The 72,089-nt window shown below is 43.5% G+C and overlaps 1 long non-coding RNA gene across 1 annotated transcript; it reads right to left on the bottom strand.

Moving 5' to 3' along the window:
* Positions 1 to 13,796: 13,796 nt before the first annotated feature.
* On the bottom strand, positions 13,797 to 50,524 carry LOC149444255 (uncharacterized). The gene is made up of 2 exons (XR_016306538.1): positions 50,448 to 50,524; positions 13,797 to 13,997 (listed from the first exon to the last, which is right to left on the bottom strand). It is a non-coding gene; the product is annotated as an uncharacterized LOC149444255 (long non-coding RNA).
* Positions 50,525 to 72,089: the final 21,565 nt, after the last annotated feature.

The raw sequence follows: 72,089 nt of genomic DNA, 5'->3' as shown, positions 1-72,089 counted from the left end.
CAGGCTTCCTGAGAAGCCATCAAACGATGCTGGGCATAGAGATGAGTGAAGGAAAGATGGCCTCTACTCATCTCTATGCCCTTGGAGGACCACAATGATGTTACTTCCGGTTATGGCCATTTTTTTTTAAAGCACTAGATCAATGTTTTTTTTTGATCCAATGCTTTACATCAGTGTTTTTCAACCTTCTTTGTGCAAAGGCACACTTTTTTCATGAAAAAAATCACGAGGCACACCACCATTAGAAAATGTTAAAAAAATTTACCTATAGTATATAGTATAGTAATTCACCCCCCCTATAGTAATTCATCCCCCCTATAGTAATTAATCCCCCATATAGTAATTCATCCCCCATAGTAATTCATCCCCCATATAGTAATTCATCCCCCATAGTAATTCATCCCCCCTATAGTAATTCATCCCCCATAGTAATTCATCCCCCATATAGTAATTCATCCCCCATAGTAATTCATCCCCCATAGTAATTCATCCCCCATATTAATTCATCCCCCATATTAAGTCCCCAAGCCCCCCCTGTGTCAATTCACTTACCTTTGCTCCGCGTGTTGCTCTCGCCGTTCCGGTGTAGCATGAAAATCTGTCTCCTATGAGGATCTGTCCCCCTCGACGTATCTGCGCATGTGCCAGTTTCAGGCATTAGCAGCCGATCGGCGATCTCCGGCACATGCGTAGATACGTCGAGGGGGACAGATCATCCTGACAGTATCGCGCTCCGCGGGCCGGATTAAAAGGTCCGCCGGGCCGTAGTTTGCCCATTGCTGTTCTAATGATTGGTCTATTTGTGAGCCGAGGCCACATGTTACGGATGAAATTGCAATTTTTCCCACGGCACACCAGACAATATCTCACGGCACACTAGTGTGCCGCGGTACAGTGGTTGAAAAACGCTGCTTTCCATTGTAGAGGAGAGATGTGTGGTCTTATGGACCCCATATCTCTCCATAAAGAGGACCTGTCACTAATTATTTCTATCACAAGGGATGTATACATTTCTTGTGATAAGAATAAAAGTGATTAAAAATTTTTTACAGGGACAGTGCAAAAAAAACCAAAACATTAAAAAAATTTTTTAAAAAAAAGTTTAAAGTGCCCCCGTCCCCCCATGCTCACACGTAGTGGTGAACGCATATGTAGGCCACGCCTACATATGTAAATGGTGTTCAAACCACACATGTGAGGTATTGCCACGGACGTCAGAGCAAGGAGCAATAATTCTCGCATTAGACCTCCTCTGGAGAAATCACCCATGGAGATTTTTAAGTACCGCAGTTTCACGCCATTCCACGAGCGAGCGCAATTGTAAAGCGTGACATGTGTATCTATTTACTCACCATAACATCCTCTTTTATAGTTTACAAAAAAATTGGGATATATATTGTTTTTTTTTTTTAATCAAAGTGTACTTTTTTCCAAAAAAATTGTATTCAGTTTTAAAAACTGCGCATTTCGGTTTGCGGCCAAGTGCATTTTGAATTTTCATTTTCAGCACCAGAATTTTCATTTCAGTGCCCACTAATACATACATACATACATACATACATACATACATACATACCGTGTTTTTCAAGACGCTCCGGAATATAAGACGCACCCAATTTTAAAGAAGGAAAATCTAGAAAAAAAAGATTCTGAACCCAATACTGTAGTAAAATATTTTATATCAACTGTATAAAGTTAACAGCAGTTTAAGAACAATTTTATGCCAACCATGTAACAAATCCAGAAATGAAAGAACTTTCGGATCGTTCCACGGATCAGGAGTCACGGATCGGATCTTTTTCGGATCAGTAAAAAAAACAACAAGACAAACCTACCGGTACGTTTTGTCTTTTTGTTTAATACATCATCCACCATTGCCCCCACTCATCACGTAATGTCCACCATTGCCCCCACTCATCACTGTAAAGTCCACCATTGCCCCCCACTCGTCATCACCATCACTGTTCCAGTGCAACATTGCCCCCACATTAGTAATAATAGCCAGTAACATTGCCCCCACATTAGTAATAATAGCCAGTAACATTGCCCCCACATTAGTAATAATAGCCAGTAACATTGCCCCCACATTAGTAATAATAGCCAGTAACATTGCATTGCCCCGCTCCTCACCTGTTGTTGTAGATCCGCGCTATGGTAGGATCCACAAGCAGAGGGGGTGATGACGTCAGCGTGCACCGCCGGGTGTACTAAGATGGCCGACCGCTCCAGAGATAGGCCAAAGCCGCGGCCTTTCCTACGGCCGTGGCCGCGCCTCACGGATTCTCTCTATTCGTCGTATAAGACGCACCAACTTTTCCCCCCCAGTTTTGGGGAAGAAAAAGTGCGTCTTATACGACGAAAAATACGGTACATATACATATATATATATATATATATATATATATATACATACATATTGTTAGCTGGAGTTTGGCTTCAATTTGTTAGTAGAGGCAAAAAGAACAGCAGAAGTGACCATGACCGGAACTATCAACAGAACCCAGCAAGGAGCGCACCGTCAACCTTGGGTCGAGATCAGGCCTGAAGATGCTCAAGCATCTTTGTTAAAGAGGTGTGGCAAATGGGTGGTCCCTGTTGCTCCGAAACGCGTAGCCATTTCCCATTAATTCCCCTGTCATGCTTGTGCATCTTCGGCTCTGCTCCCAACCCAAGGTTGGCGGTGCGCTCCACGCTGGCTCTCGCTGATGGCTCCTGTTATGACCACTTCCTGCTCCGACTCTGCGATTTGCAGCCAGGCTCTGCACAGATATCCGAGGCATCACACTGCTCCACCTGACTGCTAGCAGATGTATAGGGATTTAGCATTCTGTTATTATCTTTTACTATGTGAGTGTATTTTAAACCACTTTTATTTGTTTTCAGTAAATCTGCACTTAAATGGTGGCGCCCTCTGCTTTTTTTTTATGTCTCTGCATCACAAGAGTTATAATCCTACACTCATACAGAGGAACTTCAGCCAATTAAAGTGTACTTTCATCATTTTGGATCTACAATAGACCCTTCTACTCTTTGAAGACCCCCAGCCTTTTTACACTAAAAACAACTTTTGAGACTTTTATCTGCCATTCCAACTCCACCGTCCCAGCTATCTTAGCATCCTATTATCCCCTCCTCCCAGACTGACATGTTCAAAATGCATGTTAATGGGGTACATGGGCAGACTGACCATTTGAAAACTCGGGCACTGCCCGAGGGCCCGGGGTCAGTAGGGGGCCCCATAAGATGCCCCTGGTACCTTTTTCATATGCTTTTTTGACTTTGGGCAAGGACACAGGGGCCCCATGATCTCCTATTGCCCGGGGGCCCCATGAGTTGTCAGTCCGCCCCTGCAGGGGCCCCATGATCCCCTATTGCCCGGGGGCCCCATGAGTTGTCAGTCCGCCCCTGCAGGGGCCCCATGATCCCCTATTGCCCGGGGGCCCCATGAGTTGTCAGTCCGCCCCTGATGGGGTACCATTCAAAATTTGCATTACAGTAACATCCATGTTACCTCAACGTTCCACAAGAGAAAAGTGTGAACGCAGCCTATGGGGTATACTTTTTAGTGTTTTCACACAAGATTTGCACAACTTTGACCCAAGATTCACCCATTTTTTTCAAATGGAAAATTAGTAATTCTTGGGTGAAAGCTGAGTGAACGTTGGGTGGCAACATATACAAATAAACCTCTAAATGAACAGGTTATATTAATGGATCAAAGCATCTCCGCCTTTACAATCAAAATTTTTTTTTAAATGACATCACCCACCCTCCACCGCAGACGAATGGATATTCACGGCGAAATAGATTTTGTCGTCTGTAATTTTTTGCAAGCGATCCGTACATATTCTCTGACAGCTTGTCAGTGCTCACAGCGATGTTCTTACACAAGTCTGCTCATCACGGATAATTACAGCGCTGTAACTGCGCCTCTTCCATTCTTCCTTTGACACCTGACAAATACGACACCACCGCGGCTCTCCGGCTGGGTGTCACTGGAGAGGCGGAGTATTTCCTAGCAATGGGATCCAGCTGACAAGTTGGTGGTGTCACAGTATGGCCCAACAACCTGCATGTTTTTTCAGGAGGGATTCCAGACAAAAAAGTAAAATTTTTCGAGGTACTGTTCAGGCGTAATTAACATTTTGATTTCTCTGTAATGGAAAATCGTCACTTTTTGAGCTCAGGTCCATTTTAATAACTTTTTGCTGAAAATTTAAACTCACGCATGTCAAAAGTCCTTTGCCAAATGCACCTAAACTTGCCAGAAACAAATGTGGTTGTAAGCCTCCGAAATGAAAAATGAACAAGGAGTATCCTGCTATATTATTATTATTATTATTACTACGAGTTTATATAGCGCCAAAGGGTTTGCTCAGCGCTGTACAATATAGGGGGGACAATACATGAAACAGTACAACAAAAACAAACAACGTACGAGGGGTAAGAGGGCCCTACTCTTTCTAGCTTACAATCTAGGAGGGAGGGGGTAAAGGTACAGTAGGAAGTGGCTGAGGGGAATGAAGTGGTGGGAGGAATGAGGGAGAATGGCCGTTAGGTGAGGGTGGGGTAGGCTTCCCTGAAGAGATGGGTTTTGAGGGAGCGCCTGAATGTGAGGAGGGAAGGCGACAGTCTGATGGATTGGGGCAGTGAGTTCCAGAGGATGGGGGAGGACCTGGAGAAGTCTTGCAGTCGTGCATGGGAGGAGGAGACCAGGGAGCAGGATAGAAGGAGGTCCTGTGAGGAGCGAAGGGTACGGGTGGGGTGGTACTTGGGGATCAAGTTGGTGAGGTAGTCAGCGGCAGTGTTGTGAACGGCTTTGTAGGTCAGGATTAGAAGTTTAAATTTGATGCGTTGGGCAATCGGGAGCCAGTGGAGGGAGAGGCAGAGGAGGGTGGCAGAGGGGGGTGGCAGAGGTGGAGCAGGTGGTGAGGTGGATGAGTCTGGCCGCTGAGTTCAGGATGGTCTGGAGCGGGGAGAGCCTACACTTGGGAAGGCCGGTGAGAAGAGAGTTGCAGTAGTCAAGGCGTGAGATGATGAGGGAGTGTACAAGAAGTTTGGTGGTGTCTGGGGTGAGGAAGGCATGTATCTTGGCAATATTGCGGAGGTGGAGCCTGCATGTGTTTGTAAGTGATTTGACATGTGGTTGGAAGGAGAGGTTCGAGTCAAGAATGACGCCAAGGACTGTGGCTTGCGGGGCGGGAATGATAGTGGTGTTGTTGGTGATGATGGATAGGATGGGGGGGGGGGGTGTGGGCAGGGGGAAAGACGAGGAGCTCGGTTTTGGAGAGGTTAAGCTTGAGGAAATGTAGCGACATCCAGTCTGAGATGTCGTTTAGGAGGTGAGTGATGCGGGCGGAGATAGTGGGAGTGATGGGAGGGGTGGAGAGGTAAATTTGGGTGTCGTCAGCGTAGAGGTGATAGTTGAAGCTATGGGAGTGTATGAGTTTGCCCAGGGAGGAGGTGTAGATGGAGAAGAGAAGGGGTCCAAGGACAGAGCCTTGGGGGACCCCAACAGAGAGGGGGAGGGAGGGGGAGGTGGCACCGTTGTAGGTGACGCTGAAGGAGCATTGGGATAGGTAAGAGGAGAACCAGGAGAGAGCGGTATCTCTGATGCCAAGGGAGAGTAGTTTATTAAGGAGGAGTGTGTATACTTGCCTCAATCCAAAGCATTGATTATGATTTCTGTCTCTTCTCTCATTCCACTGCTATATGCATACGTACATATTCGCCAGCACACTACAGATCTCCAATATGGTGCAAAAAAGTTTTTATTCCAAAAAGATCACATCACAAAAGAAAGTGCATCACATGCCTGACGAAGGGGTCCTGCGCGGCTCTGAAATGTTGCACTTTCTTTTGTGATGTGATCTTTTTGGAATAAAAACCTTTTTTGGACCATATTGGAGGTCCGTGCTGTACGTTTGCTTGTGATGTTTCCAGTCCCAGCTGGTAGTGGCTACAGCACCCTGCATTGATGAGCCCTAATTCTAGGAATGTGTGCGAAGGAAATATAGTTATAGGCTGCTATATCCATGACTCCTGACTGTCTATGCCGACATCACACAATCCCAGGAGGTGCCCCACCCTCCCTTCATCATACAGCGGGTGATGGACAGCCTCAGCTGTGCTTGTTTCCCTATGAGCCTATATCGAGTGTGTGTGCCCATTCCCTCCACTGAGGCCTCAGATTACACTCAGCACTTTGTTTTATGATGTCTGGTGTGTGACATCTGATTCCCACCCCGTGCCTTCTGAAAGCCTTGTATCTTTGCCAGGGGCGGACTGACCATTTGGAAACTCGGGCACTGTCCGAGGGCCCGGGGTCAGTAGGGGGCCCCATGAGATGCCCCTGGTACCTTTTTCATAGGCTTTTTTTAGTTTGGGCAAGGACACAGGGGCCCCATGATCCCCTATTGCCCGGGGGCCCCATGAGTTGTCAGTCCACCCCTGATCTTTGCAATTTAGAAGGCTGCAGAGAAGAGAGTGATGTAGATAAATAGGTACAACTTCCCTGCCCCCTGCTTTCTGGAGCCGAGAATTTCTGTGTAGCTTCTGTACTTTGAAGGGATGTAGAGGAGAGAGGGCTGCAGATAAACAGGTACAACATATGTAGGGGGCTTTTTTCATCTCTGTGGATCACCTGAGGCCAGCCATTACACTGAGTATATGGAAGGGTTTACAATCACTTTAAAGAGGAACCTTACTCCTTCAGTGTTCTCATTGTGGCAACATCTTCAAATATCAGATGTTCCCCAAAGTCCCTAAGTCCTGGCAGACACCTACAGCACATCCAGGGGCGGACTGACCATTTGGGAACTTGGGCACAGCCCGAGGGCCCGGGGTCAGTAGGGGGCCCCATGAAGTGCCCCTGGTACCTTTCATAGACTTTTTTGGGTGTGGTTCGAGTGTGAGCTAGGACACAGGGACCCCATGATCCCCTATTGCCCAGGGGCCCCATGAGTTGTCAGTCCGCCCCTGAGCACATCTATGTATGTGACAAGGAAAGGAGGGGGGGGGTGGAAGAGCACTGTGCATGCGCACACATGCCACGAGTTTCTGGTGTCTTGGACCTGGTAGACAAGCTGCAAGTCTCTTCCGGTTGTCCAATACCAGAATGAGAATGAGCGTCATGTCTGCACCAGGGGCGGACTGACCATGTGGAAACTCGGGCACTGCCCGAGGGCCCGGGGTCAGTAGGGGGCCCCATGAGATGCCCCTGGTACCTTTTTCATAGGCTTTTTTGAGTTTGGGCAGGGACACAGGGGCCCCATGATCCCCTATTGCCCGGGGGCCCCATGAGTTGTCAGTCCGCCCCTGGTCTGCACATTAGTAAAACTGCCTCCTGGGATGTGTGAAGTAGACATTCCAAGAGCCTATGTCATTCTCATCTAGAATACCCCAAAAAAATTCAGCAAAAAAATAAAACCCCAGAAGCCTTTTCAACAAATTGAAATCATTCTCCAATAGAGGGAGAGGGAGGAAGAAAGTTTTTAAGTGGGTGAAGGTCTGATTTAGGGGCCATTCACACATGTGATAGAGGGGTGGTAAAACCTTGTGGTTGAGCTGCGTTGTTTAATTTTACTAAAGCAGGTACAAAGGCTTAGCGATCACAATCAGAAAATTATTGAAGAGTCATACAGTATTTACTGGTGATGACATCCCTAGGGGGCAGTAATGAGCTCTAAGAGATGGAGCCATTATTGTGCATGAAGATTCAGTGGGAATGCGTCCGTGCCATCACTCTGCCTCCTTTGCGTGCGGTGAGGTCTTACGGTTGGGCGAGTATTGCATCCAGGCACTTACCTCCCCGCTCGTTGTTCTCTCCAAAAATATCTGCCTTTCTATGAGTCCTTCATTAATCCAACATCTTTACACAGTTAGTGATCTCCTTTAATTGAGATTTTCTCCCTTTCCCCTGCAGCCTGATCACAATGTTTCTGTCGATGGACATAAAAGACAATAACCATAATGGGTAAATGGACTCATTATTTAGAGGTAATTGAGCATTTCACGTTTGCTGCTTTCATTTCCACTGGAAGTTTGTTGCTTGTTTAGTTCGGTGTTTTATGTGACTGTCTGTAATCTTGGCAGTTTGTATTTATAGACTGAAACCCATTCGGACAGTTGTTACCTGCCTTAGCTGAGTCTTAGACTCAGTCAGAAGTCAGAGGGGAGGATTCACCTTTTGCCATATCATATCACCCTGATAAATAGTATATCACTGATACAAAGAAACATAAGGAAGGATATTTCTTAAAGTAGATGGAAAGGCAGTAATAGTGTAATTGTACTTAATATATCCCTTTGACATTCTTCTATCTCCACTTTTTTTTTCATTCAATTATTTTTATTATTTTAAGAATAGATAACAATTAGTATGGCTGCACAGGAGATAAGGCAAATGGACAGAATACTATATGTACATTCACTAGAACAGGGTTTCTCAACCAGGGTTCCTCCAGAGGTTGCTAGGGGTTCCTTGAGTGTTCCTCCAGAGGTTGCTAAGGGTTCCTCCCCAGGTTGCTAGGGGTTCCTCCAACAGTTGCTAAGGATTCCTTGATGGTTTTTCTCCAGGTTGATAGGGGGTTCCTTGAGGATTCCTCCAGAGGTTGCTAGGGGTTCCTTGAAGGTTCCACCAGAGGTTGCTAGGGGTTTCTTGAGGGTTCCTCCAGACGTTGCTAAGGGTTCCTTTAGGATTCCTCTCCAAGTTGCTAGGGGTTCTTTGAGGGTTCCTCCAACAGTTGCTAAGGGTTCCTTGATGGTTCCTCTCCATGTTGCTAGGGGATTCCTTGAGGGTTCCTCCAGACATTGCTGGGGGATTCCTTTAGGGTTCCTCTCCAGGTTGCTAGGGGTTCCTTGAGGGTTCCTCCAGAGGTTGCTAGGGGTTCCTTGAGGGGTCCTCCAGAGGTTGCTAGGAGTTCCACATTTTTTGCTAGCCTCAGAAGTGCAATGTTGACCTGCACACAGTGTGGGTATGGACTTGTAAAGTTGGTTACAGATGAGGTTGGCTAGGTACAGGTCGGTAATGTTGGTTATGGTTGAGGTTGGTTAGTTACGGGTCATTAACGTTGGTTATGGGTGAGGTTGGTTGGGTACTGGTGAAGTTGGCTAGGTACTGGTGAAGTTGGCTAGGTACAGGTCAGTAAAGTTGGTTACAGGTGAGGTTGTGTGTAGAAATGGATTCCTGAGTCTAAAGATGCAAATTTTGGTGTATTTGTCTTTTTTCTCATCCACCTCAATAACCACAATTCCCAACAAGCGCCAAGTAGCCTCAGAAGTGCGACGTTGACTTGCACACAGTGTAAATTTATTCAAAGCTGACTTTCTTGTCATGTGAGAGTCGTCTGCTGAGGTGCGTATGTCAGGGTTTTAATTAGAGAAAACCAAGCTAATTGCTCGCACCTCTTTTGAGAAGCTCTTAGAGAGACATGACAGAAAATATCTTTCTCAATATGTTTCCAGCTAAAAGCCGAAGTGGCTCTCCAAGCTATGTCTGTGTATGCAATTCACTGTGTGAACCCGTATTTTCCTCACATTGGACAAAGTAACAAGTTCACTTTACAAGAGGAGATTTGAAGTGGCCCTGGGCACTTATATGAAGTGGCCCTGGGCACTTTATATGATAAGTGCAGCATGCTAAGTAACACTTGCAGAGATCATAATACTCTCCTTGGCAATGCCTTCATCTGTTTTTCTCTCCAGAAGGACAGTCCCATCCTTTTTCAGGCATCATCCAGGGTCACTTTGTGGACTGAGATGCTGGCTGAGAGGTGAAACAATCATATAAATCCTGGTGCCTGGACCAGTGTAAGTATGTATGTGCCCTTTGGGACCTTTGGGATCCCCCTGGAAGCTGGAAATCCTATGGCAGACACCAGTTATTGCCGCTAGCTTCAGGATCCCGCGTGGAGCGGCTGTCCTGCTTACTGAACACAGGAGGGTGACAGTTCGGCACTATTTAGAGAACATTTGCATTTTCTTAACAAGTGAAAAGCATTTTCCTGATTGGACGAGGTGAAATGGTGACATCACCAGTTGGTCTCTCCAGCTTGTCCAATAAGGTAATGCTTTGCATTTACTGAGAAAATACAAAGTGTTCCCTGAATGGCATTAATGCCAAGCAACAACCTCCTATGTCACAATGCAGCAGGGCCACCACTTATCACTGGACCCAGAAGCTAGTTTGGAACACTATAGAAGGCAAGGTGATGTCACATCACAGGGCAGTGATGTCACAATCTCCATATCATTCAATAAGAGAAAACTTTTAATTAATAGAGAAATTGCAAAGTGTTCTCTGAATAGTGCCCATGCCTAACTGACTTCCTGTGTTCAGTAAGCAGCAGGACAGCCAACTGGAATGGGACCTGGAAGCTAGAGGAGATCACTGTAGACAGCATAGTGATGTCACTTCATGGGGCAGTGAAGTCACAATCTCCACCATCTAATCCGAGAACTCTTTGCATGAATTGAGGAAATGCAAAGTGTTCTCTGATTGGTGCCCATGTCGAGCCGGTGACTTTCTGTGCTCAGTTAACAGCAGGACAGCCAACTGGCATGGGACCTGGAAGCTAGAGGAGATCACTGTAGACAGCATAGTGATGTCACGTCATGGGGCAGTGAAGTCACAATCTCCACCACATCTAATCAGAGAACTCTTTGCATGAATTGAGGAAATGCAAAGTGTTCTCTGAATGGTGCCCATGTCGAGCCGGTGACTTTCTGTGCTCAGTAAACAGCAGGGCAGCCACTTGGCATGGGATCTGGAAGCAAATGGCAATCACTGTAGTAGCCATACCTGCTATGGTGATTTCCAGTTTCCATCGGGATCCTGCAGTTTTAGCACATACATACTTTCACAAGGCCAAGCTGGAGCTTCGCTGTTCTTGAACCCTGAACAAAAAAAGTGAACGATGAAATCACAGCACATGAAAAAGGTGCATGGAGGAAGATGAAGGGCCTCCACCCTTGCACCCTTTGGAGTTCAAGGTTTCTGATGAGGCAAGGTACTCTGGTCTACCTAAGCCCAAAACCAGGTGGACCCTGCTCCTTAGGGACTAGCCAAAGCTGGTTCTCCAAGTATTTGAGAGGACTATCCCCAAGGAAAACCTGTGGAGTAAGAAAAAAAAAACTGTGTGCTTCAAGTTCCCCATGATAAATATGTACAATAAACATAACTAGTTAAATATTGCCATACCTAAATAGGGATTATGACATGCCCTGTTTGGTTTGAATCAATGGAAGGGGGACACTTCCTTCCTATGTACAAAGGCAGATCCTGGACTGTTATTTTCCTGAAAGCCGGCAGTCATTGGGGATCAGTACCAGCTGCCCTTTATGGGTGAGGAACTAGCATCTCCTCAAAAATTAGCTTACTTCTCGTAGCTACATGCAGAGATGTCCTCTCTTCCCCTATAGAGGACTATCCCCAAGGAAAACCCTTAATTTGGGAGAGGAAAAAAGCCCTGAAGGCCACAGATCCATTTCCTGACATCAGGGTAGACCCCCCAAAAAAACTGCACCCTCTGTCTCTGTGGAGTAAGAAAAAAAAACACATGAGCTTCAAGTAGCCAATGATAAATACGTGCAATAAACATAACTAGTTAAATATTGCCATACCTAAACTTCAGCTTTAACGGCCATGATTTCGGAATGGGATGTCCAACAATAGGTAAGATGGTCAGGTGTCCACCACTTTTTGCCCCATAGTGTATGTATCAGTTGTTAGCTATGTATCAGTTCCAGCAGGTACTATGAATTATCATCTTATCTATAACAGGGACATTTGTTGATAAAGTATCAGTTCCAACAACTTCTGAAACGTATTGTATCAATAAGAGGAACACTTGTTTACTCTGTATCAGTTCCAACAACTACTTTGACTTGTATCAATAAGAGGAACTCTTGCCCACCATGTATCAGTTCCAACAACTACTTTGACTTGTATCAATAAGAGGAACTCTTGCCCACCATGTATCAGTTCCAACAACTACTGTGACTTGCATCAATAAGAAACTCTTGCCCACTATGTATCAGTTCCAACAAGTACTATGGCTTGTTATATAGCAATAGGTTTTCTGTACAATATAGATCATTTATTATTTGTCTCGTGTCCCCATGGATCTGTTTTCCATGCAGCTTGTTTTGTGGCCGCTGAGTACCAGGCTGAGGGCCGAGGAGAGGGGCAGCTCCCTCATTTCCATGTGAATTGACCAATTTCTGCTGAATGCTCCGCGTCCATCTCCTCAGCACAAGGCTTCGTCTGTGTAAGGAATTGTCCTTTGTGCCAGTGCTGAGCAGGGCTTTTTTTTTTGCCGTATGAATGTGTGTTATTCAGGGTTTTTCTTGTGAGGGGTGGCGGGGACCAAGCTGGTGGTGGGGAGGGGGAGAAAGAACATCACCAACAATCTATTATACAGACATTCTTCCCTGATCTCCAGTGTTACTCTGTGAAATCCCTGTTTGTGTCGCATGGAACCAGATTCATCTAGATGTACAGGGAGGCATCAAAGGCCGGAGTGCGAAGACATTTCTGGACCAACGCCCCGGCCTGTAAACAACTGAACCACAACTTCTATTTGAAGAAAAAATATTGATTTTTATTCATGAAATTATTATAAGTATTATTATACACGTACCCAAAACTAATACATAAAAACACCTTGTTGGCAACCATTTTTATGTTTTATATATTTTTAAATAATTATTTTCTATGTATTTTTGTGTGTGAGAAGCAGTTATATCTGTAGCGCTACCCTCGTGAGGTGCACTGTGTAATCGAAACCCCTAAGCCTCTACCCGCACGGCCAGGAAACAGGTATTCCTCATACAGGCTTGTATCCAAAGACAATGACCAGTCCATGGGCTTAGTTTTGTTTTATTAGGGTGAAATCAACTTGGAAAGGGACATAGGGATTATGGGATGCCCAGTTTGGCTTGAATCAATGGAAGGGGGACACTTCCTTCCTGTGTACAAAGGCAGATCCTGGACTGTTCTTTTCCTGAAAGCCAGCAGTCATTGGGGATCCTTAGCAGCTGACCTTTATGGGCGAGGAACTAGCAGCCCCTCAAAAATCAGCTTCACGTAGCTACACGCAGAGATGTCCTCTCTTCCCCTATAGAGCTGCTCCCAGCTCCACAGCTTGCAAACACTACCAGCCCTCCTGGCTCCTCAGAAGATCTTCCGGGACAAGGATAAAGGATTGAGGCCAGTCCTGTCCTTAGAAAGTTTTCTACATGTGTCAGTCTTTCTCTTGCAGACCTCAGAGAGTGCTGCTGTATTCACACTGTCCTCTTTGCTCCCTGCTGGTCCAAGTCTCGATCCCATTCGTGCCCCACTGCTGAATGTATCCTCCAGAGCCCAGCCTGGAGGCTGGTCCCCCTAGACCTAGGGGGCCCCTCTCAGGCACTAACAGTCTCCCCTTAGCACACCATCTTCCACCCAACTCCTCTGTCAGCTTGACTCTCCCATTTATGGGCCAGTCCACCAGGGCCTCCAAACCTAGAATTGGCCAGACTCTCATGAAAATGCAAAGTATGTCTCCACCCCTTCCTGCTTACTGACTTCTGAAAGATTCTGTGGTCCTCCAGAGTCAGATGGCGGCGATAGAGCCACAACCCATTGAGTCATCCAGCTGACCTGCAATAACTTGACCTCAATCACAGACTCACACAATTACCCTGAATCACACACAATGATTTTACCTATAATTCACTACACTATTCTAGCAGCGCACTAGAGGGTGCTACACAGCTATATTATTTTTACAGAGGAGAATTAAGGAAATCAAGCATTAAAGAAAGAAATTCATTTTCTTGATGCACTTGAACACTTTTGAGGGAAAATTGTGAGCCTATATCAGCCATTCTCCACCAGGGTTCAGTGAAACTCTATGGTTCCTTCAGAGGTTGCTAGGGGTTCTTTAAACTGTGGATGATTGGCCTCCCATTTGATGACGCTGCATAGTTCCAGGACCAATGCTGCTTGGCAAAGTCTGCAGAATGAAAGAAAAGATTGTTTTAGCTGTCTGTAATGATGCCATTCTAACCACTGATGTAAGGGATACATGCTTCCTAATGACCATCACTGTCAGGGTCATTTTTGCCATTGACCCCCCAAATGAAAATTATATTAGATGTTCCTCTGGGGAAGAAGGTTGAGAACGGCTTCCCTATATCATGAAATATCTGAACAATAAGCATCCTAGCTGGATTACCAGTATTATTGTAATGGAAGTCTATGAGAATACAGACACCCAGGGGCGGAGGGCAATAAATTTGAAGTATGGGGACACCTAATGTAAAGGTGGATTCTATTGGTGACACCTAATGTAAGAGGGGACTCTACTGGAGACACCTGATGTAAAGGAGAACTTTGTTGGGGACACCTGATGTTAAGGGGGACTATATTGTGGACACCTGATGTAAAGGTGGATTCTGTTGATGACACATGATGTAAAGAAGGATTCTATTGGGGACACCTGATGTAAAGGGGGACTATATTGGGAACACCTGATGTAAAGAGGTCTCTGCTGGGGACACCTGATGTAAAGTGAGACTGTATTTGGGACACATGATGTAAAGGGAGACTATATTGGTAACACCTGATATCAAGGTGGATTCTATTGGTGACACCTGATGTAAAGGGGTCTCTGTTGGGGACACCTGCTGTAACGAGAGACTATATTTGGGACACCTGATGTAAAAGGAGACTCTGTTGTGGACACTTGATGTAAAGTGGGACACTATTGGGGCACTTGATGTAAAGGGGGGCTCTATCGGGGACACCTGATGTAAAGGAGGACTATGCCTGGTAGGAAAGTGGGGAAGCACAATTTGCCATCTTCACTCTGGACACTGAATGACCTTGTCCTGTCACTACCCACTTGAAGTAGGTTGATTGCATTTCAGAAAGAGACCAAGTGCAGATCAAATGCACCTGTCAATGAGTTCTGAATGAGCTCAGAAGTGTCTCAAACGATGTCAAATTGTCCCTATTGACACAAGCTGAAATCCTGTAGAGACAGGTCCCAACACTTACATAAGATTTTAATGATTGGGTGTACATCTACGTAGACCATTTTTAGAACTGTTCAGATCCTGACTGTATTTCACAACAATAGTTGCCCCCATACATTTTTATAATGCTAAGTTTTATATGTAGCTCTATATACAGTATATGCTAAAGCATTCTTAATTATTTATATCAGCTATAATTGGCTGTTTGCTTGGTGTTCAGATTTAAAGATTCCATTATTATCATTACCATGCGACCTTTAGAGAACTTCAAACCTGGACCGTGCTTGCACCTTCGCTTTCCATCTAGCCTTGTCTTTTGCCAAGTTAATGTCCTGCCTGATGTCATGGCTGCCTCTCATTTTATGGATGTCATCTATCCACAATGTTCTTCTTCTCCCTTTCCCTTTCTTTACCTTCCATCTTGCAAAATATTTCTCTTGCTATATGGTGAAATGTCATCTTCACTTTAATATTCCTCCCAACAGTTGTGGTTTTGCTTTAAAGACTCTTTGCAGCACCTCTTCACTTATGACAATGTCCATCCTTTTGGTTTTTTTGATCCTCCTGTGACACCAAAGTTCCAAACATTTGTCTTTTGTAGAGACATTTTAAGGGAGAACATTTCTGTGCAGGGGCAGACTGACAACTCATGGGGCCCCCAGGCAATAGGGGATCATGGGGCCCCTGTGTCCTTGCCCATGCTCAAAAAAGCCTATGAAAAAGGTAGCAGGAGCATCTCATGGGGCCCCCTACTGACCCTGGGCCCTCAAGCAGTGCCCAAGTTTCCAAATGGTCAGTCTGCCCGTTTTTGTGCCATACCTGAGAATGAACCAGATGAGTGTTTGTAGCAATTTTTTCATTGTGCTTAGAGGGAGGTCGTTCCTCATCAGCTCTTTGGGTCTCCAGAAACCTTGTTTGGCCTTAGCGAATCCAGCTCTGACGTGTACATCGTTGTTCAGGTTTTCATTTATCCCTTTCCCAAGGTTTTGGAAGTTGGTTACTTGATCTATTCTTTCATTTTCAAGCAATAGTTTTACTTCTTTGTGTCCTTTGTTGGTCAGAGCCATGCTTTTAGTCTTTTGAGTATTAGGATGGAGATTTCCTTGCCCTTTTCTTCTATTTCATTAAGTAAGCAATTGAGTTCTTCCTTGGACTCTGCAAGTCTATTTTCTTTACAATCTTGAATTCTTATGGTGGAATTTGAAAACCTCCACAAATACCTTGAAAAGCTTTGTCTGTATAGGTGTTGAACAGCAGTGGAGACAGACATCTTAGGCATGCACCTCTTTCTACTTTTATCTTTTGTTCACATTTGGTATCAATCTTCACAGACTCAACAGAATCCAAGACAGTGAAATTGTTCATCTTTTTTTATATTGTATCTCAGCTTTGCCATGAAAAGTTGAAAATTTCAGTGCCACTTCTAGGCCTTTAATTATTTGGCAGTATCACAATTCTGACATATGCCTGAACTCCATGTCTGTTTCTTAGGTGCCTTCTCCCCCTCCTCATTCCTCATATGTTTTGTGGTTAAAGTGGAATAAAATTCCTGCTTAACACGAATCATTGGGATGCCTGTCAGTATTACCAAAATTACAATAAAGAAAACCTGTCATGTGATAAATATAGAGTTTTAAAATAATGGCAGTTACTGTCTCAGGAAAAGAGAAGGTCAGAAGGGTTGAAGGAAGAAAAAGGAAGGGAGGGAAGGAAGGTTGGGAGGAGAAGGGAAGGTAGAAAAGGGGAGGGAGGGAAGGTTGGGAGGAGAAGGGAAGGTAGAAAAGGGAGGGAAGGAAGGAAGTCTGGGAGGAGAAGGGAAGGTAGAAAAGGCGAGGGAAGGAAGGTTGGGAGGAGAAGGGAAGGTAGAAAATGGGAGGGAAGGAAGGTTGGGAGGAGAAGGGAAGGTAGAAAAGGCAAGGGAAGGAAGGTTGGGAGGAGAAGGGAAGGTAGAAAAGGGGAGGGAAGAAAAGAAAGGGAAAGGAGAAAAGAAAGACAAGCAGGGAAGGAAAGAAAATGAAAGAAAGATTGGAAGAAAAAAAAAGAGGAAAGGGAAAGGAGAAGTAAGGAAAGATGGATAGGAAAGGCATAGAAGGAAGGAAGGAAGGAGAAGAAAAGGAAGGAAAGATAAGGGAGAAAAAAGAGAAAAATTATGAGATAGGAAAGGATGTATGGAAGAAAAAAAAATGAAAGGGGGGGGATGGAATGGAGGGAATGGGAAGGATATATGGGGAATAGAAGAGAAAGAAAAAGGAAAAGTGAAAGAAAAGGGAAAAAAGGAAAAGGTAAGGAAAGGATAAGTGAAGGAAAGGGAAAAAGGAAAGGAAAAGGAGAAAAGGAAGGAAAAGTTAAGGAAAGGGAAGAAAAGGAAAGGGGGGGGGGGAAGGAAAAGGAAATGGGAAGAATGAAGGGAATGGAAAAGGGAAAAAAGGAAGGGAAAGGAAACGGAAAGAAAAAGGAAATGTGAAGGAAAGGGGAAATTGAAGGAGAAGTAAGGAAAGATGGATGGTAAAGGGAAGGAAGAAAGGAGAAGAAAAAGGAAGGAAAGAGGAGGGAAAAAAAGAGAAAAGGTATGGAATAGGAAAGGAAGTATGTAAACAAAAGAAAATGAAAGGGGAGGGAATGGAATGGAGGGAATGGGAAGGATAGATGGGGAAAAGAAGGGAAAGGAAAGAAAAGAAAAAGTGAAAGAAAAGGGAAAAAAGGAAAGGAAAGAAAAAGGAAAAGTGAAGGAAATGGAAAAGAAATGAACTTTGCTCTGACAGGATACATTGGATTCTGGAGACATATGTGTTCATGTATATACAGTATATGTGTTTGTGCCTAAAATATAGAGGAGGGCCCAGTTGGTGAAAGCACATTCTTAGCAGCAGCTCTCAGTGTCTTGAATGAGCGCACAACTAGACTTGACAAGTGAAGCAGGTGGTCGCCCATCCTGAAGATACTCGTCGTCGCGGTTTGCAGCTCAAAGTTCACTTTTAATGGCACCTGTTTGACTCTTCACGTTCTTCACTGTGTAAATATATTATGTATCCATACACTTGGTGGAAGCTTTTACTTTTGCTCGGATATTTAGTCGCTCAGGTCAGGTCAGGGAGTTACATTAGCATACCCAATCACATTATTGTTTAAAAATAAAATAGAACCTCTTATTTCGATAACATATTAAAAAATAAAATCAGACTTCACATCCAAACATCAAGAGATGGACATCTCTTGATGTTTGGATGTGAAGTCTGATTTAACCTCTTATGGTCCTGTTGCTGGCTCTCCAGTTAGGGCTTATCTGGATGAGCTGTGATTTACAACACTGGAGGATCTTATGGTCCATGGATTTTTACCACTTTACTAACTCTTTGACAGTAGTGGTTTTAATATAATGTACATCTGCCTCAAAATTGCTTGCCTTTGTGGCCATCAGTGCAGCCTCAGTGCTCTCCTGGGGGGCCCTGGTCCAGATGAAGCTTGTCTGGATGCTGCCTGGGGAGCAGTTATGGACTTGGTCACACACCTAATGTTTTTAATATGGTGGAAACTCTATCATTGATATTCTTTACTTGTTCTCTATCACAGCACTCTTCCGTAGAGGCCATATGTCTCATGAGTTCTTGACCCTGAAGAAGGAGTAAACTTACTTTGAAACGCGTTGGGTGCCATTTAGGAGCTCTGCTATGTCAACATAATTTTGTATGGTACCATTGTAACTATTGAATATACTACCGCCTATTTGATGTTTTATGGCTATTGTTCACCTATGTTCAATAAAGATTGATGCAGCTTTTACATATTTTGGTGATGCCACCTTGGGGGGGTTGTTTTCTCCTAATTAAATTTGCACTTTAGGGATGTTTGGCTTTTATTAGATCAGCCTCAGGTTCACCTCTCATATATCTAATCTGACCCCGTTCCATTTGTATACAACCACTGCTGCCTGATGTTCATAGTTTTAATTCTGTTTTTGTACTAGAAATGGTCGAGTTTGTACTTAAAAATACCAAAAAAACAATAAAAACTATTGAAAGGAAAAATAAAATATAGCTCCCACATGTGACTTACTTCCTAGGCAGCCGTAATCACAATGGCCTGTGGAACATTTTATGTGTTTCACAATAAAGATTATTGTTTTCACACAGACAGACGTGCAGTGAGATTCAGAAGGCATAATATCCAGTTTCCGCCTGGCCTATAGCCAGATGGCGGCTGGGCGCACAGCTCGTCCCTCCGGGTGGACGCCATACGGCGTCTTTTCAGGAACGCACATTGCACATGCCCGCAGGGCTGCGCTGCGGCGCGATCTGTCACCGGCCGTGTACCTCGGACACAGCCGATGACAGATCTGTGTACCGGCCCCGTTGCCAGTACCATGTGACCTGCTGTGACCAATCACAGCAGATCACATGACCGTTGTATACAATGGATGGCTTCCTTTCATGCCATCCATTGTATACAAGTGTGTCTAGCTGTGAATGGTCACAGCAATCACATGCATAAGCTGGGCCAATCACAGCCCAGCTGTGTCATGTGATTAGCCGTGGGCAAATCACAGCTAAGCACAAAAAAAAAAAAACCCTGAATGAATCGATTTCATTCAGGTAAATGCTTGCTTATAGCAAAGTAATTCTTTGCTATAAGCAAATTATGTAAAAAAAAAATACTGATTTCTTCCCCAAAGTAGTACAATGTTACTATGGAAACATTATACTACTTTTGTCATAGTGAAATATGAAAAGAAATCTTAAAAAAACAGAAAAAAATGTAATAAAAAAATAAATTATCAATTTTTTTTTTTCCGTACTGTCACCAGTCAGTGTCCCTGATCACCACCATGCCAGTTATATAATGACGCTGTACTGCACTGGTGACAGTATGTAAAAAATATATAGTGAAAATCATTTTTTTAATTTCTTCATTTTCCAGAAAAATTATGACAAAAAAATTACAACTTCAAACAACTCGCCATGCCTGTTATGAAATACGTCGGACTGTCTACTTTGCAAAAAGGGGTCATTTGGGGGATATCTGTACTGTTCTGACATTTGGGGGATATCTGTACTGTTCTGACATTTGGGGATATCTGTACTGTTCTGACATTTGGGGGATATCTGTACTGTTCTGACATTTGGGGGATATCTGTACTGTCCTGACATTTGGGGGATATCTGTACTGTTCTGACATTTGGGGATATCTGTACTGTTCTGACATTTGGGGGATATCTGTACTGTTCTGACATTTGGGGGGATATCTGTATTGTCCTGACATTTGGGGGGATATCTGTATTGTCCTGACATTTGGGGGATATCTGTACTGTTCTGACATTTGGGGATATCTGTACTGTCCTGACATTTGGGGGATATCTGTACTGTTCTGACATTTGGGGGGATATCTGTATTGTCCTGACATTTGGGGGATATCTGTACTGTTCTGACATTTGGGGATATCTGTACTGTCCTGACATTTGGGGGATATCTGTACTGTCCTGACATTTGGGGGATATCTGTACTGTTCTCACATTTGGGGGATATCTGTACTGTCCTGTCATTTGGGGGATATCTGTACTGTTCTCACATTTGGGGGATATCTGTACTGTCCTGACATTTGGGGGATATCTGTACTGTTCTGATATTCTTAGACGTCAAGAAATTAGATTGGCTGTCAGTACTTCAGGATTGATCAATATTCAGATCTATACCATAGTTTGTGAACTCTATAACTTTCCTCCAAACTAAATAATACATCCTAATTTGGGTTATTTTCACCAAAGAAATGTAGCAGAATACATCTCGGCCTAAATTTATGAAGAATAATTATTTATTTGCAAACTTTTATAACAGAAACAAAAAAAAGTGTTTTTTTTTTTCAGCAAAAAATAAAAACCCCGGCGGTGATTAAATACCACCAAAAGAAAGCTGTAGTTGTGTGAAGATAATGATAAAATTTTAGTTTGGGTACAATGTTGTATGACCGCGCAATTGTCAAATTCAAAGTGTGAGAGCGCTGAAACCTGAAAATTGGCCTAGACATGAAGGGGGTAAAAGTGCCCGGTATGGAAGTGGTAAATGCCTTAAAGGGGAACTGTAATCTTTATCAATTACATTTTTTGATACAGTTCTAAGAGGTGATAGGAAAGTTCTGGGTATCTCATATGCGTGTTCTCCATACCTGGCACATGTTCATTAGTTGCCAACATTGTGGATACGCCGTTCATTTTTACAAACTTTTGCAGCTTAAAATACTTTTTATATAAAAATCTCTAAAAATGACATAGCACAAGTAAAATTTAATATAGTAAATTAATGCCTTAACAAAAAAATCTTTAAATAAGTTCAATTTTGGCTGGAAATGTACCATATGATGCTCGGAATTGATTAATACATGGTCTCCAGCAAGAATCCAAGCAACAAGTGAGGCTAGCCTCAATGAGTCCTTGCTTGTTGCTTGGATTCTTGCTCAAGACCATGCTTTTCAATCTTAACCACAGATTTTTGATGGGATTCAAGCAGGGTGGATTTGATTTAAATCAAACTGATTTAAATCACGATTTAAATCACTAGTCAGTAAGGCTTGATTTAAATCCTAGTTTTCTACATAAAGACTAATTCTTGCTGGTATAACTTTACTATGCAAGTAGATGAAGATTTTTAGAATAACAACTATTCATATTAGTTTTTTATCCCCAGTTTAATAGGTTAATCATTCATATTTGGACAACTTTTCTGTTGTACTTAGGAAGGAGAAAAATAATCATTCCCTTAATAATAACAATTTAAATAGATTTATTCAACTGAAACAATAACATTCCAGCATATGTGATTTGCTTAAACATCCATGTTTGGTAACTAATTTGGCTAAACAAAATATATATATTTTCAGAAACTTAGACTGTCAGCCCCTTCCTCCTCCTCACACTTAGTTTCACTTTCTTCTTGTGCAGATCTATTCCACTCCAAACAATCAGAAAAATATTGTTTCTATTCTATTCACTGAACTTCTTGAAACTTAGCACTGAAGGGGTTGATTCTGTATTCATAGGTTTGTAGAAGTTAGGATGAAGGTCTTTTTCTTAACTCTGTTCATGTTATAACATTTTTGCTGTGAAGAAGAGGCATGTGATCTCCGCTGAGTCAAATTCAGTTTTGAGAACTGCAAAAGTTAACCAATCATCTGTGATAATATCTTGTAGGCAGAGAAACTGCCCAATAATCTTACAAAAACCTCTGGAAGAGCATGACATTGTGAATGGATTAACCTCCCTGGCGGTATGATTCTTTCCGATTTTTTGTGCTGAAAGCGGTACCATTTTTTTGCATGGAAATATGTAGTTTTTTATTGTAGGCGGTAATTTTTAGGAATAACTCACTGAAATCTGTCCGAACAAGAGTCTATTAAACATTCCGGATAACACGAAATCATAAATTATAATTTAATAAATAATCATAAAAAATAATAATATAATAATAATAAATTTAATTCAATAATATAATCAAACCAAAAACACTGAAATTTGAAATACAGAGGCAAATTCGCACATCACTGAGCAAAGTCGCAGAATCGTTTTCAGTGTCTGATGACGAATTTCCCCCACGAATCATTATCACTATATTCTGCAAGTGGTTCTGATTTACTATCGCTGTTCTCTAGCCGGTCTAAAACCGCTTTTGACGTAAAGGGACGCTTTTTGGACGCCATGGACGTTTCTCAGTTTCCAGGCAGAAAGAACATTCAAAATGCAGGCAGGGCGCCGGACAAAGCAGTAGGGACAAAATATATGTAAAATGCATTGAAACAGCAATGACAGCAAAAATGACATTTTTTAAAAATTTCAAATTTCCCGCCGGTTCTGGCGCCTGTACGTCCCGACGTCACAGGGACCGGAACACGGAAGCCGGATGCCGGCATCGGCCAGAGGAGAGGGCCGGGGACGCTGCAGGGGACACATCGCAGGAGCGAAGGACAAGGTAAGTGCTGCAGGGACCCCCAGAGCAGCGCCGCATGGTAATCCCGAGTGTAGCTCGGGGTTACCGCATTTGGTATAGAAATTTTACCCCAAGCTACACTCAGGATTACCGCTAAGGAGGTTAATGGAATTTATTTACCAAAAAAATTAAACATATCCAGCCTTATTCTACATAATTAAAAAACTAATCTTTATTTCATGATGGAATAACCTTTGGATGGTAATATATTTTCCTCAAAAAGCATTTTATTAAAAAAAAATCTGATTTAAATAAAAAAAATCAGATTTAAATAAAAAAAATCCAATTATTTTTGATTTTTTTAAAAAAAATCATTGATTTTTATCCACCCTGGATTCAAGTCAGGGCTGTTTCCAGGCCAAGGAAGCAGAGGAATTTTCTTGCCATTGAACCATTTAAGGCATTTACGAGCTACATGGCATGGAGCTCCATCCTGTTGAAAAATAAATTCTGTGCCTTTGTCCGATAAGTCGCTTATTGATGGGATCAATTTTGGTTCCAGGACCTCCTTGATGTATCGCTCTGCATTAATAATGCCGTCAATAACCTGCATTCGTCCAACACCATACCAAGACAAGCAGCTCCATATCATGACGCTTTGACGGTGTTGCATTGTTGCTGTCATGCACTCGGGAAGGCATTCTTCGCCTGACCTTCTTTGCACGTATCGAACACATCGCTTCCGAAAATAGAAATTTGTGTTTCATCGCTCCAAATAATTTTTTTCTTCTGTTGTCCAATTTTGATGTTCCTTGGCCCATTCGACTCTTTTCTTTCTTTGTTGGCAGTTCAAAAACAAGGGAGTAAGTAAAGATATCAACCAAAACTGACAAAATCAGAAGGTGTATCCACAATTTTGGCCACTAGTGTATGTCAAGCAATAACCGTCTTACTAATCAGACTTATTATTCAGCTGTAAAGTTCATTTACATATTCATTCCTAGAAGTATTTCTTTTTCTTCTAATTGCACTTTCAAAGCCAGGAGCCATCTTCACGTAAGTAGCGCAAAATTCTCAGCGCATGAAAGCAAAAAAAAAAAAAACCTCCCATCACTACAAAGGCTCGGCCTCCCTCAGGGAAACGGCGCTGCCCCCGAGTAAAACAACACAAAAAGCGCTAATTCCGCTTTGATCTTCCTCTCCTCGGGGCACAATGAGCCGCTAAACAAAGCGAACGGCAAGAGGCAGAAAGGCATTCTGGGAAGGAGCCATTTATGTTTCAACATCGGTTTAGCTAATTTGCTTGTTAGCAGCAGAATTGCTCATGACATATTTTTCTTTTCAATGTAAAAATATTTGGGCAAGATAGACGGCAGGCTTTGTTAATGCAGAATAATTAAGAAGTTTTATTGAAGCTTGAATGACGCGTCTGGAGAGGAAATGTAGGCTTTCTATAGCTGAGCTCAGAGATAAACAAATATTGTCTAAATACAAGAGGCCTGTGCGTTCTTACTTGAACCATGGGAGTGTATTTATAAAAAAAATGACCCGTGAAACTGCATATACATCTGTTCGGTGGAAATGGGGCAAAATCTAATATTATTAGGCGATTTTGTCGCCAGGTCGAATGTTATTCATGCATACAGAATGGCATGAGTCAGGAAAATACACCAATCAGGCCACTAGATGGTGCTGATGATTATAATTAGCCTCTTGCCACCCATGTAGTGTATATGTGTGTGTGGCGGCAAAGAGGGTGGGCTTTAATGCCATGCCGCGCATACGCATGCATGATCAGCAGAGGTTTCTACGCACACTCCCAGCACAGCAACCGAGCCACGACTGCAACCACTGTGACAGCCGAAATGGGGAATGTTTGCTAACATTCACCAAAATTTAGGAAAATAAAAAGCTTCAAATTTCATTCATTACTGCTGCTGATCATGGCTGCTGTTAGAAATCAAGGGACTGTAGCAGGGGCGGACTGACCATTTGGAAACTCGGACACTGCCCGAGGGCCCGGGGTCAGTAGGGGGCCCCATGAGATGCCCCTGGTACCTTTTTCATAGGCTTTTTTGAGTTTGGGCAAGGATACAGGGGCCCCATGATCCCCTATTGCCCGGGGGCCCCATGAGTTGTCAGTCCGCCCCTGGTATACATATACTTATATATGTGTATATTAGAACATTCATTATCAGACCCCCTATATTTCTACTCACTTTTGTTGAGTTGTCAGTCCCTAGACTTAGCTCTGATGAAGAAGGGATTCCCCCTTTGAAACGCGTTGGTGTCACTCTGAGAATCTCCCCTTCCGATAGAATGCGTCTCCTTTTCCTGTGGTTCGATTTTGGACTTTACATGCTTGTTTTACTACTTTGTTTCTGAGTATATCTCCTATATCAATAAATCAATTCACTGTTTACTGAAGTAATGCGCAAGGTTGGTGCGCTATGTCTTTTGTTCTTCACTACAGTTTGTATCGAGCATCCCCAGATTTTTGTTTGAGCTGCACAGCCTTTGGACAAATCTCCATACTCTTCAAGAGTATTGGTCCATCTGCCCCCTAAGGATCCGGGTCCCTGAGCGCAGGAGGTGCTGCATTTGTGGTAGAAATCAAGAGACCCCATACAGCCTACTTGACAGGGCTCCCCAGTTGCACTGCAGATAAATGAACAGGAAGCTCTCTTTACAGAGACTTCTGTTCATTCATAAACGGAAGCATAGTAAACACAGTTTACTATGCTTCTGTTATAAATGAACCACGGTGAGTGATCGGTATTGATCGTTCACTGTGTTCATTCAGAAAAGGAAGGGGTTCGTAAATTACATCGGTATTGGCCCCTTCCTCCATGCTTTATTCTGATTCTATCCTCCTGTGTGTCTGTAACAGCTGTTTGGAGGGGGAGGAGGACACAGGGGGGCAGCAGGAGGAAGGAGATCCTGGACAGGCAGGGTGATCGGTTCAGTGGGAGCGCAAATACTGGAACCATTCCCTCTGTGTGGTTCTCCCTGCAGCAGCTGAAAGCTGGCATGGGAGGGGAATGAGGAGAAGCGGCTTTCAGGTGCTGCAAGGAGAACCATACAGGGGGATCAGTTCCAGGAATTGCACTCCCACTGAAGAGATCACCCTCCCTTCCCAAGATTCTTGCTTGTCAGCTGCCCGTGCCCGGGCCATGCTGCTGAGCTGAAGGAGCCTGGGCCGCGTACAGGAGGCCTGGCTGTACCCCCTTATCAGCGTCCTTGCTGCTGATTAGAAGTGACGTGTGTCATTGAACTGAAATAAATATCGCCCCGAATCAATAAGTCCTCCTGTGTATTATGTGAGCTGCATAAGAGAAATGAAGAAAATACAAATTACATTACTGATGTTTTTGAACCGTTTAACCCCTGTCACTTTTTTTTTTCTGTCAAATTACATTTCATAAGAAGATACTTGATTTTGGAGATGTGACATTTAAAAGTGGCTGAGAATGGACCCTTCACCGTCTTAGTCATTAAAGTTTCTATGGTAACCTCATACTCCGCAGGAGAGTGTGCGAACCAAGCAAATGAAGACCAGGAAATGCTTTAAGAGAGAGCATCTCTTATCTTCTCCGCGTTCATTTTTTGTGGTGTAAGCATATGAAATTATTTTCTTGTGGCGTTAATTTTTTTTTTAGGTTTCCATTTTTTTATCATCATATTTCATATACATCTTTGCAGCCACTAGAGGGTGTACTTTTTGTAGATTGTACTGCAGAACAATTCTCAAATGTGTGTTCCACTCTATAATAGGTCTTTACGTTTAGCTGTCACCTTGCCAGTGGGTATAGAAAAAAAAAATCCCCCCTTTAAAATAATCACATTTTGTTGCTTTGCAGCCTGATATGAAGACAGACGCAGTTTTTGTTTTATCCATCTGTATTTACTCAGTGCAACTTACAACATCCAAGTGAAAGCTATAACACCAACATGTCAGAAAAAAAAAATTCAAAAATTCAAAAACAGAATCACTGGTTTTGAAACAGAATCACCCACTGATGTCAATGTTTTGTTGAACCACCTTTTGCTTTAATTCCCACCTTTCATCTGTTGTGGATTTGTCTCTACTAACTTTGCACATCTAGACTTTGCAATATTTGCCCGCTCTTCATTGCAGGACTCTTCGAGATCAGGTACATTTGATGGTGACTGTTTGTGCACCGCAGTCTTCGAGTCATTCCACAGATTTTTAATGGAGTTTAAGTCTTGGCTCTGACCAGGCCATGCAAGGACATTCACCTTCTTCTCCTCCAACCACTGGGGGGAATTTTTTGCTGTGTGTTCTGGGTCATTGTCATATTGAGAGGTAAACTTTCCCATTGACAACTTTCTGGCAGAGTACAGCAGATTTTCCTCCAGAATGTGACGGTATTTTGCCCCATCCATTTTTCCTTCTATCCTGACAAGTGCTCCAGTCCTGGCTGCAGAGAACCCCCCCCCATAACAGAATATCCCTGTCAAGGTCCTACCTTTTCCCAGAGGTTATGTTACTCCATGTGCTGGCATCCATCTTGGATTTTTGCTGAGCATGGTGGGAATCCTTTATGCCTTCAGGTCTCTGAAGTCCATCCCCCAGAGGGGTGTGGCTGATGACATATAAGCCTGTGGTCCGCACATGCTCTTTGCACTTGTGTCTTGTGTCTTTGTGTTGCTATTACTCTGTTCTGACTCTCGTGACTCTCCTGGAATCTGACTCGGCTTGTGACTCGACTATTCTTTGTGTTCTCCTTTGATCTGACCCTCTGTTGCTGAACCCGGCTCATGACCTGTGATTCTCGTCTGCTGTCCTGTACCGTTTTGTCCCGTTGTTGTCGACCCGGCCTGCCTGACTACTCTATTGTCTTTTCCACCAGCTACACGCCATTAGCGGCGGCCATCCCTGCAACTGAGGTGTCTCGGGGGCCGCGACCTGGTTCCTGGCTGCGTCAAGTCCATCCCCACCATCAGGGGCCTGGTGAAGGGCAGCCTGGGACTTAGACTCCGCTCCCTGAGGGACTTCGGTCTGTGGGTGGTGGTTGTCGTCAGCCAGTGCGTTACATTGTTTAGGCCTGCCTGTCTGTTCCTCAGCTCCTGCCCTGACAATCCCCCCCCATAACATGATACCCCCCCCATAACAGGATATCCCCCCCCATAACAGGATATTCCCCCCTCCATGCTCTACTGTAGGAATGACAGTATTTGGTGGTGATGGTGAGTTGGCCAGACATACCATTTAGTGTCGAGGCCAAATCATCCAATTTTAGTCTCATCTGACCAGAACCCCTTTTTCCATGTGGCCTCAGAATCTTCAAGGTGCATTTTGGGAAAGCTCAGTCATGACTGCATTTGGCCTTTTTGAGGAGCGAATTTTTTCTTGCACCCTTCCCATACAAGCCACATTTGTGGAGGATTTGTGATATTGGTGTCACATGCACACAATGACCACTCTTTGTCATCAATTCCTGACACTGCTTCAGAGTTGGTGTAGGCTTCTTGGTAGACCAGATTCCTCCTGGCTCCTTCCAGTTTGGAGTGATGTCCTGATCCTGAGAGGGTCTGTGTTGTACCAAATACCTTCCGCTTCTTCATAATAGACTTCACTGTGCTTCTAGGCATTGATAAAGGCTTTCACATTTTTTTTTTTATCCATCTCCTGACATGTGCCTGTCCACAACTTTATCCCGGAGATCTCTTGAGAGTGCCTTGCCTCCCATAGTTGATTGTTTGCTTCAGTTGCACTACCAGGGACTGAAAAGCTCCAGGTAAGCTCTTTTCATACTGAGCTAATTAAAATGACTCCAGCTGATCACAGTTGAAAGTCAAATGGCTTTGCGTGCCATTGAGAAGGTGATTAGCTACACCTGATTGAGTTTACAAGTCATTAGGAGGAGGTGATCAATTTTTCAATACAGTGATTCTGTTTTTCTTGTTTTTTCTGACATGTTGGTGTTATATCTTTCACTTGGATGTTATTAGTTGCAATACAGCTGGATAAAACAAACACTGTGTCTGTCTTCATTTCAGGCTGCAAAGCAACAAAATGTGATTATTTTAAAGGGGGAGATTTTCTAAACCCCCTATATACATGGCAAAGTGCCATTGTCTCTTCAGAAGGCCTACTGAGTCCCTTAGACCCATCTTGCATGCATTCCATTGCCACTCTTTCCTCCACCACAGCCAGCACTAGAATCAGCAATGTTGGTGACCCAGGGAAACAATGACAACGCGCCCTTGGTCTTCATGTGACTGCCCTGTCCTAACAACTTGGCACTGTCAAACGGAAGCAGGTCCCCTAAACCTAGACGATAGGTTCCTCATCCAGAACAGATGAAGGACTACCTAGGGACAGCAGTTAAGGTAAGTATAGGTGGGTCAAGGGATGGCCCTTGTAGAGACACTGTCACCTTGCCCTGCATGCGAAGCCCAACACCAACCAAAACCTGTTTTGTTTGGGACAATGTTGAGAAGGGTTAGAACAACTGTTCTCAACCTTTTTTTTTTTTATATTTGGAGGAAAGAAAGAATCCTCTTTACATTGGTGGTCAGTGGGAAGAATGTTCCTTATGTGGTGCAACTCCTACAGGAGCTGCTTGTTATGTCTGTTCCTCTGTTCTTACCTTTTACCTTTACCCTGGCAAAGACCTCAGCACCACTGACGCTTCCGGTATACACATCAATAGGTAGAGGTTGATTCTTCCCACTGACCAATGTTCCTTACATTAGTGATCAGTGGGAAGAATGCTCCTTACATTGGTGATCAGTGGGAAGAATGATCCTTACATTGGTGGTCAGTGGGAAGAATGATCCTTACATTGGTGGTCAGTGGGAAGAATGCTCCTTACATTGGTGGTCAGTGGGAAGAATGCTCCTTAGATTGGTGATCAGTGGGAAGAATGCTCCTTACATTGGTGATCAGTGGGGGGAAGAATGTTCCTTACATTGGTAATCAGTGGGAAGAATGTTCCTTACATTGGTGGCCAGTGGGAAGAATGCCCCTTACATTGGTGGCCAGTGGGAAGAATGCCCCTTACATTGGTGGCCAGTGGGAAGAATGTTCCTTACATTGGTGGCCAATGGGAAGAATGTTCCTTACATTGGTGGTCAGTGCGAAGAATGTTCCTTACATTAGTGGTCAGTGCGAAGAATGCTCCTTACATTGGTGATCAGTGGGAGGAATGCTCCTTACATTGGTGATCAGTGGGAAGAATGCCCTTTACATTGGTGATCAGTGGGAAGAATGCTCCTTACATTGGTGATCAGTGGGAAGAATGCTCCTTACATTGGTGGCCAGTGGGAAAAATGCTCCTTACATTGGTGATCAGTGGGAAGAATGCTCCTTACATTGGTGATCAGTGGGAAGAATGCTCCTTACATTGGTGGTCAGTGGGAAGAATGCCCCTTACATTGGTGGTCAGTGGGAAGAATGCTCCTTACATTGGTGGCCAGTGGGAAGAATGCTCCTTATATTGGTGGTCAGTAGGAAGAATGTCCCTTACATTGGTGGCCAGTGGGAAGAATGCTCCTTACATTGGTGGTCAGTGGGAGGAATGTTCCCCTTGGAGATAGTAAAAAGATCATTGATTATCTATATGAGAGGCAAAAATTGCTAATTGCTTAATTAACCCCTAGATGAACCCCATGGTTCCATGGAACCCTGGATGAAAATGGCCTGATTAGAGCCTATTGTTATATTACCAAGTTTTTTTGTTTCCATTTGTGACACCATGAGGCAGATTATCCCTAACTTCCCATCTCTGTGACACCAGTATAAGAGATGAAGGGTCCGTCATCAGCAGAGAAAGGCATGGACAGAAATAAAAAAATGTTCGCAAGTTCTAACCCTCCTTCACTCTATTAAAATGTAACAGGCTGTAAAGAAAAGGAAACATACGGCAATTAACAAGCTGTCAGAAGTTGTAACCCTAACCTGCTCCATTGAAAATGACTGGGGCTGGCTTTTTATAGAGGTCTTAAAAGAGTGCTCCGCAGCAATCTGACGAGGACCGAATGTTCTCTGTGGTCCAGCCGTAGATTTGGCATTTTTCCGCCCAGGCTTTGCCTGATGCAGATATGCAGATTTTGTTGAAGATACAGTTATTGCTTAAAATGAATGATTTCTGAACATTGAGAATTTAAAAAAAAATAACTGTTTGGCTCTCTATATACAGAAGACTGCAAGTCCTTGGCACGTGCCATAAAGCTTAATGGGCCATTTTATCTCTTTCATAAAACGTTTTTGCTTACCTCTGCTAAAGAGGTCCATGAAATAGTTCAGGACTGCGCTATTACTGGCGCTATTACTGGAAGCAAAGTGGAGTCGGTGCCATATAAAGAGAACCTGTCACTGGAACACGATAGAAACTGGTATCGAGGTGGAAGAAGGCAGCTACTGATACCTATTATTGGCACATCACAAATCCTCCTCCGCCTTCCCCGAGACCCCCAAATCTGGGCGGTGTGTAGGATGAAAATCTCACCCTTGCTTTTAATTGGATATCAGGCAGAAAATCCTCCTGTATCCCAAAGTACAACATCACTGAGATTCCCACAGTGCAACATCACTGAGATTCCCACAGTGCAACATCACTGAGATTCCCAGACTGCAACATCACTGAGATTCCCAGACTGCAACATCACTGAAGATCCCACAATGCAACATCTCTGAGATTCCCACAGTATAACATCTCTGAGACTCCCACAGTGCAATATCACTGAGATTCCAACATTATAACATTTATAACAGCACTGAGATTCTTAATGATCAACATTTCTTTACCATCACTGAGAATTCCTACAACACTGAGATTCCCACAGTACAACATCACTGAGGTTCCCACAGCGCCAAATCACTGAGATTCTCACAATACATCACTGAGATTCCCAAAGTACAATATCACTAAGATTCCCACAGGGCCAAATCACTGAGATTCTCACAGTGCATCACTGAGATTCTTAATGTTCAACATTGCTTAGATTCCCACAGTACACCATCCCTGAGAATCCACACAATGCTGAGATTCCCACAATACACCACCACTGAGAATCCCCACAACTCTGAGATTCCCACAGTATACCATCACTGAAAATTCCCACAATGCTGAGATTCTGATAGTGATTTGGCCCTGTGAGAATCTCAGTGATGTTGTACTAAGATTCTCACAGTACATCACTGAGATTCTCAATGTTCAACATTGCTTAGATTCCCACAGTACACCACCACTGAGAATCCCCACAACACTGAGATTCTCACAGTACAAAATCACTGAGATTCCTGCAGTCTCAGATACTCACAGTACATCACTGAGATTCTCAATGCTCAACATTGCTTAGATCCCCACAACACTGAGATTCCCACAGTACACCATCACTGAGAATCCCCACAATGCTGAGATTCCCACAGCGCCAAATCACTGAGATTCCCACAGTACAACATCACTGAGATTCCCACAGTACAACATCACTGAGATTCCCACAGTACAACATCACTGAGATTCACACAGTACATCACTGAGATTCTCAATGCTCAACATTGCTTAGATCCCCACAACACTGAGATTCCAACAGTACAATATCACTGAGAATCTCAGTGATGTTGCACTGTGAGAATCTCAGTGATGTTGCACTGTGAGAATCTCAAAGGATAATTTTGCTAAGATTCCCCACAGTACAACTTACTGAGATTCTCACAGTGCAGCATCACTGCGATTCCCACAGTAGAACATCTCTGAGATTCGCATAGTATAGACTATTGTTGAGATTCCCAAAGTACCACATCACTGAGATTCCCCACAGTACAATTTACTAAGATTCCCACAGTGCAACATGCCCTGCATTGTTTAACCAGCTTCCTCTGAGCCATTTCCTTCTCATTCCTCCACCCATTGACTAGACAGTGAAGGAGAAGCAGCAGAGCCATGAGCCTGTCTCTCTCTCACTCTGCTTTCTCCTCCTATTGGCATGCTGCTTGCCGGCACAAGAACTGATTGACGCTTTGTGCTGCTTTTTACTCTCCCAATCTGAGCTCTGCTGTAGAGGAACCACAAGAAGCAGCCACTAGGTCACATTTAATGATATACAGTATGAATGAATACAGAGCTGTGATAATGTGCATTTGTTATATCTGTCTGGAGTTCAGCTTTAGGCTACCTATTGGTCTGGTATTTAGACACTCAAACACCGAGCCATCAAGGATCAAAGGGTCTCCAGGAGGTGTATAGAGCACCAGGTGCTTGTGGGGTAGGTACCAGGGGTGGACTAACCAATCGGGCAGTGCCCGATAGCCCTGGGTCTGTAGGGGGCCCCATAAGATGCCCCTGATACTTTTCATAGGCTTTTTTTTGGGTGTGGTTTGAGTGTGGGCAAGGACACAGGGGCCCCCATGATTTCCTATTGCCCGGGGGCCCCATGAGTTGTCAGTCCACCCCTGGTATGTACAGTAAGTATGAGCATTGGGGGGGAGGGGAAAGGGAGGGGGACTGCTCTATCTAGAGGACCTGCCATTTTGCCCATTCATTGTTCTTACAGGAACCTTCTCCACTGAAGCCCTCTAAGCCAAACTTCATCTGTTTTCAAAAATGTGGCCCCAGTCGGTAATGAACCCCTTATAATATAGGCACCTTCTCCTTTAAAAGTTGGGGACTCTCTATATAAAGTCTTATGTGCTATAAAATACTCCAAGATGCTTTCCATCCTCTGTCGGAGGACATCTGAGGCCAGCGTTTGTCTGCCGCTCCTCTTACAAGATTAGTTTCAGTTGCGTGCCAACTCTTCAAGGTCCACGTCTAGCCGTCTCTGCTGGCAACGACTCCTTGCGCCACTGCGTCAGGGGCGAACAAACTACGCATCCCATTGTGTCGCGTCTGCTGCGTCCTATTTGCAGCATCCAGAATCTCATTACCGGGGGTCCGAGCTGCATCCGAAATGACAAGCCCCCTGGTCATTTTTGCAGATTTGTCCTTCAGATAATGTCAGGCAAAAAAGAGCCGCGCCGGAGAAATGACGGATCCTTAACCGCTGACCTAAAATCCGCTCCGGAGGAGCCCAGATGCCTCATCGGACAGCGTTAGCTTCCTTTCTACTCTAATTCAATGTGGATCCTGGAATATCGAAACCCTGAGTCAACTGTCAGAGGGAATTTATCACTGCCCAGATGTTCGTTGTTGGCTAAAGGCCTGGGATAACCAGCTCGAGCTTTTAAAGTGGAACTGTAGGCCAATAGTATGGTCTGTGATGCCACTCAGGAAAAGAACATTGTGGTTGGTTCTACACGTGCGCACTAATGTACGCCAAAACCACCTGCTCTGTATGCGGTGCAAATCATTTTGAATGGCAACCCAATGCACTGTACAGTAGACAGCAACATGTCATGCAAGGATTCATTTCTTCAGTGCTGGCAGCACATTGGAGGGTCGGACCGCAGCTCCCACACAGTGTAGAAGCTGAGGCCTCTAGTGCATCATCCTGACCCCTGCATTCCCATTTGGAGCAGTTTGTGAGAGGGCATGCAGGACTGGACTGGAGTTCTGTGTGGCAGCAGCATTCTGACTCTCCAATGTGCTGGCAGCGTAAGATTTTTTTTAACCCTTGTTGCAGCACTAGGTATGTAAAAAAGAAAAGAAAAGGCTCTGCTTTCTAGTGCTTCTGTATGACCCCCTTCATTCTCAATTCGATCAGTGTGAAAAAGGCATGTTGAACTTCTGCAGATGCTGTCCCTGTCTGTAAGAAGTGGTTTGACTCTCCAATGTGCTGCCAGCACAATATTTTTTTTTAACCCTTGTGGCAGCGCTAGGTATATAAAAAAAGAAAAGAAATGGTTCTGGTCTCTAGTGCTTCTGTATGAGCCCCTTCATTCTCAATTCGATCAGTGTGAAAAAAGGCATGTTGAACTGCTGCAGATGCTGTTTCTGTGTGAAAGAAGTGGTTTGACTCTCCAATGTGCTGCCAGCACAGGATTTTTTTTTCACCTGTGCTGCAGCACTACGTTTGTAAAAAAGAAAAGAAATTGTTCTGGTCTCTAGTGCTTCCGTATGATCCCCTTCATTCCCAATTGGAACAGTGTGAAAGAAGGCATGTTGAACCACCAAAGATGCTGTTTCTGTGTGAGAGAAATGGTTTGACTCTGCAATATGCTGCCAGCACAGGGTAATTTAACCCTTGCTGTAGTACTAGGCATGTAGAAAAAAAAAAAAAAAGAAACAGATTGGGTCTCTAGTGCTTTAGTACGGCACCTCAATTCCCAATTGGAGCAGTGTAAAAGAGGGTATGTTGGACTGCTGAGCATGCTGCTTCTGTGTGGCAGCAGCATTCTGGCTCTCCAATGTGCTGCCAGCGCAGGATTTTTTTTAACCCTTGTAGCAGCACTAGTTATGTAAAAAAGAAAATAAATTGCTCTGGTATCTAGTGCTTCTGTATGAGCCCCTTCATTCTCAATTCGATCAGTGTGAAAAAGGCATGTTGAACTGCTGCAGATGCTGTTTCTGTGTGTAAGAAGTGCTCTGACTCTCCAATGTGCTGCCAGCACATGATTTTTTTTTTTCACCCGTGCTGCGGCACTAGGTTTGTAAAAAAGAAAAGAAATGGTTCTGGTCTCTAGTGCTTCCGTATGAGACCCTTCATTCCCAATTGTAACAGTGTGAAAGAAGGTATGTTGAACCACCAGAGATGCTGTTTCTGTGTGAGAGAAGAGGTTTGACTCTCCAATGTGCTGCCAGCACAGGGTATTTTAACCCTTGCTGCAGCACTAGGCATGTAGGGAAAAAAAAAAGAAACAGATTGGGTCTCTAGTGCTTCAGTACGGCACCTCATTTCCAAATTGGAACAGTGTAAAAGAGGGCATGTTGGACTGCTGGACATGCTGCTTCTGTGTGGCAGCAGCATTCTGACTCTCCAATGCGCTGCCAGAACAGGATTTTTTTTAACCCTTGTAGCAGCACTAGGTATGTAAAAAAGAAAATAAATGGCTCTGGACTCTCTAGTGCTTCTGTATGACCCCCTTCATTCTCAATTGGAGCGATGTGAAAGAAGGCATGTTGAACCACCAGAGATGCTGTTTCTGTGTGAGAGAAGTGGTTTGACTCTCCAATGTGCTGCCAGCACGGGATTTTTTTAATCTTTGTAGCAGCACTAGGTAGGTAAAAAAAAAAAAGTGGTTCGGGTCTCTAGTGCTTAAGTACGACCCTCTTCATTCCCAATTGGAGCAGTGAGAAGGAAGGCATGTTGATCTGTTGGAGATGCTGTTTCTGTGTGAGAGAAGTGGTTTGACTCTCCAATGTGCTGCCAGCACAGGGTATTTTAATCCTTGCTGCAGCACTAGGTTTGTTAAAAAAAAAAAGGATTGGGTCTCTAGTACTTTGGTATGGCCCCCTGCATTCCCAATTGGAGCAGTGTGCAAGAGGACATGTTGGACTGATGGTCATGTTTATTCTGTGTGGCAGCAGCAGTGTGACTCTCCAGGGTCCCACCAGCACAGGATATTTTAACCCTTGCTGCAGCACTAGGTATGTAAAAAAAAACAAACATTTGGGTCTCTAGTGTTTTGGTGTCCCCATGCATTCCCAGTTGGAGCATTATCCAAGAGTGCATGTTGCACTGTTGGAGATGCAGTTTTTGTGAGAGGACAGTGGTCTGACCCTCTGATGTTCTGCCATCACAGATTTTTTTAACCCTTTCTGCAGCACTAGGTATACAGAAAAATCAGAGATAATAGAATAAAGTCTAAAACTACTTTAAAAAAAGTTTAGGAAACACACTGCAACACATTAAAAATGCATTGCATTCCTGTGGGGTGCCCAGCAATTTAAAAAAAAAATGTGTGGGGTCCCCCCGCCATCCATACCAAGCCCTTCGGGTCTGGTATGGATTTTGAGCAGAACCCCCATGCCAAAATAAAAAAAAAATGGCGTGAGGTTCCCTCCCAAAATCCATATCTAACCCAAATTCAAGGATGCAGCCTGGCAGGTCAGGAGGGGGGGGGGGGGAGCAAGCCCCCCCCAAAGCCGTACCAGGCCACATGTCCTCAACATGCCCCCACCAAAGCACCTTGTCCCCATGTTGACAGGGACAAGGGCCTCTTCCCTACAACCGTGGCCGGTGGTTGTGGGGGTCTGCAGGCTGGGGGGCTTATTGGAATCTGGAAGCCCCCTTTAACAAGGGGGTCCACAGGTCCCCCCCCCCCATGTGAATGAGTATGTGGTAAATGGTATCGCTACTCATTCACAAAAAAAAGTATAGTGGAAAAAATGACAGGGGACAGTCTTTGACAAGTCCTTTATTAACCCCTTCACGCCAGCCGCACGCAAATTTGCGGCCTCCCGGCGTCTAGGCCTAGACGCCGAGCGGCCGCACATTTGCGTTCATGTAACACATGTGTGGTACTCACGGAAAGGTCCCGGTCCACTCTTTCGATCGGGACCTTTCCCGATCATGTGACTGGCCGTGACGTGACCTCACGGCGGCCACATGTCACTAAGCCCCGTCCCGCCCACCTCCCGGCACAGGAACTCCTCTTCATGCCGGGATGATCCGGCATGAAGGGGTTAAAAAAAAAATGTGAAAAAAGTCACCTTTGTAGATCCAACATCAATCATGATGCCTGCCACCATTGCCCACCCCGAAAAGAGAAAAAAAAGAAAAAAAAAACGCTCTTGATGCTGGCTCCTGGCAGTCTGATGACAGTTTTTAAATAGTGTGGTGATGTCACAAGGGGCCGGGTCAACCACGCCACCTTGTGACGTCATCATGCGCTGTGATTGGCTAAAGCATTGCCCCTGATCTGTGCCCAGGTGCATTTCTTTGGCCAATCACAATGCACTGCCAGGACGCAGTGCATTATGGGGCACGGCGTGCGAACACACGAATGGCTGATGTCCAAGTCGAACTAATGTTAGCCCATCACTAAAATATATTTCAGCTCTGCATCGGTTAGCATGCTGGTTTAACTATTAACCCTTTGAGGACCAAGGGACGTATTTGTCCCATGTTTTTAATTGCCTGTATCATCTGATTAAGAACTTAAAATACTTTTTTTTTTTTTTTTTTGGTTTGAGTCAAAATATTAGTTCTTATCAACAAATGGATCTAGCTTTTTGCCAATTATTTCATGAAATGGCTTAGTTACAGCAACTGAAGTGTACGAACTTTAGAAACAAAAAATTGATTCTTTTGGCGTTCCGTAATCTTATGGTCCTCAAAGGGTTAAGGGACACGCGGATATTATAGGCATTTTTTTCCTATAAATTTAGGTGCTTCAGGCGGCACTCCAGTGATGATGTCACGATTCCGACGAATGCAGTGCTCAGCACAATCATTCTTAGGGTCTCATTTACAGTAAGACACCGCACCATCCGCTGTGTACGCTGAGATTCAAATATTTCATGTGTCCTGCAGTTTGAATTCTGCAAAAAAAAAAAAAGCGAAACAGAAATTTCCCTCGCTACAAATTCTGGTTTAATTGGTAATTAAAATGTGGCCGCCTGCCTCCTGGGGGTGACTGCGCGAGGTTCAGCAGAGAGCGCATGAACAAATATTGCACTAACAATTGCCTGTTGCCACTCACGTTGGCTTTATTAGCTCAGAAGGACAAGTCCGGGGAGGGGGGAGCGCCGCACAGGTTATCTGGGGCCGATTGGACAACGCACACCTTCGATACATTGTATCGAATAAAAGCTGCATCAATGAAAGCTGATTTCTGATTGGACAATGCCAGTTACTATATATATATAATATTTTAAAAACCCGTTATTTCAAATACGTTCATTTTAGTGTTCATTAGCAGGCGGTAACGCATGCACGTTGACGCGCAATAGGCCGTGTATCAATGTGCATTGCGTAAAGGTGGCCCATTCAAAATGCACAATTTCTGGCAGCTGTAAGGCATGTCCAAGGCACACTAGGGGTGCCATCTAAAACTCACCTTCTGATTGGTCCATCATGCTGCCATGCATTATAATAATGCATGCGTTACCGCAGCAGAATAGTGTGGATGGGCCCCCAGTTTAAAAAAAAAAATGCACTGGGGTGCCATCTAAAATTTACGTAACGTGCATTGCCGTGCATTATATTAACGCATGTGTTACGCAGCACAATAGTGTGGATGGGCCCCAAGTCTCAATAAAAAATGGGGTGTTTGATTTGGGCGCAACTATTTTATGAAAATAATGAACACTTGATAAATGGATGACTTCTCTGCTGCCACCCACCTTCTGATTGGTCCATCACGCTGCCATGCATTATAATAATGCATGCGTTACCGCAGCACAATAGTGTGGATGGGCCCCCAATTTTTTTTGATATGGGCGCAATTAATTTCTGAAAGTAAATGAACACCCGATAAATGGATGACTTTTCTGCCGCCATCCACCTTCTCATTGGTCCATCACGCTGCCGTGCATTATAATAATGCATGCGTTACCGCAGCACAATAGTGTGGATGGGCCCCCAATTTTTTTAAAAATGGGGTGTTTGATATGGGCGCAATTCATTTCTGAAAGTAAACGAACACTCGATAAATGGATGACTTCTCCACCACCACTCACCTTCCAATTGGTCCATCATGCTGCCGTGCATTATAATAATGCATTGGGGTGCCATCTAAAATTACGTAATGTGCATTGCCATGCATTATATTAACGCATGTGTTACGCAGCACAATAGTGTGGATGGGCCCCAAGTCTCAATAAAAAATGGGGTGTTTGATTTGGGCGCAACTATTTTATGAAAATAATGAACACTCGATAAATGGATGACTTCTCTGCCGCCAGCCACCTTCTGATTGGTCCATCACGCTGTATTGCATTATAATAATGCATGCGTTACTGCAGCAGAATAGTGTTGATGGGCCCCCAGTTTAAAAAAAAAATTGGGTGTTTGATATGGGCGCAATTAATTTCCGAAAGTAAATGAACCCGATAAATGGATGACGTCTCCGCCGCCACCCACCTTCTGATTGGTCCATCACGCTGCCATGCATTATAATAAGGCATGCGTTACTGGAGCACAATAGTGTGGATGGGCCCTCAATTTTTTAAAAAAATGGGGTGTTAGATATGGGAGCAATTAATTTATGAAAATAAACACCGGTTAAGTGGATGACTTCTGTACTAGGGGCAGACTGACCATTTAGCCACTCAGGCACTGTCTGAGGGCCCGGGGTCAGTAGGGGGCCCCATGAGATGCCCCTGATATCTTTCATAGGCTTTTTTGGGTGTGGTTTGAGTGTGGGCGAGGACACAGGGGCCCCATGATTGCCTTTTGACCGGTGGCTCCATGAGTTGTCAGTCCGCCCCTGTTCAGTACCACCACCCACCTTCTGATTGGTCCATCACGCTGCTGTGCATTATAATAATGCATGCATTACTACAGCACAGTAGTGTAGATGGGTCCCAATCTCAATAAAAAATGGGGTGTTTGATTTGGGCACAACTAGTTTATGAGAATAAATGAACACCCGATAAATGGGAGACTTCTCCACCGCCACCCACCTTCTGATTGGTCCATCACACTGCCGTGCATTATAATAACGCATGTGTTACCGCAGCACAGTAGTGTGGATGGGTCCCCAATTTTTTTTAAAAATGGGGTGTTTGATATGGGCGCAATTCATTTCTGAAAGTAAATGAACACCCGATAAATGGATGACTTCTCCGCCACCACTCACCTTCTGATTTGTCCAGGGGCAGACTGACAACTCATGGGGCCCCCGGGCAGTAGGGGATCATGGGGCCCCTGTGTCCTTGCACACACTCAAAAAAGCCTATGAAAAAGGTACCAGGGGCATTTCATGGGGCCCCCTACTGACCCCGGGCCCTTGGGCAGTGCCCGAGTTTGCAAATGGTCAGTCCGCCCCTGGATTGGTCCATCACGCTGCCGTGCATTATAATAATGCATGCGTTACTACAGCACAGTAGTGTAGATGGGCCCCAATCTCAATAAGAAATGGGGTGTTTGATTTGGGCGCAACTAGTTTATGAAAATAAATGAACACCCGATAAATAGATGACCGTGATTGGTCCATGGCTGTGATGGCCAGGGAGGTGTCAAAGGCTGAGGGACAATATCTTTCAGGCATGTGCAATGTACTTGTAGACAATGTTACTTTTTAAGGCTCCGTACACATGTGTGATGCGGTATCACATATGCATTGCCGCACATTTTTTCGCATGTTGCTGTGCGTTTTGGTTCATTTGAATGGGCTGTCTACCATATAGTGCAAAAGAAGTGCAATATCATTTAAAAAAAAATGCATGGTACTTTTTTATCGTATATTATGATTTAGTGCGCAAATTAACAAGGTGCGTTGGGGTGTCATTAAGAATGAATGCGATTGTCATGTTCTTGCAAAAGAGATGTCTGATTTTTGTGCATCCCCCTCTCATCAACTTGCTAATGACCTTTCTGCTTTTATTACATACAATGGTGTGAGGTCATCACTGGGTCTTTGTGCTTCTCTATGCAATGCAGGGACATCATAGCTTGTGGGTGGGGCCAGCAGGGTGCTGTACATAGCTTGCACCCTGCCTCAGTAATGCTCTCAAGAGCCCTCAGCCCTGATGCAAGCAATGGATGGTTCTTGGGAGGAGTTATGCAAATATCACAATGTCTTGTTGGGTGGGTGTCAGTCGGGAGGTGAAGGTGTACCTAGGCAGGCTGTATTTGCAGGACCGCAGCCCTACATAATGCCCACATGTAATTCCTCCCACTGACACCAATGATGGGGAACTATTCCTTCCACTGACACAATGATGCGGCACTATTCTTCCCACTGATACCAATGATGGGGCACTATTCCTCCCACTGACACCAATGATGGGGCACTATTCCTCCCATTGACACCAATGATGGGGCACTATTCCTTCCACTGACACCAATGATGGGGAACTATTCCTTCCACTGACACCAATGATGGGGAACTATTCTTTCCACTGACACAATGATGGGGCACTATTCTTCCCACTGATACCAATGATGGGGCACTATTCCTCCCACTGACACCAATGATGGGGCACTATTCCTCCCATTGACACCAATGATGGGGCACTATTCCTCCCACTGACACCAATGATGGGACACTATTCTTCCCACTGACACCAATGATGGGGCACTATTCTTCCCACTGACACCAATGATGGGGCACTATTCCTCCCACTGACACCAATGATGGGGCACTATTCTTCCCACTGATACCAATGATGGGGCACTATTCCTCCCACTGACACCAATGATGGGGCACTATTCCTCCCACTGATACCAATGATGGGGCACTATTCCTCCCACTGATACCAATGATGGGGCACTATTCCTCCCACTGATACCAATGATGGGGCACTATTCCTCCATGACACCAATGATGGGGCACTATTCCTCCCACTGATACCAATGATGGGGCACTATTCCTCCCACTGACACCAATGATGGGGCACTATTCCTCCCACTGACACCAATGATGGGGCCCTATTCCTTTCACTGATACCAATGATGGGGCACTATTCCTCCCACTGACACCAATGATGGGGCACTATTCCTCCCACTGACACCAATGATGGGGCACTATTCCTCCATGACACCAATGATGGGGCACTATTCCTCCCACTGATACCAATGATGGGGCACTATTCCTCCCACTGACACCAATGATGGGGCACTATTCCTGCCACTGATACCAATGATGGGGCACTATTCCTCCCACTGATACCAATGATGGGGCACTATTCCTCCCACTGACACCAATGATGGGGCACTATTCCTCCCACTGACACCAATGATGGGGCACTATTCCTCCCACTGACACCAATGATGGGGCACTATTCCTCCCACTGACACCAATGATGGGGCACTATTCCTCCACTGACACCAATGATGGGGCACTATTCCTCCACTGACACCAATGATGGGGCACTATTCCTGCCACTGACACAAGCGATGAGGTACTATACCTCATTGCTTACTCCCAGTGAAGACAGGACATTTTCTTCTCTTACTTCCCGCAGTCCGGCCCCCCTAAAGTTTGAAAGACCATTAACTGGCCCTTTCTTTAAAAGTTTGGAGACCCTTGGTCTAGATGATGCTGGATGTCCTCCACCTAGGAATTTAGCTTGCTCCGTCTGATTTGCTGCAGCTTCCAGTGCACATTGTGGTTAATGACTTTGTCCATCTATGGTCCTGTGAGCCATATTAAGTCAATGATGCAGTGTCCCCTGTGTCCTTGCTCAAACTCAAAAAAGCCTATGAAAAAGGTACCAGGGGCATCTCATGGGGCCCCCTACTGACCCCGGGCCCTCGGGCAGTGCCCGAGTTTCCAAATAGTCAGTCTGCCCCTGTCCCCAACCCTTCGCTATGTGTGACTGCGGATTGGCGAATGATTGGGCGCCTATTTAGCGGGAGAGACAGCTTGCCTCCATGTTTGAACGAAGGTGCTCATCCCTAGTCCTAACCATAACCACAATTCATTTGGGTAGGTTGACCGCAGACATGTATGACATCACACGCACACGCATTTTGTGTCCAAATGAAAGCCACAAGGGAGCTTAGTGACACATGGGGCTCCCGAGCCATGGATGGGTGATCACCGGAGCGCTGGCTGCATCACAGATGAGCCCGCAGCTATTTCTGTACGCTCAGCGTTTCCTGACTGCAAGAATGTGTTCGCAATACTCAGCCTGCATTAAACTAATTGCACACCCTTGATGGAATTATCTGCGGTCAGCGCTCAGTGCATTATCTATTGCATCACCGGCTGAGCGCCCTAAATCACCGATTTATAGACGTTTATCCTTCAGGGTAAAACAAGCAATATAAAATAAAGAAAAAAAATAAATATATATATATATATAATAAAAATTTAAAAATTTCAATTTTTATTTATAAACCCGCACACCTGGCTCTCCGGACACCCATTGTACTGCAGCTTTAACCGCTAACGAGACTGTCACTTAATAGGGGCCCCTGATTGGCAATGGATATTCGATCAGGTCAGCAAATGGAGATCTGTGCTTTGATAGCAGTTCTCCGCGCCAGGCTCCACATTACCCTTTAATTGCTTATGCAAATACGATTGAACCCTTGTCCATGACTGCCTTGTTTGCAATACAGCCGTTTCGGTGGAGGAAAGCAGTCAGCGAGGAGGAAGCCAATCCTTTGGTGCTGACTTAACCTTTTAAGCTTTCCCCCCAGTACAGATTCTCCCCCAATAGAGATTTCCCCAGTACAAGTCCTCCTCTCAGTACAGACACTTTCCCCCCAGTACAGATCTCTCATCTCAGAAGAGCTCCCCCTCCGAGTACAGACACTTTCCCCCAGTACAGATCTCTCATCTCAGAAGAGCTCCCCCTCCGAGTACAGACACTTTCCCCCAGTACAGATCTCCTATCCCAGAAGAGCTCCCCCTCCCAGTACAGATACTTTCCCCCAATAGAGATTCCCCCAGTACAAGTCCTCCTGTCAGTTCAGATGTTGCCCCCCAGTACAGATCTCCTATCCCAGAAGAGCTCCCCCTCCCAGTACAGATACTTTCCCCCAATAGAGATTCCCCCAGTACAAGTCCTCCTGTCAGTTCAGATGTTGCCCCCCAGTACAGATCTCTCATCTCAGAAGAGCTCCCCCTCCCAGTACAGAGACTTTCCCCCCAGTACAGATCTCCTATCCCAGAAGAGCTCCCCCTCCCAGTACAGACACTTTTCCCCCAGTACAGATCTCCTATCCCAGAATAGCTCCCCCTCCCAGTATAGACACTTTCCCCCCAGTACAGATCTCCTATCCCAGAACAGCTCCCCCTCCCAGTACAGACACTTTCCCCCCAGTACAGATCTCCTATCCCAGAACAGCTCCCCCTCCCAGTACAGACACTTTCCCACCAGTACAGAGCTCCTATCCCAGAAGAGCTCCCCCTCCCAGTACAGACACATTCCCACCAGTACAGAGCTCCTATCCCAGAAGAGCTCCCCCTCCCAGTACAGACACTTTCCCCCCAGTACAGATCTCCTATCCCAGAACAGCTCCCCCTCCCAGTACAGATACTTTCCCTCCAGTACAGATCTCCTATCCCAGAACAGCTCCCCCTCCCAGTACAGACACTTTCCCCCCAGTACAAATCTCCCATCTTAGAAGAGCTCCCCTTCACCCACAACAGATCTTCCATCCCAGAAGAGCTCCCCTTCCCCCAAAACAGATCCCTCCCAGTACAGTCCCCCGCCGGTGCAAATCTCTCACCCCACAACAGCTCCCCCTCCCAGCACAGATCTCCTCCAGTAGAAATCCCCTCCCCCCACCAGTGCAAAACTCTCACCTCAGAACAGCTCCCCCTCCCAGCACAGATCTCCATCCCAATACAGATCTCCCCCAGTACAAATTCCCCCCTCCCCGCATGCAAATCTCTCACCCCAGAGCAGCTCCCAGTATAGACTTCCTCCGGTACAAACACCCCCTCCCCCCAGTGCAACTCTCTCACCCCAGAACAGCTCCCCCTCCTAGCATAGATCTCCCCCTCAGTACAAATTCCCCCCACCAGTGCACATTTCTCATTCCAGAACAGCTCCCCCCTCCCAGCACAGATCTCCATCCCTATACAGATCTCCCCCAGTACAAATCCCCCCCTCCCCGCATGCAAATCTCTCACCCCATAACAGCTCCCAGTACAGACTTCCCCCAGTACAAACACCCCCTCCCCTCAGTGCAACTCTCTCACCCAAGAACAGCTCCCCCTCCCAGCACAGATCTCCCCCTCAGTACAAATCCCCCCTCCCCCAGTGTAAATCTCTCTCCCCAGAACAGCTCCCCCTCCCAGCACAGATCTCCCCCTCAGTACAAATCCCCCCTCCCCCAGTGTTAATCTCTCTCCCCAGAACAGCTCCCCCCTCCCAGTACAGATCTCCCCAAGTACAGATTCCCCCCCGATGCAAATTTCTCACCCCAGTGCAGATCTCCCCCCAGTACAGATCACCCCCATTATAATACTGCAGATGTAACCACTAATGAGACTGTCACTTAATAGGACCCCTGATTGGCAATCGATATCCCATCAGGTCAGCAAACAAAGATCTGTGTTTGGATAGGGATTCTCCGGGCCAGGCTCCATGTCACACTTTAATTGCTTATGCAAATATAATTGAACCCTTGTCATTGGCTGCCTTGCTTGCAATACTGCCATTTCAGGGGGAGGCAGCTGTCAGCGAGGGGTTAAATCTGATACAATTAAAATAGCAGACGTATCCAATTTGATTTAACCATTAAATCTGACCTCCGGCCTTCCCCTCAGTCTTGCACAGTTATACCAGCTCCTCTCCTGGACTGATAAGGCTGATTCTGATTTCACTGCACACTGTGAGCTTCCCACAATGCGCATTAGAAGCTACGTCAGATAGAGCCTTCCTCATTTCTTGGTTGGAGGATGGCCAGCATCATCTAGCTCTTTCCTTCCCAGCCTGACAGTCTCTAGCCCACCTTTTTCATTTGATTGGATTGCAAAGCCTGCCTAGATACATGCTTGCATCTAGCTCTTTCCTCCCTAGCCTGACAGGTAGCAGGAATGGCACCTTTAGAGTTTTAGGTGCATAACAGCTATTAGAGCTAGCTATGGAAATGCTGTTGGAGCTGTTTGGACCCCCTATCCCCCTCCTTATCTACGCCCCTGCCTGCAAGCTTGAAGACTGTTTCTACAAGGCAATCCTAACCACCTATCCAGGAGCTGTCAAAGAGGGGATTTCCCCTCAGTTTGCAGTTATATTGTCTGACTTCCTGTTGTGTCTCCAGAACAGGAAGTGAAGAGAAATCTTCCAACGGTGACAAAGCAAAGAAAAAAAACAACAGAGGTTCTAATAATTTCAATATAGGTGGGTGGCCCTGATTAATTAGATCATGTTCACTGTAATGAGCTTTGTATACTCAAAATTAAAGAACCTCTATTTATTCTTTAATTTGGAATACCAGAGTCCAGGTAAGGGCCAACCCCTTTATAATTATCATTACGTTTTCCAAGCTCTCCCGAACATGGAAGCATCACACAGATCTGGCAGGGAGAACCATAACCTTCCCCTGACTAATGATCGCCATCAGAGCTGATTAATACACAGTTTACATATGACACAGCTGCAAATGAAGAATGAGATCCAGATTGCCGCTTGTAATATCGCCGCCAGCTTTGCCGTGATGAACGGACCAGGCGGCGCGTGGAGGACGCAGAAGTTAATATTCGCACAACTCGCTATTTATCAGCCGAATATGCTGGCAAAAATCACTGCTTAGCATTGCTGTCCCTTATTTTTCATTTGCAGCATTCCCTATTTTCCTCAGCCTGCAGTTAAAGATAATTAAAAAAAATATTTAACAGTACGGTAACTATTTAAAGGTAAACTATCTTAAGAAGAGCTCTAATCAATTTAAAAAAATACGCTTTAAAAGATTAAATAGCAGTTTATGTGTCAAAACTCACCTTCAATCTCGAGCTGTCCCCATGCAGTACTTATTTTTTGCCAGTAGATGCCCTCAGTCTTACAGGTTCAATGACCTTCGTTCAACCCACTTCTTCATAAACCACCCCCCCCCCCGCACCCTGTGATTGGACAGTGAAAAAGAAGCAGTACAGAGATGAGCTCTTTTCTTTTGAAACTCTGCTCTCTCTCCAAATGATTGGATCCTTGTGCGGCTTTTTTCACTCTCCCTTCCTTATTTACATTTGCTTCCTCTTTAACACACATTAAAGCGCCTACAGCTTCAGCATGTTTTTTATGTGTTTTTGATGCTTCTGTGATGCTTTATTGAAGTTTTAGCGAAGCTTGAAAAATATCCTGTGTGCTGACTTTCTATTTGTTTTAAAGAGGTCTAGTAGAATTCCAGCTGAGTAGAACCCCTAAGCAGATCCCCAGCTCATTGGTACCCTTGTTCAGCAGATCCCTAGCTTATTAGTACCCTGTATGCCCTGTTCAGTAGTAATCCCTGGCTTTGCTGCTCCCCTGCTCAGTAGTAACCCCAAACTCTGCTGATCCCCTGCTCAGTAGTAACCCCCAGCTCTGCTGGTCCCCCACTCAGTAGTAACCCCCAGCTCTGCTGATCTCCCGCTCAGTAGTAACCTCCAGCTCTGCTGATCTCCCGCTCAGTAGTAACCTCCAGCTCTGCTGATTCCTCGCTCAGTAGTAACCCCCAGCTCTGTTGATCCCTCTCTCAGTAGTAACCCCCAGCTCTGCTGATCTGCTGCTCAGTAGTAACCACCAGCTCTGTTGATCCCTCTCTCAGTAATAACCCCCTGCTCTGCTGATCTCCCATTCAGTAGTAACCCCCAGCTCTACTGATTTCCCGCTCAGTAGTAACCCCCAGCTCTGCTGATCCCTCTCTCAGTAGTAACCCCCAGCTCTGCTGATCCCTCTGTCATTAGTAACCCCCAGCTCTGCTGATCTCCTGCTCAGTAGTAACCACCAGCTCTGCTGATCCCTCTCTCAATAGTAACCCCCAGCTCTGCTGATCTCCCTCTCAGTAGTAACCCCCAGCTCTCCTGATCTCCCGCTCAGTACTAACCACCTGCTCTGCTGATCTCCCGCTCAGTACTAACCTCCAACTCTGCTGGTCCCCCACTTAGTAGTAACTCCCAGCTCTGCTGATCCCCTTCTCAGTAGTAACCCCCAGCTCTGCTTATTTCCTGCTCAGTAGTAATTCCCAGCTCTGCTGAAGTAGTAACGCCCAGCTCTGCTGATCCCCTTCTCAGTAGTAACCCCCAGCTCTGCTGATCTCCCGCTCAGTAGTAACCCCCAGCTCTGCTGATCTCCCGCTCAGTAGTAACCCCCAGCTCTGCTGATTCCCCACTTGGTACTTATCCCCAGCTCTGCTGATACTCCACTCAGTCGTAACCCCCAGCTCTGCTGATCCTCTTCTCTCTGTGGTCCCTGCTCACCTCCCGCAATATTGCTCCCATGCTGCCCACCACCTGTGACATTGCTAGTTTCTCCTGCCCTCCCCCTGCTCTGCTAATCTTCTGCTGCTCACTCCTCTCTGGTCCCCACTCACCTTCCACTATAGCATACCTATGTTGCACATCCCATGTGCCATTTACTAGCTGCTCCACTCCAGTCCGGACCCCGTTCACCTTCCTGCTTCTCTACCCTGCACACCAGATGTGACGTCTGCACCAGACACTTCCAGAAAATATACACACATGAACTGGAAGTGACTGCTGACATCTTTCCGGTTAGCTTTTTGGTTTCCCAGTGCATCCTAGGATATCTCATATCTGCAATACCTCTAAAACAAAGCGAAGCTAAAGCTGAATAAAAGCCCTTCAAAAGCTACAGGTGCTGTTAGCGAGCATTGTCATAGACTTCTATAGAGGCTTTCAGGCACCAAGAAAGCAACATTGGGTATAAATTTGAAGTGAAGGAAAGCAAACACAACAGTGTGAACAGGACTGTAAGGGAACCAGGGTGGATAAAAATCAATGATTTTTTTAAAAAAATTTAAAAAATCGGATTTTTTTTATTTAAATCGGATTTTTTTTATTTAAATTGGATTTTTTTTAATAAAATGCTTTTTGAGGAAAATATATTACCATCCAAAGGTTATTCCATCATGAAATAAAGATTAGTTTTTTAATTATGTAGAATAAGGCTGTATATGTTTAATTTTTTTGGTAAATAAATTCCATGAATCCATTCACAATGTCATGCTCTTCCAGAGGTTTTTGTAAGATTATTGGGCAGTTTCTCTGCCTACAAGATATTATCACAGATGATCGGTTTACTTTTGCAGTTCTCAAAACTGAATTTGACTCAGCGGAGATCACATGCCTCTTCTTCACAGCAAAAATGTTATAACATGAACAGAGTTAAGAAAAAGACCTTCATCCTAACTTCTACAAACCTATGAATACAGAATCAACCCCTTCAGTGCTAAGTTTCAAGAAGTTCAGTGAATAGAATAGAAACAATATTTTTCTGATTGTTTGGAGTGGAATAGATCTGCACAAGAAGAAAGTGAAACTAAGTGTGAGGAGGAAGGGGCTGACAGTCTAAGTTTCTTAAAATATATATATTTTGTTTAGCCAAATTAGTTACCAAACATGGATGTTTAAGCAAATCACATATGCTGGAATGTTATTGTTTCAGTTGAATAAATCTATTTAAATTGTTATTATTAAGGGAATGATTATTTTTCTCCTTCCTAAGTACAACAGAAAAGTTGTCCAAATATGAATGATTAACCTATTAAACTGGGGATAAAAAACTAATATGAAAAGTTGTTATTCTAAAAATCTTCATCTACTTGTATATTAAAGTTATACCAGCAAGAATTAGTCTTTATGTAGAAAACTAGGATTTAAATCAAGCCTTACTGACTAGTGATTTAAATCGTGATTTAAATCAGTTTGATTTAAATCAAATCCACCCTGAAGGGAACCATTTTTTTTTTTGGTGAGAGGTGCTTTGGTTGGCATTCAGACTGATTAAAAAAAGTGTGTCCAAATTTTGGAGCAAGTGTAAATGAGCCCTAATTGCAGTAAATGAGCTGTAAACTATTAAATGGGCCACATATGTAAAGTTTAACCTTTTCCTGAAGACCATCTTTGATCCATGTAGCCAGTTAGAGATGATGACTTCTGTATGAGTTCAGCTGGAAAGTCCCATCAGTGTCATTGTGTCAATACTGTAACCCCATCTCAGGGTTGAGTCCTAATTTGAGAGCCTACGTTGGGTCATGGCCTCACATTCTTCCCCGATTAACCCAATAACAATTTGTAACAAGATAAACTCGCATACATGTAGCACATACTCCCTGTCTACTCTGATACTAATTAGGGAGACCTACGGGGAGGTCAGGTTGGACTGGGTGGAGAGGGAGTTCTTCTCAGGTTTCGAAGTCTGGGGGACAGATGGTGCTCAGCAGCAGGTCTTCTATGGGGGGGATCGGTGATGGGAAGGACACTTGTGTACAGATGACAGACAGTCCTGGCACAAATATACCTTCACTTAAAAACACAATAAATCACGGAGGATAGCCATGGCAGTGATGTCCCATAGTTGTCCATCAGCCAAACGTTGGTTTTCCTAAAGTGGAACTTCACTCTCTCATTCAACATGGACTATTTTTAATCCTTATGTTGCCATCATTCACAAATAGATAGGTTTTAAACTTTTTTTTTTACATTTCTTCAGTTACTTCCTGGTTTCCATGCCTAGGCAAATTATTTCATACATCCCAGGAGTCTTCAAGAGGGGAGGGAGGGTTCTCAGCTCAGCCTATGCCTGAGCTAAGGGCAGATGGAGTCCAGGAAGTAAATGCTACATGGATGATCTGCCTTTACTCAAGATGGCCACTGCCAAAAAAGCCAGGGGGGGGGGGTTTGAAAATGACTTCTCAGAAAAATAAAGCATGGAGACATGGATAAATGGGGGAGTTTGCTCTGAATGGTAAAAATGAATTTTAACATAATTTTTGGTTTGTGGTGCTCTGATGCAGTGCAGTTCCACTTTAAAGATTGTCATACAAATTTATGAAGCTGACATGATGAGCTAAAAGCAGACGCCATGAGATTTCTATTTCTTTAGTACCTTAACCCCCGGTTCACATACATGCGGCTGTTTGGGCCGCGTTTTGAGCGGGCATGAGAGCCCATTCATTTGAATGGACTCCCGTGCCCATGACATGCAGGAAAGAAGTCCCTGCATTTCTTTGGAAGCCGCAGCCCACACGGGAATGTTGGTTCCCTCTACGGTTGCGTTTTCCAGTGCGGCCGGCGTGCCATTAGAACTAATGTCACCACCTGCACATATGTGAACCAGGGCTAAAGCAGGGGTCTCCAAACCATGGCCGAGGACCAAATCTGGCCCACTATAATATTTTACCTGGCCTACAGCAAATCTTATGAGAAACTATGACGTAATGGGGGACTTGTAATGTGAAGGGGGGGCTCTGATGTGAAAAGGGGACTCTGATGGAAGGGGACGCTGATGTGACGGGGAAGCATCTGATGTGAGCGGGTCTCCCGCAGATTTTGATGTGAAAGGAAGTGGGCTTCTGATGTTAAAGAGGATGGGCTTTTGATTTAAAGAAGCAACTTCTGATGTGATAGGGAGGGGGCTTCTGTCTGATGTGAAGGATGGGGCTTTTGACATGACGGGGTTTTTGATGTCAAAGGGGGAACTCTGATGGAAGAGGGGCTCTGATATATTGGGGGGTGGGGAAGGGTTGATGTGCAAGATGGGACTTCTGATGTAATGAAGAACTTATAATGTAAAAGGGGGTTCTAATGTGAGGACGGGGGTCTTTTGATCTGAAATAAGAGACTACTGATGTGAAAGAGGTTCCCTGCTCTGTTGTGATTGGGGGATTCTAATGTGAAAGGGTCACTCTGATGAAGGAAGGGGATTCTGATGTGATGGGGAGGGGGGCTTTTATGTGACATGATGTGAGAGGTGGACTGTGCTTCAATAGTCTGAAATAAAAGTGTGTTGGGTTCAGTTTCTGTGAGTTAAGCTGGCTATGGATGGTGCCAGGTAAGCAAGTGACCATACTGTCCAGACAAACTGGGTCTATGGAGGTATGTCAATGCATAAAATGGCATTTGAAGCAGCAGGAATAAATAAAGAACAAGAAAAGAGGTAAAATATCTTTTCTGGGCGTAATAAGGCTTCTTCACAGTAAGAGCTGTGAATAGACTCCCTCAAGAGTTGGTTCTGGCCAGCTCAGTGGATTGCTTCAAAAAAGTCCTGGATTGTTTCTTAGATACACAGAATATAACTGGATATAACATTTATAGGTAAAGTAGATCCAGGGAATATCCGATTGCCTCTCGGGGGATCAGGGAGGAATTTTTTTTTCCCAGCAGGAGAAAATTAGATCATGTTTTTTTTGCGTTCCTCTGGATCAACTGTGGGTGTAGGATTATAAATTTTTTTTTTTTTCTATGGTTGAACTGGATGGACTTTTGTCTTTTTTTCAGTCAGACCAGGGGCGGACTGACAACTCATGGGGCCCCCGGGCAATAGGGATCATGGAGCCCCTGTGTCCTTGCCCAAACTCAAAAAAGCCTATGAAAAAGGTACCAGGGGCATCTCATGGGGCCCCCTACTGACCCCGGGCCCTCAGGCAGTGCCTGAGTTTCCAAATGGTCAGTCCGCCCCTAAGTCAGACTAACTCTGTAACTATGTAGTTCTGCTCCACTTTCACTTTTATTGGCTGCCTGTAGACCTAGGTACTTGGTCATGTGACATTCAATGAGCACAATGCAGACTGGCTGAACCAATCCTCCAGTCAGTGAGGATCATGTGACTAAATTCCTGCGTTTTCCATTATGTGATCAGCACTGGAGGGAGCCTGGAGCAACATTTTCTCCGGGATATATAAGTATTTGAGTCCTACTGGTACTGAGTAATAATTCATAGCAGCCAAACTGTCAATATGGGACTGAATGGCTCCTGACTTCTACATTAGCTTCACCTTATGATTTCAGCCACCTGGCAAACCTCTGCACCCCGGCTTGGCAATCTATGCGTTGTTCTGCTGGACACGTCCAATCTATATCCAATTAATGGATCGCGTGTTTTCCGCTCCTCTGGAAATGTTGACAGGCGTGCCTAATCAATGTCTAATCCATAGATATCCTGCTGTGCACTCTATTCCAAGGCCTGCCACGCAGCTCTGATCAATCCTTAATCAATCCATTAGCCCCCTTTCCACACTTCTCTGTAAGCTGATCCGCCGGGCTGATCTATTTTATATTGATTTCGGGCCGCGCCTGCCGGGGCCGCACCATCCTGGTGGCTGTACTGAAAGCTTGCTACCAGTGAAGGCTGCTGTTCTACAACACAATGCATGGGGGGGGGGGGGGGTCACCGCAGCACTGGGATTTCAATTCTGCATTCACACCTAGACGCGCTTATTTGCTTGTTTTTTTGCGTGACCCACATAGGGCAGCTCTTTATCCAAAACTAAAAAAAATATTTTTTGGCTGTACGTACACATTAACCTCTTGAATGTAAGAAATACTCCCTAAAAATATTTAACAAGAGTATTTAGAATGCATCTCTTACATTCAGCGCCTCTCCCCCTATTGCCTATTAACGGCAATTGCTGGCTGTCAAAATGACAGTCAGGTATTACTTTGTATTACACAGCAGAAGGGCTATCAAAATGCGTCAGATCCTGTGCGAAACGACACTTCTAGATAATTGACAAGCTGTCATTGTGTAAATAAAAAAAAGAACTAACAGGGGTTTTTACCCTTCCCAACTTTATCAAAAACTAAATAAAATATTTTTTTGGCTATATGTACATATTAACCTCTTGAATGTAAGAAATATGTTCTAAAAATATTTAACAAGGGTATTTAGGATGCATCTGTTATGTTCAGCTTCTCTCCCACTATTGCCTATTATCTGCAATTCCCTGCTGTCAAAATGACAGCCGGTTATTACTTTGTATTACACAGCAGAAGGGGCTATCAAAATGTGTCAGCTCCTGTGTAAAATGACACTTGTAGATAGTTGACAAGCTGTCAAGGAGTAAATAAAAAAAAAAAGAACTAACAGGGGTTATAACCCTTCCCAACTTTATCCAAATCTAAAAAAAAATATTTTTTGGCTGTACGTACACATTAACCTGTTGAATGTAAGAAATACTTCCAAAAAATATTTAACAAGGGTATTTAGGATGCATCTGTTACGTTCAGCTTCTCTCCCCCTATTGCCTATTATCTGCAATTTCCTGCTGTCAAAATGACAGCCGGTTATTACTTTGTATTACACAGCAGAAGGGGCTATCAAAATGTGTCAGCTCCTGTGTAAAATGACACTTGTAGATAGTTGACAAGCTGTCAAGGAGTAAATAAAAAAAAAAAGAACTAACAGGGGTTTTAACCCTTCCCTACTTTATCAAAAACTAAATAAAATATTTTTTTGGCTATATGTACATATTAACCTCTTGAATGTAAGAAATATGTTCTAAAAATATTTAACAAGGGTATTTAGGATGCATCTGTTATGTTCAGCTTCTCTCCCACTATTGCCTATTATCTGCAATTCCCTGCTGTCAAAATGACAGCCGGTTATTACTTTGTATTACACAGCAGAAGGGGCTATCAAAATGTGTCAGCTCCTGTGTAAAATGACACTTGTAGATAGTTGACAAGCTGTCAAGGAGTAAATAAAAAAAAAAAGAACTAACAGGGGTTATAACCCTTCCCAACTTTATCCAAATCTAAAAAAAAATATTTTTTGGCTGTACGTACACATTAACCTGTTGAATGTAAGAAATACTTCCAAAAAATATTTAACAAGGGTATTTAGGATGCATCTGTTACGTTCAGCTTCTCTCCCCCTATTGCCTATTATCTGCAATTTCCTGCTGTCAAAATGACAGCCGGTTATTACTTTGTATTACACAGCAGAAGGGGCTATCAAAATGTGTCAGCTCCTGTGTAAAATGACACTTGTAGATAGTTGACAAGCTGTCAAGGAGTAAATAAAAAAAAAAAGAACTAACAGGGGTTTTAACCCTTCCCTACTTTATCAAAAACTAAATAAAATATTTTTTTGGCTGTACATACACATTAGCCTCCTGAATGTAAGAAATATGTCCTAAAAATATTTAACAAGGATGCATCTGTTACGTTCAGCTCCTCTCCCCCTATTGCCTATTATTGGCAATTGCTGGCTGTCAAAATGACAGCCAAGTATTACTTTGTATTACACAGCAGAAGGGGCTATCAAAATGTGTCAGCTCCTGTGTAAAATGACACTTGTAGATAGTTGACAAGCTGTCAAGGAGTAAATAAAAAAAAATTAACTAACAGGTTTTAACCCTTCCAAACTTTATTAAAAACTAAATAAAATATTTTGAATATTCAGCTCCTCTCCCCCTATTGCCTATTATTGGCAATTGCCGGCTGTCAAAATGACAGCCAAGTATTACTTTATATTACACAGCAGAAGAGGCAATCAAAATGCAACCTCTCCTGTGTAAAACTTGTAGATCGTTTACAAGTGTCATTGATGAAATACAATGTAATAATGTATTGTTTTATTTTATTTACTATTTAATTTGTGTTTAACCTTAGATCTGCATATAACATATCCCTTCCTTTTTTTTTCCAAAAACATACTCCTACTTAGCCCCTTGTTAACCCTTATTAGACTTAATTAACTCCTTCTCCCAAATGTTTGTTTTCTGCTGTTTTTTTTTTTTCTTTTATTCCCATCTTTTATTTATCATTAAAGTTGAACTGTCCTGCATCTGAGCACCACAAACCAAAATGCTGTCAAATGCATTGGTAATATTCAAAGCAAACACCCTCATCCATCCATGTCTCCATGCTTTATTGTACTGCAAAATCATTTTGAAAAACATCCCTTTGCATATCTGGCAGTAGCCATCTTGACTAAGGGCAGATGATTCATGTAGCATTTACTTCATGGAATCCATCTGCCCTCAACTCAGGCATTGCCTGAGTTGAGAACTCTTAGATCTACTACTCATACTGTTGCAGTGCATCAAGGCAGCCCATTCATATGAAATGGAATTCTCCTTAAAAATACAAATATAATAACAGGTTTTTTTTCCCCCCACTGAGATGGGAAGCATGGCAGTTTTATTTTGGCTGTTGTGAAGCTGGATTGGTAGAGCAGCAAAATCAAGCATCACTTGGTTATATTTAGGACACATTGGAAACCACAAACAATTACTAATTAACAAGCCTGTCAAATGAGCTATTTTTTTTTGTGATGAGCAATTGTAGAAAGATAAAACGGAGACAGAGATTTCGCTTCAAGTGATGAAAAAATCCAGTGTAGATGCCATATTTATTTATTTTTTTTCAAATAAACATTCGATTAAAAGTATTATAGCATTAAATATACTACAATATTTAAATAAAGTATAATACAAAATATTAAAAATATTATAATTTGTTATTATTATGATATTGCTAGTAAATTATATTTCATCCTAATAATGAACTTGTCTATTGTGCATTTATTTCCATCTCCAGTCAAAATATTCTATTTTTTCATTTCTTTTTTTTTTCTTTTTTTTGGATAGACTTGGGAAGACTAAACAGTTTAAAAATGAAATATTTTAAAAATAAATTATTCTGAGTATTTTTTTTTATTATTCTAAAGTTATTAAATGCCATCATAAAAATAAACTTGTCCATGGTGCTTTAATACACATCTTTAACCAAAACATTTTTTTTTTTTTTGGATAGACTTGGGAAGACTAAAAACTGCTGCCCAATTTTTTAAATAATTAAATAATAACATATTATTAAAAAAATAAATTATTAAAAGTACTTTCTATTATTATTATTATTATTATACAGGATTTATATAGCACCAAAAGTTTGCTCAGCGCTTTACAATATAAAAGGAGACAATACAGCAACAATACAGTTTAATACAAGAAGGTTAGGAGGGCCCTGATCCTTGGAACTTACAATCTAAGAGGGAGGGGCTGATGCCACAAAAGGTAATAACTGTGGGGGATGGACTGATAGGAGACATAGAAGATTTGGTTATTAGCTGAGGGCAGGATAGGCTTCCCTGAAGAGATAGGTTTTCAGAGATCGCCTAAAAGTAGGCAGAGTAGGCAATAGACGGATAGATTGGGGTAGAGGATGGAGGAGGCTTTGGAGAAGTCTTGAAAATCAGCATGGGAGGAGGAGATAAGAAACCTAGAGAGCAGGAGGTCGTGGGAGGAGCAGAGAGGGCGGTTTGTGAAATTTTGGAAGACAAGACCGGTGATGTAATTTGGTGCAGAGTTATAAATGGCTTTATATGTTATTGTTAATGTTTTTCATTTTATTCGCTGGGCAATGGGAAGCCAGTGGAGGGATTGGTAGAGAAATGGATGGCAGATATGGAATGGTTGATAAAGTGGATGAGTCTGGCAGCAGCATTACATAGCTACATAGTTAGTCTGGCTGAAAAAAGACAAAAGTCCATCCAGTTCAACCATTTAAAAAAAAAAAAAGTTATAATCCTATACTCACAGTTGATCCAGAGGAAGGCAAAAAAACCCAGCAAAGCATGATCTAATTTGCTCCTGCAGGGGAAAAAATTCCTTCCTGATTCCCCGTGAGGCAATCGGATATTCCCTGGATCAACTTTACCTATAAATGTTATATCCAGTTATATTCTGTGTATCCATGAAAGAATCCAGGACTTTTTTAAAGCAATCCACTGAGCTGGCCAGAACCAACTCTTGAGGGAGTCTATTCCACATTTTCACAGCTCTCACTGTGAAGAAACCTTTCCGTGTTTGGAGATTACATTTCTTTTCCTCCAGACGTAAAGAGCGCCCCCTTGTCCTCTGTGATGACCTCAGGGGGAATAACTCTACACCAAGTTCACTATATGAACCACTGATGTATTTATACATGGAGATCATATCCCCCCCTTATGTATTATACATGGAGATCATATCCCCCCCTTATGTATTATACATGGATATCATATCCCCCCTTATGTATTATACATGGGGATCATATCCCCCCTTATGTATTATACATGGAGATCATATCCCCCTTATGTATTATACATGGAGATCATATCCCCCCTTATGTATTATACATGGAGATCATATCCCCCCTTATGTATTATACATGGAGATCATATCCCCCTTATGTATTATACATGGATATCATATCCCCCCTTGTGTATTATACATGGAGATCATATCCCCCCTTATGTATTATACATGGAGATCATATCCCCCTTATGTATTATACATGGAGATCATATCCCCCTTATGTATTATACATGGAGATCATACCCCCCCCCCCTTATGTATTATACATGGAGATCATATCCCCCCTTTTGTATTATACATGGAGTTCATATCCCCCTTATGTATTATACATGGAGATCATATCCCCCCTTGTGTATTATACATGGAGATCATATCCCCCCTTATGTATTATACATGGAGATCATATCCCCCTTATGTATTATACATGGAGATCATATCCCCCCCTTATGTATTATACATGGGGATCATATCCCCCCTTATGTATCATATCCCCCCTTATGTATTATACAAGGAGATCATATCCCACCCTTATGTATTATACATGGAGATCATATCCCCCCTTATGTATTATACATGGTGATCATATCCCCCCCCCCCCTTATGTATTTTACATGGTGATCATATCCCCCCTTATGTATTGTACATGGTGATCATATCCCCCCCCCCCTTATGTATTATACATGGTGATCATATCCCCCCTTATGTATTATACAAGGAGATCATATCCCCCTTATGTATTATACATGGAGATCATATCCCCCCCTTATGTAGTATACATGGAGATCATATCCCCCCTTATGTATTATACATGGTGATCATATCCCCCCTTATGTATTATACATGGAGATCATATCCCCCCTTATGTATTATACATGGAGATCATATCCCCCCTTATGTATTATACATGGTGATCATATCCCCCTTATGTATTATACATGGTGGTCATATCCCCCCCCTTATGTATTATACATGGTGATCATATCCCCCGTTATGTATTATACATGGAGATCTTATCCCCCCTTATGTATTATACATGGTGATCATATCCCCCCCTTATGTATTATACATGGTGATCATATCCCCCTTATGTATTATACATGGAGATCATATCCCCCCTTATGTATTATACATGGTGATCATATCCCCCCTTATGTATTATACATGGAGATCATATCCCCCGTTATGTATTATACATGGAGATCTTATCCCCCCTTATGTATTATACATGGTGATCATATCCCCCCCTTATGTATTATACATGGTGATCATATCCCCCTTATGTATTATACATGGAGATCATATCCCCCTTATGTATTATACATGATGATCATATCCCCCCTTATGTATTATACATGGAGATCATATCCCCCCTTATGTAGTATACATGGAGATCATATCCCCCTTATGTATTATACATGGAGGTCATATCCCCCCTTATGTATTATACATGGTGATCATATCCCCCCTTATGTATTATACATGGAGATCATATCCCCCCTTATGTATTATACATGGTGATCATATCCCCCTTATGTATTATACATGGAGATCATATCCCCCCTTATGTATTATACATGGAGATCTTATCTCCCCTTATGTATTATACATGGTGATCATATCCCCCCCTTATGTATTATAGATGGTGATCATACCCCCCCCTTATGTATTATACATGGTGATCATATACCCCCCCTTATGTATTATACATGGTGATCATATACACCCCCCCTTATGTATTATACATGGAGATCATATCCCCCTTATGTATTATACATGGTGATCATACCCCCTTATGTATTATACATGGAGATCATATCCCCTTTATGTATTATACATGGTGATCATATACCCCCCCTTATGTATTATACATGGTGATCATATACCCCCCCTTATGTATTATACATGGTGATCATATACACCCCCCCTTATGTATTATACATGGTGATCATATACCCCCCCTTATGTATTATACATGGTGATCATACCCCCTTATGTATTATACATGGAGATCATATCCCCCTTATGTATTATACATGGAGATCATATTCCCCCCTTATGTATTATACATGGAGATCATATCCCCCTTATGTATTATACATGGAGATCATATCCCCCTTATGTATTATACATGGTGATCATATCCCCCCTTATGTATTATACATGGAGATCATATTCCCCCTTATGTATTATACATGGAGATCATATCCCCCCCTTATGTATTATACATGGAGATCATATCCCCCCCTTATGTATTATACATGGAGATCATATCCCCCCTAATGTATTATACATGGAGATCATATCCCCCCTAATGTATTATACATGGAGATCATATCCCTCCTTATGTATTATACATGGTGATCATATCCCCCCTTATGTATTATACATGGAAATCATACCCCCCTTATGTATTATACATGGTGATCATATCCCCCCTTATGTATTATACATGGAGATCATATCCCCCCTTATGTATTATACATGGTGATCATATCCCCCTTATGTATTATACATGGTGATCATATCCCTCTTATGTATTATACATGGAGATCATATCCCCCCTTAATCTCGTCTTCTCAAGAGAGAATAAATTCAGTTCCTCTAAGTTTTCCTCATAGTTGATCTCCTCCATGCCTCTTATCAGTTTGGTTGCCCTTCTCTGTACTTTCTCCAGTTCCCCAATGTTCATTTTGTGAATTGGTGCCCAAAACTGAACTGCATATTCCAGATGAGGTATTACTATTGATTTGTACCGGGGGAATTGATATCTCTCTCTCTGGAGTCTCTAGCATTCATGATAGACTGAAGAGGGGATAGCCTGTGATGAGGTCGGCCAATGAGGAGGGAGTTACAATAGTCAAGGCGAGAGATAACCAGGGAGTGAATAAGTTGCTTAGTGGTTTCCGGGGTTAGGAACGGGCGTATCTTGGAGATGTTGCGGAGGTGAAGTCTACAAGATTTGGACAGTGATTGGATTTGGGGATGAAAGGACAGATGGGAGTCTAGGATTACACCTAGCACCCTGGCATGAGGGGAGGGACTTATGGTTGTATTATTGATCTTGATGGAGAAGTCAGGGGAGGGGGCACGGGCTGGAGGAAATACTAAGAGCTCAGTTTTAGAAAGATTGAGTTTGAGGAAGTGGAGTGACATCCAAGCTGATATGTCACTTAGTAGGCTAGTGATGTGAGAGGAGACTGAAGGGGTGAGGTGAGGGGTAGAAAGATAGATTTGTGTGTCATCAGCATAGAGATAATACTTGAAGCCATGGGAGTTTATCAAGTGACCAAGGGAGGAGATGTAGATGGAGAAGAGAAGGGGTCCAAAGATAGAACCTTGAGGGACCCCTACAGAAAGAGGGAGTGAAGAGGAGGAGGCAGCGTTATAGGTAATGCTGAAGGAGCACTGCGATAGGTAGAGAACCAGGAGAGAGCAGAGTCTTGGAGGGCAAGAGAGTGACGTTTTTTGAAGAGAAGGGGATGGTCAACCATATCAAAAGCTGCAGAGAGGTCAAGTAGTAAGAGTATAGAGTAGTGGCCATTGGTTGGGATGAGTACAGAGTAGTGGCCATTGGTTTTAGCAGTTAGTAGAGCATTAGTGAGTTTTAGTAGGGCAGTTTCAGTGGAGTGTAGTGAGCGAAAGCCAGACTGTAAAGGGTCAAGAAGGTTGTTGTCGGTGAGATGGAAGCTCAGGTGATTGTACACTAAGCGTTCTAGGAGTTTAGAGGTAAGTGGGAGCAGGGAGATGGGTCTTAAGTTGTTCAGGTTGGTGAGATCCAGTGAGGGCTTTTTAAGTATGGGAGTGATCTGTGCATGCTGTAGAGGGGTGGGGTAAGCACTATTAGAAAGGGAGAGATTGAAGATGTGAGTGAAGGAGCATAGGATGGAAGAAGAGGGTGAACGTAGTAGTTGAGAGGGGACAGGATCCAGGGGTCAGGTAGTGAGACGGGCTTCTGAGAAAACTTTAGTGACCTCTTCAGTAGTAGCAAGGTCAAAAGAGTAAAGTGTTGACGGAGGTTTAGTATAAGGTATGCTAAGTAGGATGGATGTCTGTGCAGTGGAGATGCCCCTACGAATTGCATCAATCTTGTTTTTGAAATGATTTGCAATCTTGTAAGCAGTAAGTGAGTTACTGGGTGGAGGTGAAGAAAGTAGAGAGTTAAAAGTAGAGAAGAGATGACGAGGACTGGATGAGAAGGTATTAGTAAGAATAACAAAGTAGGCTTGTTTGGCAGCATGGAGGGAGGAATTGTATGATAAGAAAGCAGATTTATATCAGGTTGAATGCTTGCTGAGATTTGGTTTTACACCACATTCACTCTAGTGCACAACTATGTAGCTGAAGATTTCTGGTGTCGTTAGTCTGTCACAGTTGTAATAGTCATGGCCTGATACTTCGTGTAGTTACACGATCACAATCTCATCACCTTCACAGTGTCCTTCTCTTCAAACACCTATCCCTCCAAGCAGCAAACAATTACCCGCAGAAACCTTCACAATTTAAACCCCTCTCTTTTCCACTCTGCAACTAACTGCCTCAATGACAGAATCTCTCCCCTGTCCTGCCCTGACCTGTCTACAGCAGTTTGCTTTCATCCGCACTAGACTCACTTGCTTCTCTAACAACACGAAGTATCAGGCCATGACTGTTACAACCTTGGCAGATTGACGACACCAGAAATCTTAAGAGACATAGCCGTGCACTGAAGCGATTGGGGAGTAAAACTAAATCTCAGCAAGCATTCACCCTATATAAATCTGCTTTCTTAACATACAATTCCTCCCTTCATGCTGCCAAACAAGCCTACTTTTTCATTCTTACTAATACCTTGTCATCCAGTCCTCGTCTTCTCTTGTCTACTTCTAACTCTCTACTTTCTTCACCTCCACCCAGTAACTCACTCACTGCTTACAAGATTGCAAATCATTTCAAAAACAAGATTGATGCGATTTGTAGGGGCATCTCCACTACACAGACATCCATCCCACTTAGCAAACCTTATACTAAACCAACCTCAACACTTTCCTCTTTTGATCTTGCTACTACTGAAGAGGTCACTAAAGTTTTCTCAGAAGCTCATCTCACCACCTGCCCCCTGGATCCTGTTCCCTCTCAACTGCTACGTTCACCCTCTTCTTCCATCCTATGCTCCCTCACATCTTCAAGCTCTCCCTCTCTAACGGTGCCTTCCCCTCCCCTCTAAAGCATACTCACATCACTCCTATACTTAAGAAGCCCTCGCTGGACCCCACCATTCTTAACAACTTAAGACCCATCTCCCTGTTCCCATTTACCTCTAAACACTTAGAACGCTTAGTCTACATTCAACTGAGCTCCTACCTCACTGACAACAACCTTCTTGACCCTTTATATTCCACGGCCAACTGTTAGTGGGATTATACAAAGTGGAAGCAGCTGGGAACAACAGCAACTCAGCCACCAAGTGGTAGGTCACGTAAGATGACAGAGCGAGGTCAGCGCATGCTGAAGCGCACAGTGCGCAGATGTTGCCAACTGTCTGCAGAGTCAATAGCTAAAGATCTCCAAACTTTGTGTGGCCTTCAGATTAGCACAACAGTGCGTAGAGAGCTTCATGGAATGGGTTTCCGCGGCCGAGCAGCTGCATCCTAGCCTTACATCACCAAGTGCAATGCAAAGCGTCGGATATAGTGGTGTAAAGCACGGCGCCACTGGATTCAGTGTAGTGGAGACATGTTCTCTGGAGTGACGAATCGCACTTCTCTGTTTGGCAATCCGATGAACATGTCTGGGTTTGGCAGTTGCCAAGAGAACGGTACTTTCCTGACTGCATTGTGCCAAGTGTAAAGTTTGGTGGAGGGGGGATTATGGTGTGGGGCTGTTTTCCAGGGTTGGGCTTGGCCCCCTAGTTTCAGTGAAGGGAACTCTTAAGGCATTAGCATACCAAAACATTTAGCACAATTTCATGCTCCCAACTTTGTGGGAACAGTTTGGGGATGGAACCTCTGTGTTCCAACATGACTGCGCACCAGTGCACAAAGCATAAAAGACATGTCCATAAAGACATGGAGGAGCCAGTTTGGGGTGGAGGAACTTGACTGTCTTGCACAGAGTCCTGATCTCAACCCCACAGAACACCTTTGGGATGAATTAGAGCGGAGACTGCGAGCCAGGCCTCCTCCCCCGACATCAGTGCCTGACCTCACAAATGTGCTTCTGGAAGAATGGTCCAACCTTCCCATAGACACCCTCCTAAACCTTGTGGACGGCCTTCCCAGAAGAGTTGAAGCTGTTATAGCTGCAAAGGGTGGAGCCAACTCAATATTGAAACCTACGGACTAAGACTGGGGGGCCATCAAAGTTCATGTGTGTGTAAAGGCTGGCCGACCAATACTTTTGGAAATATAGTGTGTGTGTATATATATATATATATATATATATATATATATATATATATATTCAATATTTTATAATATTATACTCTACAGTAGTAGTATAAATATCCAAAAATTGTGGGGCGTGGCACAGATATTGTTGTAATTTTATCAAAAGGTTATAAAAACAAAACTTTTTTTATATTATATAGAAATATTATACAAATAAATAATATTTTTAATATATATATATATATAAATATTTATTATATATAATATTAAACTAAAAAGCATAAATACTACCCAAATATTAGAGGTGTGGTACCGATATTGTTGGAATTTAATTTAATCTTTAAATTTAAATGCTGTAGACTAGGAACAGCAGAAATGTTTTGTTGTTCCTAGTGTAGTGTACAGCATTTAAACCAAAAGACTGGATGGGGGATGGGAGCGTGCATGATGTGCTTACATGTGAGCTACTAATTGGACTACATTCGGCTCACCACTTCACAAGTATTTATAAATATATATCCTGTTATGCTAGCTTGCTATCATGCAAGCAATCTACCCATGGTTTTCAGCACCTGATGGGTAGTGATGGGTAGCCCGGGCAAGGTTTGGTTCCCTGGACATTCGCTGAACCCAGTGTGAAATCCACGAACTCTAAGCATAGAGCCTGAACCACATTAAAGCCAATGGAAGCCGAATCTTGTAATTTTTGTTTTCCCTTTTTCCAGGCTGATATGTAAACTTTTGGTAAAAAAAACATTTAATGGATGTACGGTAGCATGGGCTTTACCATGGGAGTAATGTATCAATGCAAAAAAAAAAAAAAGCAGTTCAGCCCGGGGGGGGGGGGGGGGGGGGGTGGGGGGGGGGGAGGTTGTCTCATAGGGAAACATGAACAGCTAGCTGAGGCTTTCAATCGCCTTCTGTGTGCTGGAGGAGGGGTGGGGCAATCTCCCAGGATTGCTTGGTATCCTCATAAACTGTCAGAAGGGACTCAGTCAGCTGGGAGAGGAATGAGAGAGCAGACAGAAATCACGCTAGGTGCTTTGGATTGAGACAAGTACACACTGTAGAAGGATATGCTGTGTTCATATTTTATTTCAGAGGTTTAAGACCACTTTAGCCACTTGATACCCAGGCCAATTCTGACATCCCTACATGTAAAAATCTGCATTTTGCTAGAAAATGATTTAGAACCCCCAAACAATATTTTTTTTTTTAAGCAGAGACCATAGAGAATAAAATAGTGGGTGTTGCCATTTTTTATGTCACACAGTATTTGTGCAGCCGTTTTTCAGACGCAATTTAAAAAAAAAAAAAAAAAAAAAAAAAAAAAATATATATATATATATATATATATATATATATATATATATATATATATATTTAATGAATACTAATGCACAAAAAACACAATATACAGGCGTACCTTGGTTGTCAAACGCCTCGGTTAACGTAATTTTCGGTTTACGAATGAAAATCCATTGAAAATAATGCCTCGGTTTACTAATTTTTTCCGCAATGTGAAGTTAGTTTCCCCAGGATGCATTGCGCCTGGGAGGTTTATAGCACCGGCCCCGTGCCTTTAAAGTGCACTTTATAAAGAGTTTTGAACAGAGAAGACTTTTTTTTTACTTTTTTCTGACCTCCGGAACGGATTAATTGGTTTTCAATGCATTTACAATTTTTGTTTTTTTTATCATGTCCCTGTACAGTATTTATGCCTTTAAAGTGCATTTTATAAAGAGTTTTGAACAGATAAGACTTCTTTTTTTTTTACTTTTTTCTGATCTCCGGAACGGATTAATTGGTTTTCAATGCATTTACAAATATTTTTTGTAATCATGTCCCTGTACAGTATTTATCCCTTTAAAGTGCACTTTATAAAGAGTTTTGAACAGGTAAGACTTTTTTTTTTAACTTTTTCTGACCTCCGAAATGGATTAATTGGTTTTCAGTGCATTTACAATTTTTTTTCATAATCATGTCCCTGTACAGTATTTATGCCTTTAAAGTGCACTTTATAAAGAGTTTTGAACAGGTAAGACTTTTTTTTTAACTTTTTTCTGACCTCCGGAACAGATTGATTGGTTTTCAATGCATTCCTATGGGAAACTGCATTTCGGTTTACGAATCTTTCACAATATGAAACGTCCCGGAGAAGGCATTAAATTTGTAAACCAAGGTACGCCTGTAATACCCAATTGTTTGCTAAACCATAATATATATTGTGATCTGATGCAGGGGTGAACTGACAACTCATGGGACCCCCGGGCAATAGGGGATCATGGGGTCCCTGTGTCCTTGCCCAAACTCAACAAAGCCTATGAAAAAGGTACCAGGGGCATCTCATGGGGCCCCCTACTGACCCCGGGCCCGAGTTTCCAAATGGACAGTTCGCCCCTGATCTGATGCTGGGTCTACTTTAAGAACAAGACATGTTTGGTTGGCGAATAATATATGTATTTATATCCATCAGTCCAAGAATGGGGGCCAATTGTGAAAGTGTCTTGGAGGGGGGATGATAGACGGACGGAAGCTGTGTATATACGGAGTAACTAAAATGAAGAGTTCTTTGCTGCATTTATTGAGAAGCAGAGAAAATACAGCTACAAAATAACTTGCCCTCAGGATACAGGAACGGGCCTGAGTGCTTTTGAATTATTTGAGATGGTTTCTTATTTTGAATTTCAAAAAAGCTTCAATAATGGACGGGCTGGGAAGAAACCTGGGGTGCGGAGCAAGCAAAGCGGCGGGGTGAATTGTGCCTGGGAATAATGTGTTGCAGACTTAAATGACAAAGCTGGGAAGGCGCCCCGTATAATAGCTGTGCACTGCGTGGCTGCTATAGCAGAGGGGTGCATACAAACAGGAGGGGGGGCATCTAGTCTAGAGAAATTGCTTAAAGGTAGATATTCATCAGACTGGAAAATTATACATTTCCAAGGCCGACCCTCACTGTGTAAAGGTTTTCAAGCTGCTTGAGTACACTGGGCTATCCTGCTGATGTTCTGGGAACACCCAGTCCTTAAAGGTGAGCTTTAATCAGCCTATATTTTGGCTTCCCTGGTTTTTCCTCCCTTCCCCATCCACATGTCTATTAAATTAATAAATAAAACCTTTCCGTTTTCATGACATACCTCATTTTAGACCCAGTGATGTCATCACTCTGTTATTTTATTTTCAATGAAGGCAGGTCATGGCTGGTGAAAGGGCTGCTGTACACAAGGGCGGACTGACAACTCATGGGGCCCCCGGGCAATAGGGGATCATGGGGCCCCTGTGTCCTTGCCCAAACTCAAAAAAGCCTATGAAAAAGGTACCAGGGGCATCTCATGGGGTCCCCTACTGACCCCGGGTCCTTGGGCAGTGCCCGCGTTTCCAAATGGTCAGTCCGACCCTGGCTGTACCTAGGTTCCTGAAAATATCCCTTCCTCAATACTCCTCCGAAGAGCCCCTCAGCCTTGATCCAAGCAGTGGACTGGTTTATGGGTGGAGTTATGCAAATATCAAAATGCCTTGATGGGTTGATGTCAGTCCAGATGAGTTGGTGTTCCTAGGCAGGATTAATTTGCATGTGGACCACCATAGGTAACCACATGTGATTCTGAACTTTCAATACTACACTGAGGGCCTGCCTACATTGTGGAACAGAGGAGAGAGATGAATGAGGAGTGAGGAGTAGGTTAATGACGTGGGTCAACAGGCTTTGGAGGCTGCTAAAATATTTTGACACTTCTAAGATCATACAGAACGTATTGACAGGTGCATCTGACCTGTAGCTGGCCTTCTGATCTGTAAGTGACCTCCTTCTGACCTGTAGTTGGCCTCCTTCTGATCTGCAGGTGACCTCCTTCTGACCTGTAGTTGACCTGCATCATACCTGTAGTTCACCTTCTTCTGACCTGCAGTTGACTTCCTTCTGACCTTCAGTTGATCTTCTGACCTGCGATGACTGCCAAGGAAGTGAGGAGTAGCAAAATGGCATGGGTCAACGGGCTTTGGAGGCTTCTAAAACAAGTTGAGACACCTCTGAGATCATTCAGAACTTATGTGCTTTTGACCTGCAGTTGGCCTCCATCTGATCTGTAGTTGACCTTCTTCTGACCCAAAGTTGACAGTCTTCTGACCCACAGTTTACCTTCTTATGACCTGTAGTTGATCTCCATTATACCTGCAGTTGACCTCCTTCTGACCTGCAGTTGACCTCCTTCTGACCTGCAGTTGCTTTCTTATCACCTGCAGTTGACCTCTTTCTGACCTGTAGTTAGCCTTCTTCTGATCTGCAGTTGACCTCCTTTTGACTTGAAGTAGACCTTCATCATATCTCCAGTTGACCTAATTCTGACCTGTATTTAGCCTTCTTCTGATGTGCAGTTGACCAGCATTTGACTTGTAGTTGACCTCCATCATACCTCCAGTTGACCTAATTCTGACGTGCAGTTGGCCTCCTCCTGATCTGAATTTGATTTTCTTCAAGCCTGCTTTGCATTCCCACAGACCTGTGTGAGAGTGTAAAGTTAGCTTGAAGCAAGCAAAATCCTGTCCACACAAGTCCTAAGTACGTTTTACTATCAAAGCCCCTTAGAGTTCAACCTTATCCCAAAATTTACAACAAAGGCACCTTTAGAATTGCTTAGTAATGGCGATCTACAAATAGATGCTTATGGATATTTGCAGGATTTGTATTCTTTGCATACCTCATATTTCTGTTCCTTCCCATTCTTCTCACCAAGGCCATTTTCACTAAGGGCAGATGCATCCAACCCCCTCTACATTCTGGAATTCTCCATGGAACTCTGGATCTACCTCCTGTGATATGTGACATCATCTGAGGGGGAAGGCACTGGAGATGCAACCTTCCCAGGAGGCATCTGTGAGGCCCTGGTTTCATCATCATCATTGCCTCATTCAACCAGGAAGTAGAAAAAGAGTAGTTGTAAATAAAAGCAAAAAAAAAATGTTTGTTTAAAGAATATTTCCAGGTAGGAATATTTTTACATCATGGAACAATGTAACTATGTATATACCATAACTGTGGGATCTTTGTAGAAGCTGGAAATCATTGTAGTAGACATCGCTACTCCAGTGACCTATCTTCCAGTCAGAGGCACTACTAGAACCTTCAGGGTCCCAGTGCAAGAAACCATGAAGGGTCCCCCTGACCACAGAGGTCTTTTCCATCGGTCCCCAGACCCTTCACTCTGGTCCCAGAGCCTTTCCTCTGGGTCTGGGACCCATCCCACTGATCCCGGGGTGCTTTAATCCCATTGCAGGGCCCTTTTTGAGCCCCGGTTCATACTACTGCGACTTATCATGCAACTTGCGACACATGAAGTCTCGTGACAAGTCAAAACACATTCATTTCAATGGGGGCAGTCTTAATCAATGCGACTCAAGTCGTAGCAACAAAAAAAAGGTTCCTGCACTACTTTGGTGCCATATACTACAATTCAGGGGCGGACTGACAACTCATGGGGTCGGACAATAGGGAATCATGGGGCCCCTGTGTCCTTGCCCAAACTCAAAAAAGCCTATGAAAAAGGTACCAGGGGCATCTCATGGGGCCCCCTACTGACCCCGGGCCCTCGGGCAGTCAGTCCGCCCCTGCTGCAATGTTAAATCTCAATAGTCGCAAGCAATTCGCACAACTTTGGGGTTGTAGCACTGTGCAGTGAACCTTGTTCTGCTCTCCCCTTTCCTACTGTCTTGATACATAAGCCCATTAAATTCTATACTGCATTTTTCTGACAGCTGATAGGTGAATTCATTGTGTTTTCCTGTTTATTGTTTTTTTTTTCCCCTCAGTAGGTAAACCGCAATAATTTCCTTTAAACTGCAACAATTTACGGCCGTTGAGGTGCGGTGCTTGGTGCCAGAGTTGTGCGTTGTGAAAAATTCATTTATTTTCAATCCATACTTCATCTTGACTTGAACAAGTTGTTGACGTCTTAGAGATGGAGAAAATCTCTGCCTCGTATGGGGTTTAATCCGCTGTCCATCTGCTTCCCGAGTCGCCTTGTAATCCCTGGAACTTTCCGGTGTTGTTTTATGGTGCCGCCAGCGCGGAGTGTCACCCAAGATTTTAGGCTTGCTTTATTGTGTCTGCAAATGACATCTGCCACCCAAAACCAACGTCATATGTTAAGAAAATCTTCGAACTTTGTTTGGTCTTAAAAGTGTTTAATTTATTTTCTGTCCTCAAGATGGAACATCTGCCCTCTGTGTGGCCCTGGCGGTAATCTCCGGAGGGCAGTTGGATTTAGGATTGATAGCTGTCAATGTATCTCATACTAAAGGGGACCTGTCATGTTTGTAGAAGACATGATCATTCAAAGGAGAATTGAGGGAAGACACACTTTGTTTTTTCAACTATGAAAGTTTACATATATATATATATATATATATATATATATATATATATATATATATATTCTTTCTATATTTTAGATATTTTATTACAAATTACAAGGCTGCTTTTGCATATATATATATATATATATAATATTTATATAAATGCAAAAGCAGCTCTGCTCTGCCCCGCTCTGTCATGTTACGTGGCCTACCAGTTGCTGTTGTTCCCAGTTGCTTCCACTTTGTTATAATCCCACCAGGGGTGGACTGACAACTCATGGGACCCCCGGGCAATAGGGGATCATGGGGCCCCTGTGTCCTTTCCCAAATTCAAAAAAGCCTATGAAAAAGGTACCAGGGGCATCTCATGGGGCCCCCTACTGACCCCGGGCAGTGCCCGAGTTTCCAAATGGTCCGTCCGCCCCTGAATCCCACTAACAATTGAGCGTGGAATATTTAGTGGCCAGGAAATGTCACGGATGGACTTATTGCACAGGTGACAACCTATCACGGGACCACGCTTGGAGTCACTGAGCTCCTGAGAGCGACCCATTCTTTCACCAATGTTTGTAGAAGCAGTCTGCATGCCTAGGGGCTTGATTGTATACACCTGTGACCACCTGTTATACATGTGTGTGTGTGTGTATATATAAAACTAAATTAATATTTTTTATTATTTTTTATTATTTTTTTGTTAACCTACATTATATTGAATAGTAAAGGTTTTAATAGAGTTTCCACTCTATGATGATAAGTAATGTAAGAGGAACCTGTTAAAGTACAAGAGTAATTCCATTTGTACAACAACTGTGTACAGAATGCCTCCAGGCCACCATATTGCATTTTACAGAAAACTACAGCGCTGCAAATTAAAAAGGAAAGGTAATTTGTAATAGCATTCAATTACAATATGACTTGTGTAGTAGTTGTATATGATATATATATATAT

Source organism: Staurois parvus, unplaced genomic scaffold (genome assembly GCF_062004578.1).
Source record: "Staurois parvus isolate SC_StPar_1 unplaced genomic scaffold, SC_StPar_1.0 ptg000795l, whole genome shotgun sequence".
In the NCBI taxonomy this organism is placed as follows: Eukaryota; Metazoa; Chordata; class Amphibia; order Anura; family Ranidae; genus Staurois; species Staurois parvus.
This window is presented reverse-complemented; position numbering and strand designations above follow the sequence as displayed.